Source organism: Jatropha curcas, chromosome 2 (assembly GCF_041381405.1).
Source record: "Jatropha curcas cultivar XTBG-Jc1 chromosome 2, XTBG_Jcur_1.0, whole genome shotgun sequence".
In the NCBI taxonomy this organism is placed as follows: Eukaryota; Viridiplantae; Streptophyta; class Magnoliopsida; order Malpighiales; family Euphorbiaceae; genus Jatropha; species Jatropha curcas.
This window is the reverse complement of record NC_143152.1, coordinates 8,075,671-8,139,732: the sequence shown is the minus strand read 5'-3', so window position 1 is coordinate 8,139,732 and position 64,062 is coordinate 8,075,671. Positions and strand designations below refer to the sequence as shown.

At 32.2% G+C, this 64,062-nt stretch overlaps 4 protein-coding genes, 1 long non-coding RNA gene and 1 pseudogene across 9 annotated transcripts; 4 read left to right on the top strand and 2 right to left on the bottom strand.

Annotated features, from left to right (window-relative positions):
* The first annotated feature begins 10,399 nt into the window (after positions 1–10,399).
* On the top strand, positions 10,400–14,244 carry LOC105629517 (tyrosine-protein phosphatase RLPH2-like; annotated as a pseudogene). Its single transcript, XR_016319459.1, has 4 exons — positions 10,400–11,736; positions 12,952–13,019; positions 13,366–13,546; positions 13,836–14,244. The product of XR_016319459.1 is annotated as a tyrosine-protein phosphatase RLPH2-like (transcript).
* A 7,972-nt stretch (positions 14,245–22,216) lies between these two features.
* LOC105629464 (1,4-alpha-glucan-branching enzyme 2-2, chloroplastic/amyloplastic) lies at positions 22,217–40,525 on the top strand. 3 transcript variants are annotated; one of them, XM_089717383.1, is made up of 23 exons: positions 22,217–22,329; positions 22,415–22,560; positions 23,371–23,528; positions 25,015–25,268; positions 26,225–26,323; positions 27,838–27,880; positions 28,238–28,297; positions 29,307–29,426; positions 30,631–30,747; positions 31,729–31,812; positions 33,079–33,200; positions 33,358–33,477; positions 34,108–34,237; positions 34,339–34,449; positions 34,790–34,918; positions 35,031–35,134; positions 35,250–35,394; positions 35,888–36,035; positions 36,168–36,268; positions 37,989–38,066; positions 39,430–39,585; positions 39,807–39,881; positions 39,986–40,525. In XM_089717383.1, the coding sequence occupies exons 1-23, from the start codon at positions 22,268–22,270 to the stop codon at positions 40,100–40,102; spliced, it is 2,679 nt and encodes an 892-aa protein (XP_089573509.1). In that variant the 5' UTR covers positions 22,217–22,267; the 3' UTR covers positions 40,103–40,525. The 3 variants fall into 3 exon arrangements, with proteins under 3 accessions (XP_089573509.1, XP_089573510.1, XP_089573511.1); XM_089717384.1 differs by having other exon boundaries at positions 22,219–22,329; positions 29,346–29,426; XM_089717385.1 differs by having other exon boundaries at positions 22,230–22,560.
* Positions 40,526–40,628: 103 nt separating this feature from the next.
* GRF3 (growth-regulating factor 3) lies at positions 40,629–43,059 on the bottom strand. Of its 2 annotated transcripts, none has more exons than XM_020677508.3 (4): positions 42,640–43,059; positions 42,310–42,498; positions 41,692–42,064; positions 40,629–41,238 (listed from the first exon to the last, which is right to left on the bottom strand). In XM_020677508.3, the coding sequence occupies exons 1-4, from the start codon at positions 42,887–42,889 to the stop codon at positions 40,803–40,805; spliced, it is 1,248 nt and encodes a 415-aa protein (XP_020533167.1). In that variant the 5' UTR covers positions 42,890–43,059; the 3' UTR covers positions 40,629–40,802. The 2 variants fall into 2 exon arrangements, with proteins under 2 accessions (XP_020533167.1, XP_012066450.1); XM_012211060.4 differs by having other exon boundaries at positions 41,692–42,076; positions 42,640–43,056.
* A 1,985-nt stretch (positions 43,060–45,044) lies between these two features.
* On the top strand, positions 45,045–46,219 carry LOC105629516 (uncharacterized). Its single transcript, XM_089717245.1, has 3 exons — positions 45,045–45,063; positions 45,440–45,687; positions 45,875–46,219. Exons 1-3 carry the CDS (start codon positions 45,045–45,047, stop codon positions 46,217–46,219), a joined length of 612 nt encoding a protein of 203 aa, XP_089573371.1.
* Positions 46,220–51,353: 5,134 nt separating this feature from the next.
* LOC149498179 (uncharacterized) lies at positions 51,354–52,015 on the top strand (the record flags this gene model as incomplete). Its single annotated transcript, XM_089717244.1, has 2 exons — positions 51,354–51,650; positions 51,797–52,015. Coding segments are annotated over 2 exons (516 nt in total), but the record flags the coding sequence as incomplete, so codon positions are not given.
* Positions 52,016–53,658: 1,643 nt separating this feature from the next.
* Positions 53,659–54,284, bottom strand: LOC110008985 (uncharacterized). The gene is made up of 2 exons (XR_002283802.3): positions 54,123–54,284; positions 53,659–54,042 (listed from the first exon to the last, which is right to left on the bottom strand). It is a non-coding gene; the product is annotated as an uncharacterized LOC110008985 (long non-coding RNA).
* Positions 54,285–64,062: the final 9,778 nt, after the last annotated feature.

The window sequence follows — 64,062 nt, the reverse complement described above, 5'->3', positions numbered from 1 at the left end:
AAAATAAAAAAACTCATTTATGGCTTCAATAAATACAATAAATTTTTACAATAATTATCATTTTAGTTAATTAATAAATTTTTAATTTTTTTAGTACTAATAATATAACTAATATTAATATTTATGAAAAGTAAACTATTTTTATTTTTTAACTTATTTTTTTATTTATTTAGTAAAAAAACTGGTAATTACTTTGAAAAGTGATAATAGAAATTTTAATGTTAAATTAATATGTCATAATTAAGTACCTAGTTTCGTGCATTGTATCTTATTAATATTAAAAGAATTTTAATATTTTAATAATTTTCATTTTTCAATATTAAAATAAAATATTTTAAAAAGAAGAAAATATTAAATTTTAAATTAAAGATGATCATTTATTGAAAATTAAATTAAATTTAAATTTGAGATTGAATGATAATAAAATTATTTATTAATGTTTAATTTCAATGTATAATTTTTTTTTATAATTTAATAAAAATATTATATATATATATATATATATATATATGAGAAAATGATTTAAAAATAATTTTACAATTTAATTATATTACTATTATTTTGTTATAAGATTTATGCATCAATACGCTTCTTTATTTTATTAATAATAATATTTAAAATAAAAATAAAAAATATATATATTTATTTTTTATTTTTAAAATTTTATGAATTGTGGTATAGATCTATAAGCCAACATACGATGATTCGAGTCGATCCGGTCCAATTACGACTTAGTAATGATGCCGGTTTAATATTCAGTCTTGTTTTAAAAACCTTGGGATAAGTAGAAGCACAACATAATGATAAAAAAATAAATGGTGGATTTGCTGCGAGGTCTAGGAAAAGGACATATTTGTGCTTTCCCATCGTACTTAACAGTGAAAAGCCCTCTTTATGACAGATACTTAGTTGGAACTTGGACGAAACTAAATTTGGGACTCTATTAATACATTTTTCAAAATAAAGGGATGAAGTAATGAATTTGATAAGACCTCAGGGACTAAATATTACTTTTACTTTTTATTAAACAATGCTCCAAACCAAAGAATCAATTTTATTAAAAAATATATATTTGATAAACTATTATACAATTTGGCTAAGCAACGAACAACCTTATTCTTATTCTTTCTAACAAATGTGAAAATAATTCTTATTCTTATGCAGTTAAACGTAATCATTTTTTTATTATAGAATATATATTTATAATATTAATACTCTATTTATTATCAAAAAATAAATTGTTTGACAAATATTTTCTAAAATTTTTATGTTTTGATGTTCAGGAAAATCAATCAAAGAGAAAATTAAATTTTTTTTTTAAGAAAATAACTTTCTATTTTTAAAAGTGAGAAACAATTTTTGAAAATTGATAAATTTATTTATACGCTTATAAATGCATATTTATTAATTTATTAATCACGACCACCGCCAGCCACTATCACTGGTCATCGATGACTACCATAATTTGTTATTTTTTTTGTACATTTTTCTTACATTTAATATTAAAATTTTAAAATACGAAAAATCTATATGTTTCTTATGGTCTTCTAAGTTAAAAATTTTGATATTAATTAATTTTTGAGATTACAACTATACGGACAATTTCAAGAATATTTTCCGAGGAAACCAAAATAAGTTATTTTTAAGAATTTTGAATTAAAATTTTCAGCTAAAATTTACTCAAAAATATAAGTGCAAATTTTTAATATAAAACTTATACTAAAAAAAATAAATCAATAAGGTTTTAAATAATTTTGTAATTTAAAAATTTTATGACTTAAATTAGGCCTCGTTTGGTTGGAGGTAACTTTATTTGGGAACTTGAAGTTTCTAGAAAGTGAGAAATGTCATCTTGTTTGGTTCCCAAAAATATAGAAATTCTCTGAAACTTGAAACTCTTACTTCCTTGACTGTAGGGAAAGTTACCCCTCAATCCAAGGAAGTGAACTTCCTGAGTTCTAGAAATTAGAAAACTCTATTTTGCCTTTGTTTCATAGGTATTTTTAATGAATTATTTAATTAATATACTCAAGTCATGGTATGATATTATTGACATTTCATATGTAAAATTTTATTAACACAATTTTACTTCCCAAAAAGTTAATATATCAACCAAATATAATTATATTGTACTTCCGAGGAAATAACTTCCCTGGAACTTTACTTTATGAGAATTGAACTTCCCAGAAAGTAGGTTTTTAAATATATTATTTATATTTATTTTATTTTTTATTTTCTATCCCCACATGACAACTCAACATGTTTTACTTTACCTTTCCATAATGTTCTAGATTAGATTTATATAAACACATTAGCTATATCATTTTGCAACAATCAATGACAAATAGATTTTTTCTCATTTCTCTTTTGACTTCATCTTTGAGATTTCTCTCTCGATCTTGAATCTGTGACCTTGAAATCTCATCATGGTATTGGAGCTCGATCACGAGCATTGATCTTCTGTTCTCTTTTGATTCACCACATACAATGACGACTGAAACAATTGAAAATGAAACGTCCAGAACAAGACTTGATCGATCCGATCAAGAACTGAATAATGACCCTATCTTCCTCGCTAACTTAGATCAACCAAGCTTGACGCTCGTTAGCACATAGTTGAATGGAATGAACGTTCATTCTTGGAGCAGGTATATTACAATTGCTTTATGTGCTAAGAACAAACATGATTAAATTAATTGAAAGGTCAATGAATCCTTGTCTTAATTCTCCAACTTATAAGCAATGGATTCGAACCAACAATATGGTAGTTTCATGGCTCTTGAATTCAATTTCAAGAGACTTGGCTAAAGCTTTTCTCTATGTTGATTCCATGAAGGATTTGTGGACGAAGTTAAATCATCGATTCAGAGATAGCAATGGATCGCTCATTTATCAATTGACTAGAGAAATCTCAAGATTCTCTTAAGGTAACAACTCTCTTACAGTTTATTACACTCAATTAAAGAAAAATGGGACGAATTCAGCAATTACTCCAAACACCCAACTGATATTGTGTTGCGGCTAGGGTTCATGATGATCTCGATAATAGGGCAAAGCTGATGCGGTTTCTCCTAGGATTGAATGATGGTTATAACCATGTGATTAACCAAATCCTTCTCATGGATCTATTTCCAACAATCAATAAAGCATACTCTATAATGTTGAGCGTGGAAAAACAATGAGAGGTTACTCACATGCTTGCGGATTCTAATGAGGCATCTACTATGATGTTGGCTCAAGGGATTTCTGGTTACAAGAAGCCTACCTACAAGGACACAAGAAACAACTACAGAGCTAGGGATATGAACAACAAAGAGAGCCCATATTGCACATGTTGCAAGATAAAAAGACACACTAGGGATATCTATTTCAAATTGATAGGTTATCCAGATTGGTGGTTTGAGTTGAAATAAAAGAAAACACAATCATAGTCGCAATCTCGAGCACATTTGGTGAAGAACATGGAAGAAACACCATTTGAGATGAAAAGTGAAGCTGCTCATATGACTAGCGAGGACTGGGAAGGTGATTTAGCAAAGATCATAACACAACTCAAAGCTATGAAAGGGAAACAACAGCAAGGGCCACTAAACAACAACTTTCAAGCCAACAATTGCTCTTTTGTAGGTATTGTATCCTCTAGAAGTCCTATTTTGCTTGAAAATAAGAAAATAGGAGAATGGAATATTGACATAAGGTGGATTGATGAAAAGTGAAGCTGCTCATATGACTAGCAAGGACTGGGAAGGTGATTTAGCAAAGATCATAACACAACTCAAAGCTATGAACGGGAAATAACAGCAAGGGCCACTAGACAACAACTTTCAAGCCAACAATTGCTCTTTTGTAGGTAATGTATCCTCTAGAAATCCTATTTTGCTTGAAAATGACAAAATAGGAGAATGGAATATTGACATAAGGTGGATTGACCACATGACGTATGACCTAAATTTTTTTAAAACCATACACAAATTGTCTAAACTAAAGCCTGTGAAATTACCTGATGGAACCTTTAGACTGGTGTATTACTTGGTGACAATAAGATTGAATGATAGGATCTTGTTAACTGATGTACTATATTTGCCCACTTTTAAATGTAATCTTATATTAATAACCTCAATCACGAAAACATGGCGAATTGCTATCATTTCTTTAACAAGTTGTTCTCTGTTGCAGGATTTGCAGAGTAACAAGCCGATTACCATTGGTCAGTTGAGAGACGGGCTCTACATCCTAGATTATCATTCTTTTTTATATAATGAACATGGTCAATGTTATTCTAGTACTATGAATAATAACCAAAGTAAGAAAATGTTTAAACTTCGGCATTCTAGATTAGGTCATATATCTTATCACAGATTGAAGCATACTAGCACGGTTGATGATATAGTTCTGAAAGATTTTGTTTGTTCTATTTATCCTATGTCTAAGCAAACTAGGATACCTTTCCCTATTAGCACTAGCAAGACTGACCAAAATTTTCAATTGATTCATGTAGACTTATAGGCACCTTACAGTGTCCAATCAATAACAGGTGCTACGTACATGCTTACCATAATTGAGGATCACTCTAGGTACATATGGGTATATATGTTGCATAATAAACAACAAGTTTTTAGAACCCTACAACACTACCCCCCAACTTATTGAAACACAGTATGATGCAAAAGTGCAAATTCTGATGTCTGATAATGGAATATGTGAAGCTTTGTTTAGTAACAAGGGCATATTGCATCAAAGAACATAGAAGCTTGTTACAAATTTCTAGATCTTTTATGTTAGATAGTGGTTTTCCTAAATCATTTTGGTGTGAATGTTTAGTAGTTGTCACTCATGTCATAAATAAGCTGCCCTCAATTGTGTTAAGTTGGTAATCCCCCTTTAAAATATTAACTAAAAGAACTTCAGATCTGTCATATCTGAGAAACATTAGATGCTTTGTTTTGCAACAAACACAAATCCCTATAAAACCAAGTTTGAACCCAAAGCATCACCTGCAGTTCTTATTGGGTATGCTCCCAACCAAAGGGCCTACAAATTATTCAATATTGAAACTAGAACCTTATTCACCTCTAGAGACACTATTTTCATGAAAATTAGTTTCCCTTTAGAAATAAAAAATAAATTTTCTCAGACTAGCCTACCTTACCAATATTCTTTGACATTTTTGTAGAAAATCTCGATCATCCACCTACTCCCAATCCTAATTCACCTCATCACACAAATTTAGCCCAACCATCCATTGTATCTCATTGTAGCTCCACAGTTCAAATGATAGAACCTACACCTGATTACACCTTAACACAGGCCATAGCAGACAATACTACTCATATTTTAGAACTCCCCAACCCTCCAAATCATGAGATATCATTACCACCTGCAAATAGTGATGAAATTACACAACCTGAGCTAAGGAGAAGCACTAGAATTAGGATAAAACCTTCTTGGATACAAGACTTTGTAGGAACTATTACTTCTAATGGCATATTAGATGTTAGTCGGTAGCCTTTATCAAGGAACATTTATTTTCCTTACTCTTTCAATTCCATTAATTTCCTTATTTTTCATCCCTTATATGGTGCATTCATATCCAATGTGTCTAAAGTCCTTGAACTTGTTTCTTATAATCATGCTAAATCTGATTTCAATTGGATACATGCTATGCAACTAGAAATTGATGCTTTGGAAAACAATAATACATGGGTCCTTACTAACTTACCTGAAGGCCAGAAAGCAGTAGGATCAAAGTGGATATATAGAGTAAAAATGCAAATTAGATGGGTCTATTGATAGATACAAATCCCACTTGGTGGCTAAAGGCTATACTCAGTTATTAGGACTAGACTACAGTGATACTTTTTTACATGTTGCTAAGTTGGTAACAGTAAGGTTGTTCCTAGCTAGTGCTATTGTGAAAGACTGGCTAATTCACCAACTAGACATAAATAATGTATTTGCATGGAACCTTAGATGAAGACATATATATATGATACCTCCCGCAGGATACCATAAAGCAAAACCCAGGACAAGTTTGCAAGTTTTCTCATCTTTCCAAGAAGGGTTTGGTGGAATTCTCACCAACTCCATTTTTAGGGGGATGTTAAATATATTATTTGTATTTATTTTATTTTTTGTTTTCTATCTCCCTCATGACAACTCATCCTCCTCTACTTTACCTTTCCATAATGTTCTAGATTAGATTTATATAAACATATTAGCTGTATCATTTTGCGGCAATCAATGAGAAATAGATTTTTTTTCAATTCTCTTTTGACTTCATCTCTAAGATTTCTTTCTCGATCTTGAATCTGTTACTAGGCATGGCCGGTTCAATGAACCGCCGGTTCTAGATGTTTAAAATTTTGAACCGGAACCGGCCCTTGAACCCCGGTTCCGGTTCCGGCACGGTTCAGCACGGTTCCGGCGAACCGACGGTTCAAATTACGGTTCTAATTCGGTTCCGGCATTACGCAAATTTTTAAAAAAATAATAAGATTTTGATTTCGAATTCATGAATAAATAATAATTTTAAAATGTTTAAATTTTATTAACTAAATAAATTATTATAAAATTTTAAAACAAAAACTTCTATTAATTTAGAACTGTTATTACATTAAATTTACAAATTTTGCTAACTCACTAATATAGAAAATTATAATTTAATTGCCTACGTATCCTCTTGAAAATTAGAGAAAATCAAAGCCCACATAGTTCTTTTTTTTATTACATTGGAAAATAACCTCCCAATTATTACAATTAATTTTAGTCATCAGTGCCACTAGTCTCCGTTAATGAGTCGGAATCATCATCGTCGCTTGAATTTTGCTGGTCTTGAGTTCTCAACGCCGCTCTAGTCCAATCGTCAACACACTCTTGCATTTCCACATTATTTGGCGATAATCTTGACCGTGTTGGATCTAAAATTTGTCCACCTGCACTAAAAGCTTGTTCCACTGCAACAGTAGAAATTGGACAAGCAAGAATATCTTTTGCAATTGAAGCTAAGACTGGAAAGTGATTTGCATGCTTTTTCCACCAACACAAAATATCAAATTTTGTTGGGTCTTCATTCGCATCATCACCTAAAAACTCAAAATCTGTGCTAATATATGTCTCAATTTTTGTGTATGAATGTGGACCCTCCCTTGATTTTTTTGAAACATTTTGCATGAAGGTAAATTGTGTAGAATGAAATTTAGTGGATTGTGTAGTTTGTGGATCTGATACTTGAGGAAGGGGAGATACTAATTTAGAATACTCATCATACAATTGACGGACATACCTTAAAACATTATTAGTAAGAGAAAAATAATCTGCCTCAATATTAAAAGATCTATAATAAAGACGAAAAAATTCTTGTAATGCAACTAATTTAAATCTAGGACAAAGAAAAAATGCAACTAAATTTAAATCCGGAATTTCAGTATAATATTTTAACCATTTAGTTTTCATCATGAATATACATTCTTGTAAATCATCATCATTTTCATTTTCAATTATGGCACTACTTATGGCCAAACAATGAAATGGAAATAAATGGGAGGTAGGATAATAAACACCACTAAAAATTCTCGTACAATTTTTAAAAACTTGCAAAATATCTAATATTTTTTTACAAACAGTCCAATTGGTTGGATAAAGTTGAAAATGTGATGCATGCAATTGCATAAATGAAGAAAGAATATCTTTATATTCATAAGACTCATTTAACATTTTATAAGTTGAATTCCACCTTGTAGGAATATCTCTTGGAAATTTTTTATATTTTTTTCCCATAGAGTGACAAAAATTTTTAAATTCTTTTCTAACATATCCATGTGTCCATAAATGATTTAAAGCATTTTTTATTGGACGTAAAAATACATTTAATGTTGTTAATGCATCTTGAACACATAAATTTAAAATATGACATGCACATCTAGTGTGAAAAAACTGTCCACCAAATTTAGGTTGACAAAGAGTTTTTAATTCATTTATTGATGCGGTATTTGCACTGGCATTATCAAAACCAATTGTAAAAATTTTTTTAGTCAAACCATATTCTTCTAAAATAATATTTAACATGGTAAAAATATTATGCGCGGTGTGAGAGTCATCAAAAACTCTAAGTGCAATAATTCTTTTTTCAAGTTTCCATTCATTATCAATCTAATGAGATGTAACACCCATATAAGAATGAGTTTGCCAAGCATCACACCAAATATCACAACAAATGGCAATTTTACCATTAAAATTTACAAATAAATTTTTTAAAATTTCTTTTTCTTTTAAATAAATAGATAAAATAGTCCTTTTAAGTGTATTCCTAGGCATCTTTTTTGCTAAAGGATTTAATGCTTTTTTACAGTAGTTATTAAATCCAATTTTTTCACCAAATGAAAAAGATAATCGTTCCATACAAACCATTTTAGCCATTTCAATTTTATTAGTTTCATCACTATATTTAAATAGAGGAGTGTTAGGATCACCATACCTTGATGACGATAATTGAGTTTGAGTTACATCCATTTCTACCTCACTTGGATGATGTGATTTTAAATGCCTATTGAGAGTGCCATATCCTCCTCCAAGCTTGAATGCATATTCTTTTTTGCAATAATTATATCGAACCGCATTGATTTCTCCATTATCTTGAACAATTTTTGCAAAGTGCTTCTTGAAAATGTCTGATTTTGGTGGTTTACCTATTGAAATATTAGGAGATATTGCTTCTTGTGGTGAAAAATCAATCAATGGATCATTTGAATCAATTTCTTCCACGCTTTGAGCAACTCGCTTTCCCTTGGAGCTTTGTAAATTGTGTGCCATAATTTTAAATGGAATTATGGAAAAAAAAATGAATAAATGGAATATGAAATTAATGGAATTTAGAATTGGATGTATGAAAATAAAGCAATATTAAGAAGAGAAGAGGAGAGATAGAATATAATTGGTTGTGAAAAAAAAATTAATCAACTCATCATATTTATACATATTTTTTATTTATGTAGTTTCCCAAATTGTCCCTTATAACAGAAAAAAAATAATTATATTTTTGAATAATTTAGTAAATTATAATAAATAAATAATTAATTAATTAAATTATAATAAACAATTATATCCGTTTGAAGTTTTAACATTGTGTAAATTGTTAATTGTATAGTTAAAAAAAATATGTGTTTTTAAACAAAGTTCAACGGCTAAGTGAAAATGAAATGATGAGCTTTAAAAAAGAAAAAGTGAAATGATGATGCTTCCTTTTTTTAAACCAAAATGATGATGTTTTTTTTTTTCACTATTTTTGATTATTGCAATAAATAATTTTGTTTGTGAATCCGGTTTGAACCGGACCGAAACCGCCGGTTCCGGGCCGGTTCAGGTTCATTTTTTAACATTCATATGAACCTTAATCGACCCTTGAACCGCCGATTCCAATTCAAAATTTTGAACCTCCGGTTTTGGTCCGGTTTCGATTCGTCTACAGTACGGTTCGGTTCCGGTTAGAACCGAACCGGTGGCCATGCCTATCTGTTACCTTGAAATCTCATTATAGGTGAACTTGAAACAAACGAGGTCTTATTCAGTATAGAAAATTTACATGGTTAATTATAGTCAGCACCACATTGGTCGTGCAGAGTAGACAGGATGAGAAAGAATAGGTATGAATTTTTATGCAAGCTGTATTGTTTGACTTGAAATGCTTTTACATTGTTCCTAGATGTTGCCAAACTTTTTGCTCCCTTGGACCAAAAATGCATGAAAGGTTTTCCTTTCTCTGTCATTATAAAATAAGAGGAAAAGTTTACGTCACCTTGTTGAAAAGGGTGTTTTTTACTGAAAATAGAGGCGCGTATATTTCAATTTTAACCAAAAATTGAACTGTACTCATGTTATTCAGTTTGATTTGGTTAAACTGTTTAGAAAATATAAATTTAATTTATTTTTTATTTTTATTTTTTTGAAATTTGATTAATGGGTTCTAGTTTGGGTTTTCTTTGTAGAAAACTGAATAAACTGAAATAATCCATTTTTTTAAAGAAAATATGTAAAGTTTAATTTAAACACGAAAGCTGAATCAACTCAAAGCTAATTATGGTTGGTCTATTCAATTTTTTTTTACTAAATTGATTTTTTTGAAAGTACTCAAGTCTAATTTGACTTTTATAATAGATTAAAAAAATTTTAATAATATAGTTGTTGTTTACTATCTCTATTTCATAATACTTGTCACATTTGAAATTTCACATTCCTTAAGAAAATTATTAAATGTGTCTAAATTATAATAAATTATTGAGTAAATTGATTATATTATCCTTAATTTAGTATTAATTCTATAACAGACCATTAAATCGAAGTAATAATTATTAGACATGTACAAAAGGTAAATATTGTCACATTTAAAATTTCACATTCCTTAAAAAAATCATTAAACGTGTCTAAGTTACAATAAATTATCTAGTAAATTGACTATATTAGCCTTAATTTAATATTAATTCTATAAAAAAACCATTAAATTGAAATAATAATTATTGGATATATACAAAGAGTAAACATGAAAAAAACATTTATTACTCTTTGAAACTACAAATGTGACAAGTATTCTAAAACAAGTTATTTTCTCAAATGTGACAAGTATTATGGAACAAAGATAATAGTTCTTTCCAAAATATCATTCTGTTAATGATTATAACATATACAATTGAAAATATATATATATATATATATATTAAATAATTAAATAATAAATGATATTTCAAAATATAAATATCACTATATTTTTGGACAAATAAAAAGGTGAGAGTACATATATACAAGGGAGGAAAAAAATGATTTTAGTTCAATTTAATTAAAAAAACTGAAATATTCCAATTCGATTCGATTAGTATCAATTGAATACTCACCTCTAACTATACAATATTTTGGAACGTTTTTAAAAATAATTTTCCGTTGAATAAAAAACACCATTTTCGGTTGAATTATTCTGCAACGTTATTCTTATTAGCAAAAGCAAGGTCTTTTTTTTAAAAAAAAAAAATCCAAAATGGTGTTTTTTCTTTAAAATTGACGGTTTAACAACCGTGAGAAAAGGAGTTAGAAAATAGAAAAAGACTTATGGAGAAGACTTCCCTGCAGAAATTTTTTTTCATGGGAAGTATGGCCAAGTGTTTTCTCTTTTTCAGCAGAAACCAAAAATTGAAAAGCTTAAAAAAAAAATGGTATGTCCGAACTCTACCACCACAACTACTACCACCAGTGACACCGCCAAACCAAGAGTGGTCATTTGCATTGGCGACATCCATGAGTACTTGGTGAAGCTCCAAACCTCTGGTACAATCTTCAATCCGTAATCAGCCCAGAAGAATTTGACTCTGCCATTATAATATTTTTAGGCGATTACTGCGACCGTGGCCCAGATACCAAGAAAGTCATTGATTTCTGCTTGAATTTGCCCTTGGCTTTTCCAAATCAAAAGCATGTGTTTCTCTGTCGTAATCACGACCTTGCTTTTGCTGCTTTTGTTGGGGTTTTCCAGAACCCATAAACGGGGTCTTTAAAGAGGGATGGAAGGAGTACGAAGAGAATGAGGAAAGGGAGAATGGTATAAAGGAGATGGATATGAAAATATGTATTTGCAAGGGAGGAGATGAGCTGGAACTATGAAGGATAAGTTTGATCGTAAAGGGATTGAGCACAAGGACTCCTATTATCAGGCAGCACCCACTTTTGAGTCCTATGGAGTCCCCCACGGATCTCCTGGTAGGCGACTGCTTGTTTTTTTTTTTTTTTTTTGAATGGTAAATTAAGTCTTTCAATTATTATATCTGCAATTTATTCTTGGTTTTCATTTTCCTTTTTTTGAAAAATAAAATTGCTAAGATTGTAATGGTCCTTAGATTGTGTTATCATTTCTATTATTTAATGGGAAATGTGATTTCAGCAATTAATTAGTAACTAAGCGCTTTCCCGCGCAAAGCTGTGTAATATATTTATTTTGAGATATAAAATATGTGTATTAAATAAATTACTAAGAATTAAAGTATATACCATGTATAGTCAGTATAATTCAAATGTATAATGTGAAATAGAAAATTTTTGTCCTAACTAATGACCGAATTATTCATGTAATAAATTTGAAAGGAAAAAGAATATTAATATAGTATTTACGTGTGTCAAACTTAAATTAGAGAAAGTATATTACTTTATAAACACGAAAGATTGATGAAAAAAATTAGTGAGAACATTTATCTCCTTAGAGTAATAACTTGAAGTATAAAAAATGTATACATAAATATATAAAAACTATTATTTTATTTATTGCAATTCATATCTGATATATTTTTAGTAATGTATTTTTTATCCATATTTATATTATTTGTTTTGATTTTTTGTTTTATAAAATATTTGTTTAGGTCATGTCAAATTCAAAACATTCGTCATGAAATGCTTGAAATGTTGCAATATTGAACAACTCATAAAAAAATTAATAAAAAAAAAACCAAAAGTCATTGTATTTAAACCTCTCTCGTAAAAACTATAAATTAGAGAGAGAATTTTTAATGAAAAACAAGATTTTTCTTCAAAAACTTATAATTTGTTTCTCAAATTAGTTAAATACAAATACTCAAATCTTATAAGATCCATCGGTGTCATGTCAACATCCAATAAAAATCAATGATTATCCTTTACGTGTATAATATAATATAATACATAGTATAATGATTGTATATATTATCACATTTGGCGTATTCAAGTTATTTATGATTAGTTGATATGATTCTATGACATTGTGTTTGAAATATTATTTCTCCTTCTTTTTCTGATGATCAATGAAATTATATTTTGGATTGAAGTTAAAATACTAGGCAATAATTGGGTTCTTCTGTAAAATTTGATTTTTTTTTTCACTTGTCTTTCTGAAATTGTGATAGTATTGTTTAAATTTTATATTGAATGAGTAATTGTTGCATACAGCTTTAATGAAGGCGGTTCCTGACAAACACAAGAAGTTTCTGGCAGACATGGTTTGGGTCCATGAAGAGGCAAGGCTTGTTTTCTTTTTGTTGTCGTCTTTTAGGACTCTGATTGTTGATGAGTATGATATATGATATAAGCTGCAGGAAGGGGAAAAAAAAAAGCTTTTATAGCATCTTTTCTAATAACTTCAAAATTGAGTATGCTAAAGAATTGAAAGAATTTCAGATTCATTCTCTGGAACAGTAGTCTAAATTAATTAATTAATAATTATTGATAACTGATGGTTATTTTTCAAGAATTTTCTCATGAAAATATGGCTTTTGTTTGCTCTGTTGTGGATGAAGATAAATTGTTCTTGTTAAGAAAATGCTCAAGGTTAGTGGGTGGTGGAAATGTGCCATTTTTTTACAGGAAGATGTATGTATACAGAAGGAAGAAGGAATTAAGCACTGTAAATTGATTGCTGTTCATGCTGGTTTAGAGAAATGGAAAAATGTTGAGGAACAGCTGAAATCTTTGAAAGCCAAGGACACCAGAGTGCCCAGGATAATTCCTCTTAGTGGGAAGGAAAAATGTCTGGGATATCCGAAAGGTGATGCTCACTTACTTCCTGTTAAACTGTCTTCTCTTGACATTTGCATCTTGAATATTTCCGTTATTTGATTGGGTAATGACTCAGAATCTGTTTGGTATCGACTTAGAACCTCCGTATTGAAAATCTTCCATTTTAAATTTTCTGGTAAAAAAACCACTTTGAATGTGTTGTTTAGTTATTTTGGAGTATTTAGCATGACTATTCACTCACAAGATATTGGTTGAGATAGTAAGCGGGCTCAATTCCTTTTAACTAATTTAGATATTTGATGCTTGATACCTCACAGGAATTAACTGAGAAGCCAACCATTGTTGTTAGTGGTGATCATGGAAAACTGCATATTTAAGGTCTTAGATTGATTATTGATGAAGGTAGGGGACTAGAGAATAACCCGAAAGCTGCAATTGTGCTTCCATCAATGGGGATTGTTCGTGATACTGACCATTTGACAAAGTAAACTAAATTTTGAACTAGATTGTATTGTAATTGTGTCTTGCAGCTTTTTAAAAATTTAGTTTAAGGGTAAATAATCATCTACAAGAATTCAATCTATATTAGCTTCTTGCATATATTTCCATTTGCTTTAGTAACCTTTATAGACTTCCGATATAAAATCAGCACTAATGGTCTCTGTGTTTTAGTTTTACATATAGTATTCAAAGGAAATAAAAAAAAGAAGTATTTAATTTATTTTGTAATAGTTGCACTCTATTTTGATTACAAACAATTCTTTTATTTATAATTACATAGACCAAAAATTGAGCTTTTTGCAGCCTGGGTTTGCCTCTGCATTTTTAGGTTTTGCACCTTCAACTGAATAATGTTTGCATGCAAATATTCCAGTATGCAACTTTTTTTCTTTTCCATTTGTTTCCTGAGAAACTTAAGGAAAGGTAAAAGACCAAAAAAAAATTCAAATCGTTTCCTTCTGCGCTTTTCAAAAGCAGGGTAGGAAATTTTCTTTTCCTTGCGGTTTTAAATCTGTGGCCTGCGTGTGCCCTGCACATCAAAATTCATTATATAATTTAAAAAATGTTTATATAATAAAATATTATAATATATTGTGTTTGTTTCAACTTTTTCAGGTTGTCTTATTGACTGTTTTTGGAAGTTTAATTGGATATCAAATATTAATTTGGGAAAAGAATTGGAAGATTATAGTGTTATTTTATGATGAATTTTTACTTTATGTATTAATATTGATGATATTATAATGAATTTTTAATTTATGAATGATCTTATAAAAGAAAATTTAATTCATATATGGATGATTTTAAGATGACTTAATTTATTTTTATATTTTCTTAGTTTATTTGTAATTTTTATATCAATGAATTGAAATTTTATTTTAATTTTTTAATGAATTTCACCAGCTTTATTTTTATATATAATGGACTTAGTAAAATATCTTCTCCAACTCATTTAACATGGTTTTGGATATTAGTTTAATGGACGTTGAATGTTTATGTACTAAAATTTTAAATGGGTTTGAGTATGGATTTTAAAAATCGAAATTTTAAGCATATTAGCCACATGATTGTGCTGTGCACAATTTTAATAAATATTAGTTTTAGCACAATTTTAATTAAATATTAGTTTTTTATATGACATGCATTGCACGTTTACTATGATTCTTTTATATTCATTTTTTTTTATCTATATGATATTAAAGCATCAGCTGTATCTAGATTAAAATAAATATAAATAAATTTGTATCACATTTTACAGTACAAACTACTTGTAATGCTACTTCATATGTACTTAATTCTATTTTTACACAAAGAAGTCTCATACTAATGTTTAATTGATCAATCCATAGACTTAATTCTTTAATTCCTAATTTATAACTGCAGACTTTTAAAAAAATTTCAATAGGTGCCCAAAAAGAAAATCAGGCCATTATTACTTCATCTCCAATCTCCTGGCCTCAACCTCAAATCAATATCTATATACATTCATAATGAAAAATAATACTCCATCCGTCCTATAAAGATAGTCAACTTTCTATTTTCACTTTGGCTGCAGCGACAGTATTACTTATCCAGTGCATTAAAGAAAGGAATATATAAACATACACATAAATTCTTGAAACTCCAAAAAGTGACCCAAATAGAAATATATAGTTCTAGTGTTTTCCAGTTTCCTAAACACTATTTTCTTTTAAGTCAAACAGATTTATGATATAAAAGAAGAAAATATGAAGAAAATTAAAAATGACTAATCATCAGTAGGCTATTTATTTATTGCAAGGGAGTTATAAATCTCTTACTAAATTAAATTAAAATGATAGTAGTTATAAATTATTCAATAACAGAAAAAAAAATAAAAAATTAATATTAAGAATAAAACTCTTTCAAAACTCACTTAACTAAAAAACATTTCAATATATATATATATATGAAAATTTTCAACTGTTTGTCATTCTAGATTTAATTATGTAAATTCTATTTAGAAATTTACTTTTTGAAAAAATATATTTAATCAAATTTTACAAACATAAAGAAAAAGTACTAAAAAAATAATAAACTTTTCTTTTTTTTATCTTTCTTCTAAATAAAATATTTTAATTATAACTAAAATCGAATTAAATATTTATTAAATAAAATATAAAAACAAATGTCTCATTATCATTTATATTTATTAAAAAATAAATTAGTTAAGATAAAACTTAAAATTTTAAAATTCTCAATTATGTATAGTATTTATTTAAAAAAATAATTTTTTTATTCTTTAGGAGGCCTGATGACCGAAATAACATTATGGGCTACATAACAAGGAATAACTCTCCTCTAGACTCACTTACTTGGTGAAACCACTTGTGGTCAGTAGTCAAGAGGAATCAAATTTGAGGCCTCTCACTCCTCACATAAGTTAGAAGACAATCGTACTACACATGATTGGCTTAAAAAATAAATTTTATAAATATATCCAATCAACTAATAAAATGTAATTTTCTAATTAGCTATGAATAAGGTTATTTTAAGATATCCTAAACTTCATCAAGGCGCTATCGAAAATCTCATTATCCCCTTTATTGTCATGATCCAAAACCGTGAGTTGGACTGACTCTAACGCCCAAGTAAGCTTAAGGCCCTAAAGCCTGTAGCAAGCCTAATTCACATGAATCCATTTCTTTAAATCAATTCAAGGAACAATAAGCTCATAATATGACATTATCAAATCATACTGTCAATTCATATCTCTGGCCTAGCTTCAATTTTTCGAATAATCCATAATTCAAACCTATATTTTTACATACCACTAACGTCATCCATAATATGGGTAAACCGATCCGTTCGTACTCTTAGAGGCACAATTAAAAATTTCACAAATTTATTGAACAACACAATAAAGGTATTTATATTACAAGACTCTCTAACTACGGAGCTCAATAAACAGATGTGAGTATATTTTTATACACATTATTGTATTTTTTAATATTATCAAAAACTGAAAATTACTATTGTAACTCTACAGAGAAAGAAGCAAATCTTATCTGGATCAACAATATTTCTACCTCTTGGAAAAAATTAAGGAAGGGGTGAGTTTCACAAACTCAATAAATAATAATAAATAATGGATAACTCAATTAGTCACGCAAGATGCTTTTCAAGTTTATATATAATGAACACCTGTTCAACCAAACACATGTCACAATATCAGCGTTGATAAACAAATTCACCTTCAAGTAATCATATTAAATGGAGATTGGTCAGTGGCATCACAAAACCCCCCGACAAGTTGTTCTTACAAATAACCTGTTTTTCTCATACATGAACACCAGGAGTCGATCCCCATACATGGCCAATCGATCTAATTCTCACTTGACCAGTCATTATATTATTTTTTTTCATTCTCTCTTTCTTTTCCATTACCAACAGTAGGCCACCATGTGATTTTGCATATCATTCATATCATATCATCAAATGCACATAGGCGCTGATCTCCCTATATGGCCGACGGTATCTGAGATCGTCCTCACAATCCCATGGTGACACACTCCATCTTAATTCCACAAGCAAACATGACACAATATTATCACATGACAAGTAATCCAATCAATTCATTCAATATAATAGATAATGCCGATAATCAATATGTAACATTTAAATATGATCATGATAGATTAATATGTAATACTCATGATTAATGATATTACTATAATGCATATAATTGCTTAATAGTCGTATATAGTATTAAAATTTATAAAGTAGATAATGAAATGAGTAGTTATATTACTTAAGATGATATTAATAAATGAATAAAGGCTGAGTATTATGTATGTGTTTTATTATATAACATGGTTGATACATGTATGCAGATGACGGTATACACTATTTATTATTACTCACAGTAATTATAGAAAGAGCAAGCTTTAATTTGGATTTTGACTAGCAGGAGTGATAGACGAACTTGGATGAATCTAAATCTTTTCGATATATCCGACATCATTTCCCCAATAATAGGACTTTCCACTTGTTCAAGTATTAACCAGGTAATATATTTATCGATTATTACTCTCACAGCTCATCCATCGGACAATCAATTAATTCAAATCCAATTACTACAAGTAACAATTTTACGTTTAACTCTTAGCTTATAGATTAAAATAAATCTTTAATCTAATCCAGATAAATCTTCATATATTTCTATTTTACCTCAATATGATTTACTTTCTTAACCGGTCATTATACAAATAAATCTCTTATGTACATAATATAAATAATCGTTTATTTAATTAACTTTACTCGAAATATATTATCCTTTAATCAAATATGGGATTAGCTACTAAAATTAATACTTCCGTTATAATATTCGTTAAATAACCTAATTCACCACCATCTTACTTAACATAACATAACCCTAATTTCAAGGTAAATAATACCATTTTAGCAATAAAGTTTCTTTTTACTTAAATTACTTTTTATCTCCAAAACAATTCGTAAAATACTAAATACTTACTTCATTTTCTTATTTGGTTTATAATCCTTAATAGTTATTAGTTTAAATTAAGTTAAAGAACTAATTTCTCCTTGTTAGGAATGTAAAATAAAACAACACGAATACAACCCAATTTGTGGGCAACTAGAAACAATAATTTTCCATCCGCCAATTTTAATAATTTCACAATCGATATTTATTCTGATTTAACTATCTCAAATTTCAATTTCTCGTAGTTTAAAAATTCTTTTCGTCTCTAAATAGCAATACATAATTTGTTAATTTTTACTGATTATTGAAAATTAATTATTCTGTTAATCTCATGCAACTAACTTAATTAATTTTAATTAAAATTAATTTAATTCACTAACAATAATTTCTAACTTAAAATTCAAATTGGATTTAATAAACTAAATCTTAAAATATATCGATTTAATCAAATTTCGGATTCAGAAAATTCCACGTTTCTGTCTGGGCCTCGCTGGCGGGCCCGGACCGCCGCCGTCTACGGTGGCCAGAAAGTCGCGGCTACTTAGAATTGAGTGCTCTTCACACCACTTGACTCGAATTTCATTGAGGAATTCATTTATGATATTTGTTAGGTGAGATCAGTCCTTTAATTGGCCGGAACGGGCTCGACAGGAGCTTAAAGTCGCTATTCATAGTGGTTTCACAAATTGGCCATGAGCCTCGTGATTTCCAAGGGTAAATGTTAACAGGCAGGAAAGAAATCGATTGATGCCTATTCTCAACGCTGGAACCATCGAAAACGGTGTGAAATCGCCTACAAAATGAAGGAGAGCTTTGGAGGTGGGGCTGTCCGATCGTAGACAAGATCGCAGCTTCTCTGCTTGCTGCGTTCACCGGAAACAAAAACAAATATGAGGGAGAAGCTGAGAAGTGGTGGCGGCATGAAGGAGGTCCGAAGTTGACTGGAAAAACGAAGAGAGAGAGAAGAAGAGGTTGAGTGCCATTGAAACGAAGAGGAAAAGAAAAGAAGAAGAAAAGAAAAGAAAGAAAAAGAAATTCCTAGTTTTCTAGGTCATTTCGGTTCGACTCGAACTGGATTCTGTCCAACTCAGCGGTTTAGTCTGGTTTTTACTTGATTTATAGATTTTCGTCCGGTTTGAAGAAACTGGTTTATATTAGCAATAATAAAATATTTTATTTTAATTTTCATTATATAATCCCATTGGTTGAAATTAAAAATTAATTTTTTAATGAAAAATCTATGAAATTAAATTTTTGGGTCATTTCACCTATTCTCACATTTATATATGGTATAAATTAATTTTTAACATTTAATTTTAATTTTAATATTTCACTTTTTATTAAAATATTTTCTAATATTCATGTAATTTATTTGTAAGCAAATAATTTTAAAACTTGTAAAATTCAAATTTATAATATTAAACTTTTTTATTTTAAATGATAAGAACATCATGATAGAAATAATAGATGACAATTAATAATTATAATAATAAAATATTTTAATGAGAATTAATTGGAATTAACAGTTACCATGTACCTGACAATTAATAAACAATTCATAAAGGAAAATGAAATATCAAGTGTATAAATAAATATTAATAAATAATATTCTAATAAATATTTAGTTTTTTAAATTTTTATGTCTCAATTTTTATTAAAATATTTTTAATATTTATATAATTGATTTATATATAAATAATTTTAAAATTGCAATTTTCAAATTCAATTTAATAAATATATATAATATTTTATAAATTTTAATTATAATATTAAACCATTTTTAATAATATTCTATTTATTCATGTAGTGAAATAAAAATTTGTGATTTGATGGCCTTTCATTTAGTGAAAATTTTTTGATTGAGATTTAGTCAAATGAAGATTGTTTCATATATTATTGATTATTATGTCTTGATATTTATGATTTTGCATTTAATTAATTAATTATAATACATACTAAGTGGAGGCCAATTTTAAAAAAAGCCACGTATCAACTTTTTAAGAGAAAATGATTGCTTTTATATATATATATATGGATGTAGGTAGCAAATTTTGCAAATGTTAATTACTTGTATGTGTTAATTGAATTCAATAATTAAAAATCACATAATAAATTTATTGTATTAATGAAAAAACTCTATAGTTTTTTTGTTTGTTTTTTAAAATAATCCTCACTTTGTATTTTTTTTTATACAGATTCGAGTTATTGTTGCCCAAATATTCTCATATCTTAGGATTTTATTCTCAGATCTAGTTTTGAGTTATTGTTGTCAGTATTATGGTGATTTTATTTAAAGTAGTTTGTTACAGTTATATAAAAAGAAGTGCAAATCTTCTTTACAATAGAAGAAATAAATTTGAAATTGATCAGATCATATTCGTAGAAAGATCGTGGAGTCGAAGAGTGGTCATGAATAGCCACCAAGTAGAGTAAGTGATCACTTATCACACAAATATTATGCTCTGTCAACTCGATCAGATATTTTAAATGAAGATTGTATTTTTTTTATTTTTTGTATAAGTTATTTATTATGAAACTTACTAAACAAAAATATAGAAATATATTGATCAATATCTCATATATTTATACAGTTTCTCTTCATAAAATTTCTAATTTGATTTTTTCTCAAAAAATTACCTTTATTTTTCAACCGATAATATTAGAATTAGATAAAACTTCCTAATAGAATTTAGATTCAAATAACACATTAATATAATTAATCAAAATTAAACTATCTTTATTTTTCAATAAATAAAATTAAAGTCCTCAAAAATATTTTTGTGAGTCCATAAATTTAGTAAGAACGTTTTATGAACCCAGTATTCCATAGATTTTTAATATCACTAAGGCTGTGTTCACAACTTTTTAAGTAACTTTTGTCAAAACGTTAAAAACTATTTGAAAAATTGTTCGATAACATAATGTCTGGACTAATTTTTAGAGGTTACGAGAGTGTTTTATGAAAAGTTAACTCATTTAACATTTAACTTTTAGCTTTCATGAAAAGCTGCTCAAACAGTTAATAGCTAAACGCTACTAAAATAACTAACAGCTATCAAAACATTTAATTTGATAGAATAGACCCTAAGAAGAAATTTGAAAATTTCATTAATCCCTCTTCATTCTCTCATTTATATACTATAAAATAAATATAAATTATCTCTCATTTATATATATTATACACAATAAATATAAATTATAAATAGATTATAAATCATAGTTGGATTATAGATATAGATATAAATTATAGAAAGACTTCAAGTTAAAAGTTAGAACCAAACATCCCCTAATTTCCTCTTTACCAACAACCACCACCTAAATTGGGCTTCATCATAAATAACAATTCTAAAATTGAACCATAGTGATTAAATAGGAATCTTTAGTCGGACATAAAAAAATATACCACCAAAAAAAGAGAAAAATCTTAACATTAAATTGCAAAAGATTACCAAAAGGGCCTTTCCTGTCTACTCAGGTGAAAAAGGCGCAGTAGGGCCAACATAAGCCTCACCTTTCATTTCTAATCTGTATTTTCCGATGCAAAAAGACAAAGCCCACGTGGCCCAGTCCATTGTATTTCCTGACTGGTGTACTGGTATAATGTCTCGGAAATCAAATCAAAAACCAATAAAATAAAATATCTCTATCAGATTAACGGTGGAAAATAAATCTGATGGGTCCTACTAACCCCATTCCCATGCATCTCTGTACTTCACACGTCGCACCCACTGCCTCCTTGGGCCTTGGCCGCTAAAAGCGCCCACACTCCAAATCAGAAATCTTTCTATGCTTGCCTGCCTCACGCATATCTCGCTGCTCTTTTTGAACTCACCACTCTCTATATATCAGTTGAGATCTTTCTCTTCTCTTCTATTCTCTTCAGAATTTCAGTTACGTCTTTTCTCATTGCCTTTCTTTCTCTCCCTCTGTTAGACGAGAAATGGTGTATTATACTATATCGGGAATTGGAATACATTCTCCATGTGTACCATCAGTTCACAAATCTCAGTTCATTGGCTTCCATGGTGATCGAAGGAGCTCTGGACTTTCCTTCTTGTTGAACAAGGAGCCATTTTCTCGTATAATTATTTCGTTCTCTGTTCTTATTCGTTTTTGATGTTCATACTTCTTTTGTGCTCGATCTCTGTTTGATTGATTTTTTTTTTTTTTTTTTTTTTTGGTGAATAGCTATCAGTTTGGATTTTAATTTACATGCTACAGGATTGTAACTAAAATGTTGTGTGTACTGGAACTAGCTTTTATGAGAGTAGTGCTGTTTTCCATTAATAATCAATATATTTATACCTGCTTGAATCATTCTGTCAGTTTTTGAACTTTTTTTTTCTTTTTGTGATTATAGTGATTATAGACTCAGGAATAATTGATTTTTAGAATTTTCATAAAGGCATTGTAATTGGATCAGAAAAGTTTAAATTTTGATTTTTGGAGTATGGTAACTCTCATGTTATAGTATAGTTTATTCTAAAATTTATTTCAGCTCATGTGGCTTCATGCGGTTGTGACGGAGAACCCCTGCTGGATTAGAGTCTTCTACCTTATTTGGTGCAAGGGGAGATCTTAGGAAATTGACCGTGGAACTGAATTCTTGGCAATACTTTTTAGTACAGCGTGTAGGAACTAGGAAGCACTTATTTTGTTGTTTGTTTTGGGTTAAGATGAGACCTTTACTGGTTATGTGATTTTCTTGATTAATTTGAGAAACAAATATTCTAAATTTGCCGTTTAGCCAATAGCTCACTAAGTTAGCAGTATCTGTGATTGAAACATCATCGTCCCCACCTCTCCAAACCAAGAGGAAAACAGTTCTTACTCTTTTTTTATGAGTTATTTCATTGTATCTGCAGAAGTAATTTGCTGTTTGTTTGTAGGGAAGATCTTTGCTGGAAAGTCCTCTTATGATTCTGACTCCTCAAATTTAGCAGTCACAGCTTCTAGTAAAGTCCTTGTTCCAGGTGGTCATATTGATAACTCTTCTACTTCGAAAGATCAGTTAGAAACACTTGGTGCAGTTGCTGAAGAATCTCAGGTTTGTGAATCTGTGTGATTACGTAAGGCACATGTAGAGTTGATTGTCAATATGTATTATACTTTTAGCTTGAATGGCATTTAAATTAGAGCTTCACATGCTTCGGTGGAGATATGGGGAATAAAAACTATAAATGCTTTTGTGAGTAGGGGTATGTATTGTGGGAAAAAAAAAAGATTGCAGTTTTTATACAAGACTAAAAGAACATTGAATAATGTTGTGAAAACTTGCGTTCAACTCTTTTCTAGAATATGTTTTGCAACTGAGAGAATGTGCAATCCTTGATATATATCTGAATAGATTGAAAAAAAAAAGGTTATAAAGTAAAAAGATAAGGAAATTGAGGAATGTATGTGATTCCATTGTTTGAGGGATGAGCAAAAGTGAGAGAAAGGGCAATAGTGTAGAAAGTAGTTGGAGGGACACACAAAATGTGACGATCCGACCTGGCAAAGCGGACTGAAGAGGTCGGGTATAGCAAAGCTTTTGGCAAGCTTCTAGGATGACAGATTAGCTAAGATAGTGGAATGTGGGGCACAAAAATGAATCAAATCATATGTTGAAGCAGAGAAAACTAATCACTAGATGCGCCTTTTGATGAAATGGCCTGGAGAGTTGAAAGAACTCCGGGATTAAGCATATTCACTTGAGGGAAATCTTAGGATGGGTGACCTTTTAGGAAGTTATCCATTCCACAGACAAAAGGATCCTGTCCAAATCCAAGGTGGGGTGGAATTGGCTTGCTTTAGAGGGATAATTTCTCTAGTGATTGGAGTCAGGGCGTGACAAAAAATGTATTCCCAAATTTGGAAAGAGTATGTGAGAAATGGCTTATTTTCTCTTCAGCTATGCATTTTTATCTCACAGAACATATAGAGCATTTAATTCTAATTTTTATATAATTCATAATTTCTTTATTCCCAAATCTCTATTTACTTTCCAAATAGGTCAAATTGATTTCTCTGTATTTTCCCCCACGCTTTCCTATTTTGTTTTCGAACATGGTGTAATAACTTCTGTCTGATTGGACCTTGTGATATTTTAAATGTCTGAAAAGGTCTTGCCACAAAACCTCATGTTGTTAAAAGGCAGTGGCAAAAACATGGACTTTGTAAGAAGCAGGCAAAAGGATCTTATATGGAAACAACTGTTATTTTTGAAACATATTACACGATCCCTTCTGGATGGACCAAACATCATAAGATCATTGATCTACCTGAATTCTATTTTCATGATGGTTGATAGAACATATTTTTTTGACTGAATTGTTTTATGGGCTTAACTAAAGGCTAAAGTCATGTGCAGTCGCATTTGGTGTTTTCTTAGACATTTAACACAGTCTATTTGAGTTGACTAACTAGCGTAGTCAGAATTTAGTCTGATATCTTCAATTTTCTTTATTTACCCTGATATAGTTACAAGTGTATGACATCATAATTCCAACTTAATTCCTTAGATGCTTAGACCTTTGTGATGCTTCTGTTAGGTGGTTAGTAATGCAGTGAATCTCGAGATGGAAAATGACAAGAATGTTGAGGATAAAGTAACACAGGAGGCATCTATTCCTTTGCATGAGGCAGTTAGCTCTGAAAAAGGTGAATCTGAATCAAGGTCCATTACAACATCTGGCATTGGAAAAAGTGAATCTAAGACAAGGTCGATTCCTCCACCTGGCACAGGGAAAAGAATATATGAAATAGATCCAAGCTTGACAGGTTTCCGTCAGCATCTTGATTATCGGTGAGTTATGCCTTCACTTACTAATATTTTTGAGTGGTCCTTCGCAATTACAAAACTCTTTTCTCCTCATTTACAATGCATGTTTGCAATGATTCTGTAAAGAACAATACTAAAAGATGTCACATTATTTAATTTCATAAATTATGTTTATTTTTGAGCAGTTTTAACACTATTCTGTAATTTTATAGTCTCAATTTTTATCAAATAATTGAAGATTGTAATTGCATGTGGCATAGCATGCTAGTACCTCATATCCTTCTGCCTTGCTTTTGCTTACGTTTCATTTGAAGTTATCTTTATTTGATTTTTTTCCACTTCAAATAGTATAACTAAACAGAAAATAATCATGTCTCTACAAAGGAAAACTTTGACACCATCCCCACCTACTTCTTTGAAATATTTTATCTGAAATAGTTGGTAAAAGAATCATACTGCTTGCTTAAAATCATCAAAATTACCCAGCTGAAAACCAAGGAAATTTAAATTTTCCATGAAAGAGGGATCTAAAATATGATTTCTCATTTTATTTGTGCAGTTCAACAGAGTTTTTTTTTAGTATGATTGTCTAAATCTAAGGTTGATGTGTTATTTAAAATTCTTTCTAGAATGAATAATGTGCTGCAATAGTGCTTAGTTATCCTCTTATTAGACTACATATCTCTTATTTATGTGCCTTTTTTGTTCATTTATATACTGCTTCTTGTCTGAGTTTGTTTTAAATTGCGATAGTTCAGATATTATAGTGGTATGGAGGGCGGAGCATATTGAAGTTGGAAAAGAAAGTGAAAGGCAGAGTTAGGGCAATGTGAGGAGTAGTAGAAAATGATTTAGCACCCCTATATCTTTTCTAAGATGTAGCTCTAAATAGAGTGGAATAGAGGAAAATGATCCATATAATGGATCCCAATTTTTTTTTTTTTTTCCTGTATTTAGTCTAATTTCTTCTCCAATTACAGTTTTTCCCAGTACAAAAGACTGCGTGCAGAAATTGACAAGTATGAAGGTGGCTTGGATGCATTTTCTCGTGGCTATGAAAAGTTTGGTTTCACACGCAGGTATTAATATTTTTCTGATCCCTGCAGATTTAATTTTTCTTACCTTTTCCATATCAATATTTTAGCTTCTATATGTCCATCTTTTATTTACTTCGATCTATATTTTTTGATATCTAATTTAATCCATAATTTTTTATATCATTGTTTTTCATCTCATTGAACTGTAATTTGAAAAATATTGAAAAAACCTCTGATGTGAACAGCAGTGGAAAATATAAAGAATTACTTTATATATAAAAAAGGCATAGAATGTTCTATGTTTAAATATAATATGTTCCACAGAAGTGTCATTATTGTGATGAGACTTGAGAAAATTATTCGGTAGAAACAAGGTTATCAAAATAGGCTTTTTAATTAGAATTAGTGGACAACCCACAAAATCGAATAGTAAAACCATAAAATTTTTCAAACTGCAGTAAAATTTTGCAAACCATCTAAAATAGAACAGCTTCACGAACATATGCACAACCCACACTTCAAAAATACAATGCATATTAGCTATAGTAATATTTGCTCATTCACCCTAATCTAATAAACCAAGTTCAAAAAATCAAATATAATGGAAAATATAAATTACAATAGACTAAAATTAAAATCTAGAGATATTCATTACAAAAAGAAATAAAATTGTTCAAGTTGGACTCCCTAATTCCATTACAAGATATTGTTTTTTGGCTGATGCTTTAGGGGCTTTTATATGGGTTTTAAATTGCAGAAATATTGATAAAGATCAGCCCATTTAGTCAATTTTAGTGCCAAGGTAAAATCTATCTAATTTTAACAATTTTAATGATTTTATTTCGATTTTACCATGATTTTATGAAATTACGATTCTTTGTGCAAGTTGACACGTTCTTCTGTATTAAAATTGTAAACTCATACAAATTTTACGAGTTGAATCGCGATTTTGATGATGTTGCGTAGAAATATTGATAGAAAACCTTATCAGTTCATAATGTAATCCTGACTGTTGTGAAATAATTCTTCTTGAGCTGATTTTTTCCAACTTTACTGGTTACCAAATTTTAGTTTTTCTGTTTGTTACTTACGATTGAAATTTGAGTTTTTTTTTCGGGTGAAATGACTAGAGTTTTCTCTCATCTTATTTTGTTAAAGGATTTAATAGTGTGTTCTATTCCAGTGATTTTGGAAGGGACAGATCCTTCTACCTACAGTCATGACTTTGATTAGGCAGATTAGTTTGCACTTCATTGGTTCAACTAAGATTGGTGAAAATAATGTACTTTGTGTTCTGGTGGCCTATGAAATAGATGGTCTTAGCCCCATAGGAATTGAATACTTTCACCTACTTTTCTGTGGCAATTGTTTATGGATTTTTTGCGCGTGACTGAAACCTTGGATATGTTCACTTCATGGATGTTACTTCAGTTATATGCATTTAAACCAAAAATAAACAATAAACAATAACTTTGAAATTCTACTGAATTCATTCTATCAATCAAGTTACCCTGAGTTAATTCTTGTCGCGTGCTGATTATAACTTCTGCATTCAGTGAAACAGGAATAACTTATAGGGAGTGGGCACCGGGAGCTAAGGTTTGTTCTTACCATTTCTTTCTATTTTGCGATTTTAAGCATTCAGTATACGCGCTTCCAGAATTATGATATTCTTAGGACTGTATAATCTCAGTATGGTGACATTTGAGTTGAGGTTTCGGCTTGAAACCCCATCTATTTGGTTGTGGTACCTGTATTACAAAACAAATGCACATGTTTAGTAGTCTGATTGTATAACTCTCCATTAATTTATTCACGGGGATGCTTTTTTTTTTTTTTGTGGTTCATCATTTGTGTCACAAGAAAAAATGTATTTTTGTTTTGTCAGCTGATAATGAGAAAGATGCTTGTCCTTTTCTGTTTTTCTAATATATTGTATATTTATATTGGTTTCAGTCGGCTGCTTTGATTGGAGATTTTAACAACTGGAATGCCAATGCCGATGTTATGACTCGGGTATGCTCCTGCATGGCTTGGTTGAGTTTTGCAATAAACCTTTTCCCCTTAGTTGAACTGATTCCACATATAGTTATTGTTGGAAATTTTGGTCTCCCTTCTTTCATCTTTTTTTATATTAAAAAGTTCTTTCTGTTCTCACTTATATTTTACTTGCAATGCCCTTTACCTTTTCCTCCTTAATTGATTCAATTATCTGTGTTCCCAAATGATAAATATTTTTTTTTTTTTGAAAACTGAACACTGTATGTTGATAAGACTCAATCTAGACATGGAACTAGGAAGACTTGTTTCTATGACAAGTATTTTAATAATAACTAATAAAAAAGCTTCATGGAGGAGATTGCCAGCTAAGAAATACTATAATTAAACTCTTTTGTTGCTAGTACAGGAAGTTAAGGGTTCATATCCCCTGTCCTCCTCTGTTGAATTAGAAAATATTTCTCTTCAGTAATTTGTTTGTTTGGCCAAACAGTCTTGGATTTTTTGATGGAACTATATTTTTATTTTCAAATGGTTGAATAAGGATCAATTATCAACAAGCATTTTCCAGGTCAATTATATTACATTCTGCATTTGGCACTTCTAGTTTAAATTATATCTGGCTCAAGTTCTGCGATTTTGCTTGTTCATATATGCTATTGTTTTTTTTTTTTATACAAGTTGCACATGGGAAAGGAGAATTAGCATTGTTTGATCACCTGCTTGCCATATGGTTAGGTTTAGACACAGTTCTCTCTCTCTCTCTCTCTCTCTCTCTCCTTTTTCTTTTTTTTTTTTTTGGGGGGGGGGGGGGGGGTTGGGGTTGGGGTGGGGTGGTCAGGGTGGTGATGGTGGTTTTGGTTGGGTGTGGTGTTTTGGGGGGGGGGGGGGGGGGAAAGAGGTGAATGGAGTAAGAGCATTGATCATATCAAGAACAATGTCAAAAACCGCGTCCAAGTTTCATCAATAATATGTTTCTATAATGATCTACTATTTACTTGCTACATTTCAATTCTCTTTCTTTTAGATCCCCTATAATGTGCAAATTCCTCGCCTACCTATGCAGAATGAATTTGGTGTTTGGGAGATCTTTTTGCCAAATAATGTAGATGGTTCACCACCAATTCCACATGGTTCTCGAGTGAAGGTAATATTTCTCAAGAATGAACTTTGGAATCTTACTATACAGAGTGTAACTTTTATACTTTAAATTTGACTCTCACTGCTTATCAATTCTTCTCCTGTATCTACTTTTCCCCTTTTCAAGCAAATAAAATAATCTGGCTTCTCTGTCCTTCAAGTCTGAAGATGTATTCAAATATTGATAAATAGTAGCTTCTAGGAAGGTTGTTACTTTTTAGTTGTTTTGTTGAACTTGCTGGAAAAGAATATCAAGAAAAAGAGGAGGTTGTATATAGTTAGTGAATATCTTGTGAAATCAAGCAACTTTGACAGATGTTAAGAGTGAAATTTTGTCTTTTATCTGCATTACCTACAATACAACAAATAATGCTAATATCTGAATCTGTAAAAAGATATGATGCTCTTATTGATAGGATAATGAATAAGTGCTCATCTTGCATGAAATTAACATTATACCTTCTTTGCTGGGTGACAAAATTCTCCTTAAATTATCTGTTGCTGAACTGCTTGCCCTGAAACGTGTTGATACCCATCAACATATCTGGCATAGGCCATGGGTTCAAACTGGAAATGTCCATCCGAGATTGTTGGTGTTTTTTTTTATTAAATATCTATAAATGAAAAAATTTCTTATAAGATAAGGAGGGAAATTACAAAGAGAAGGATGGTGCAAAATTATGCAAGAGAAAATTAACAAAGCCCTATTTTCTCTGGATATTTGTTAGAGTTACATCTTTATTAGCTATTCTCTATCTCAACAACAGAACTGGCTGTACTTGTGTTAAAACCTAGTGTTTCTCTCCGGTTAAGTACTTCAAATAACTGCAATGTAGCATAACCAATATGTTTGTGCTTCTTTCCCTTTAAAGTATACTTAATATCATATGCGATGTTTGTGCATGTGTGCAAAGAGGAAAAAGAGGGGTTGTTGTTGGCGAGTCTACTTTCTGCAACATGTTTTTCACACTTACTAAGAAGACATCATGTATGATATGGCATCATTTTATCTTCTTGCATTGAATTATGATGAGATCTCATGTTAGCAGTTGGGAATCATTATGACTTGGTAAAAAATACTAGCTATATTAATTAAGGTCTTTGAGTTCATGCAGTGTCGCCATTGAACTACATTATTCCAATATATAAATATTGTGAATCTAAAACTCCATATCTGAGTCATAAACCTTAATTTGACCATACAATTGTAGATACGCATGGATACTCCATCTGGCATCAAAGATTCTATTCCTGCCTGGATCAAGTTCTCAGTACAGGCACCGGGTGAAATCCCATACAATGGCATATATTATGATCCACCAGAGGAGGTATGTTTATTTCTTTTTCTTCTCTCTTACTTTAACTGGGAACAATTATAGAAGTTACTGATTTGGAACTATATGTTGATAGCATCTGGAGTTTTTGTCCAGAAAAAAAGCAGCATAAAAATGTAAAAATTTGGCAGTAATATTACTAATGGTTAGACCGGATTTGTTGTTGGTCCTGCCAATCATGACCTGCAACCTTTTTAATTGAGGTAGCTGCTCCGAAGACCAGAAATAACATTATGGAAAAAAAAAAAAAAAAGTGAGACCCTGAATTCATACTCATGGTCTCAGATGGAATTTTTATATTTTGCAGACAAGAATATTAATTTGCCAGTAATATTACTAATGGTTAGACCTGAATTTGTTGTTGGTCCTGCCAATCCTGACCTTCAACCTTGTTAATTGAGGTAGCCGTTCCGAAGACCAGAAATAACATTGTGGAAAAAAAAAGTGAGACCCCAACTTCATACTCATGGTTGAGAGATGGAATTTTTATATTTTGCAGGCAAGAATTGTTTGCTAGTTTAGAAAACATAACATCAAGATCAAAAGTTCACTAGCTCTGCCCTATTTTTTGTACACGTCAATAATCCATGTATTACTTGTAGCCTGATTTTCTCCTCTCTCTCTCTCTCTCTCTCTCTCTCTCTCTTTTTTTTTTTTTTTTTTTTTTTTTGTGATAAATTAGCAATTGAGAGCTGGAATTTTCATATTTTGCAGACAAGAATCATTTGTTAATTAAAAAACATAAAATCAAGATCAAAAGTTCACTAGCTCTGTCCTATTTTATACACGCAAATAATCCATGTATTGTTACTTGAAATCTGATTTTCTCCTTTTGCTTTGTGATGGACTAGCAAATTCATTATTTGTATTTTTAATAAGATTAAGATGCAAAACTTGGTTTAACTACTCTGTTTTCTTGGTAGTTTGTTTTTGTGACTTGCTTTTAAATTGATATGCTTGTTCATTTCTTTACAGGAGAAGTATGTGTTTAAACATCCTCAGCCAAAGAGACCAAAATCACTTAGGATTTATGAGTCACATGTTGGAATGAGTAGTACGGTGCGCATCTTTCTGCTTTATCTCTCATTTAAAAGGTTTTGATTCTATTATCTGCAACGTTCATTATCATCTTTAAAGCTTAAGGATTTGACCATTTCTCAAAATACAGAGGTTCAACTGTTATGATATTCTTCTTTCCCCCAAAATTCGAACAGTTTAAGGACAATCTTGTTTACTCTTTTTATTTTTGTCTCATGGAGGTGATCCAGAAAGGCCTTAAGCCTTTAAATGCAGTGGAGTTTTGTTAGGCACAAAATTCACTAGCCTATCTGTGTTTCTAATCTAAAATAGTGTGAGAAATTTCTATTTTAGCTTCTCAACTAGAAAACTTGTTCTGGGTTCTGGTTTTCCCGTCAGGCCTAGAAAAGGTGACTCTCAGGCATCCTTTTTAGACCATATATTCCAAAGAACATCATCGAAATTATACATGCAACTGATGTAAGGGTTCCGGATTGAAGAGGAACTGAAATTTCTTTCCTTTCAGTGCAGTTATGTCAAGGAAAGAGGAACACTTTACAAATAAGAAGTCATAACTAGATGAGCCATAATTTGAGAGACAGTCAACTCTCCCTTTAACTCGTCCATTAAGTTATTGAGGCTAGCATAAGCTTTAGCAAGTTTTATTGAGGCTAACTCGTTCATTTAGGTTATGAGCAAGCTTCTATTTGTGCTTGGTAATCATTTGATTGATAGTTTTTATTTATAACTGTTTTCTAAAAGAATCTTATGGAAGTTATAATTTTATGATTTCATGTAATGATAGCATAGATTATAATGTTAAAAAAAGTATATTAAGTTTACTGTTTTAACAAATTTGTTCCTTGAATAAATTTATAAATGGTTGCATTTACAATTTATTTAAATGATAACTCTTAGCACGTGTTTTTGCTTATTCTAACAATTGAACTAGGCTTGAGAGTGCCAAACCTCAGCTTGGCTTTCTTATTCATCACTCTATTCAGATTACAGCTGTGGTAGATTAATTTATTGACTATTTTCCTACAGATTTATCTTTTTTGTTTGCGTTGATTTTTTATGCTTCAAATTGTTTATGGCTTCTATTGAGTTACTAGATAAAGTGTCTAGTTGATTTAAATCTATGTGCCTAATGAGTGTTGGATATCAACTTGGTCAAGTAGTGCCAATGTGCCATGAACCTTTGCTTAAAATCTTTTTATCTATTTTTCTTCCCTTTTTTTTTTTTTTATTCTTTTAGTCTTTGTTGTTTCTCACTTGCAATGTCACCAACTCACCTGTGAAATGCAGGAACCAATTATTAATTCATATGCCAACTTTAGAGATGATGTGCTTCCTCGCATCAAAAAGCTTGGCTATAATGCCGTACAGATTATGGCTATTCAAGAGCACTCATATTATGCTAGTTTTGGGTATACTCTTTGTTTGGCATGAGCTGGACCTTCATTATTCCTCTACTTTTTATTTTTTTTGTAACTTTTATCCTCAGTTCTTGTTTTCAAGTTGGTAGGAGGGCTTGCTTTCCTATCACCTCATAAACTGTAAAAAATTCCCTTTTGTGCAATGCAGTTACCATGTCACAAACTTTTTTGCACCTAGTAGCCGGTTTGGAACTCCTGATGATCTGAAGTCCCTGATAGATAAAGCTCATGAGTTAGGGCTGCTTGTTCTCATGGATATTGTTCATAGGTAATAATTGCTGTGAACATTAAAGAATGCTTTTGATATTTAAATCCTGATGTATTAGGGAATTGATTGATCACATTGCAGACTGTCTCTGTTCTTTCTTTTTTGGATTCGGCTGAGTATAGACTTTGGCAGAATTTTAAAACCAAATTCTCTGTGGGCTTCTTTCTTCTCCTTACCTTTCCTTTTTTTTTTTTTTTTTTTCCCTGCAATGTCTATGCTCAACTCCGCATAGGTAAGTGTCAAAATGTTCAATTTTGTACTTACTAAACACTTGTGAAGAGAGCAAAATACCTGAGCCAGGTTGCCCAATCTATCTTGTGTTTGTTGACCAAATATTCTTTTCATCCACATATAGCTGCACCTGAAGTTCCAGGCAGAAGTGTCCTAGTTACAAAATAAATTAATTCTTCATCATCTAAGACTATACAGTAGTTTACCTGGTTATCTCGACTCTATGCTATTTTATGGCTAGCAAATACGTCCTTCTGCATGTTGTTCGATGATGCCAGAGTGTTCTCTTATTTTCTGTTACCTCAGCTCCTACTGTGATCTTTTGTTGCGAGTCTTAGCTGAATTTTACTACCTCCTAATATTTCAGTAATGTTCATTAATGTTTTGCCTTAACATCAGCCATGCATCAAATAATACATTGGATGGGCTGAACATGTTTGATGGTACTGAAGGTCACTACTTTCACTCTGGATCTCGAGGTCATCATTGGATGTGGGACTCTCGCCTTTTCAACTATGGAAGCTGGGAAGTACGTAACGATCTGAAGCTTAAGAAATAGTTTATTGCAATATTTGCAGTGTTCTTTCCCTTTATCCTTTCATTGATACCAAATCTTGCTTATTGATTCAGGTACTAAGGTATCTTCTTTCAAATGCAAGATGGTGGTTGGATGAGTACAAGTTTGATGGTTTCAGATTTGATGGTGTGACTTCAATGATGTACACTCACCATGGATTGCAGGTATCATTTAAGTGGCTTGGAAAATTTTCGTGTTTTTCTTGATGAAGTATAATGTCTTCTTACTTCTAAACAGTTTACTTTAAAGGCTTTCATGTACCTGATTTGTCAGATAGAAACAGCAGAAACGCGATCTTTTTTCTCTCTTTGAACTTGATTCTTTTTTTAAATCAACAAAACCTTATTTGAAGCACTATTGGTGGGTTTTACGAGGTGCTTTGACATTGAGCCTATTGAAGATTAACATGCAACTTAATCATGTTCTTTTTTTTTTTTTTTTTGACTTGTGCTTTGGCGACATCTCTGTCTCTTTCCCTGACAAAAATTCTTGTGAGTTCTGTAGGTATCTTTTACTGGCAATTACAATGAGTACTTTGGATTTGCAACTGATGTAGATGCTGTGACCTACTTGATGCTTGTGAATGATATGATTCATGGTCTCTTCCCAGAGGCTGTCACTATTGGTGAAGATGTATGTTAATCCCATCTTTGGAGGAGTCATTAAAGGACTCTGCTTGATCTGATGCAAATTCTTTTTCACTTTACTTAATTGTTGCTTATAATGATAATTCCTTTCTTTGCAGGTTAGTGGAATGCCAACATTTTGCATTCCAGTTGAAGATGGTGGTGTTGGATTTGATTACCGTCTCCACATGGCCATTGCTGATAAATGGATTGAGATTCTCCAGTATGTTTTCATCAAAACCTTTAGGACTTCGTTTAACTACCTTTATTTGATGTTAGTTTTAAGATGGAAGACCAAATCTAACATATTTGTTGCTTTGCATTGATACTGGCTGTAGGAAGAGAGATGAAGACTGGAGAATGGGTGACATTGTACACACGCTGACCAACAGAAGGTGGTTGGAAAAGTGTGTTGCTTATGCTGAAAGTCATGACCAAGCTCTCGTTGGTGATAAAACTATCGCATTTTGGTTGATGGACAAGGTCATATAATTTCTTGCTCATTGATATTGCGCACATCACTGAACCTGAAGAGTATGCACACAAAAACAATTCAAAAGTTGAAGTGTCAATATGCTTTATTGTTCTAAGGATGGGATTCAATTTGCATTTCTGTGGTAATTACTTTATGAACATATTCTTGCTGGAGAAAGATTGAAAAATAGAGTATAGCATTACCTATGAGTTTCATTCTTTATAATGTTTTAGGCTGTTCGAGTTTAGGCACCAGTGCATTGTCTACCTGTAAATAGTTCTTTTCCTTTCCATTTTGTAAACATAGCTCAGAAAATCAGTTGGATTGCTTTGTCACTCTAACTTTAAACATTAAATTGATTTACTTATTTTTTGACCATGACATGTTTGGAGTCAAACAAATAGCACCGTGTAAGAGCTTCCAAAGAAAACGAGACAGAAGCATACGTTAGTAGTTACTGTCATCCAATTTATCCTATTCACCTTAGGAAAACTTTCTCAGGATATGTACGACTTCATGGCTCTCGACAGACCATCTACCCCTCTTATAGATCGTGGAATAGCATTGCACAAAATGATCAGGCTTATTACCATGGGATTGGGCGGAGAAGGATATTTGAATTTTATGGGAAATGAATTTGGGCATCCTGGTAAGATTGCTTAATTCAGTTAAACTGGTTATTAATTGTGAGTGTCCTTTGGCTTATTGTTATTTGATGAACTGATATTCATCCATGATTCATGTATATAGTTTTTTATTTCTTTATTTTTCCTTTGATTAGAGTGGATTGATTTCCCAAGAGGCGAACAACAGCTTCCCAGCGGCAAAGTAATTCCAGGGAACAATCACAGTTATGATAAGTGCCGACGTAGATTTGATTTAGTAAGTTGTTTTTTTTTTTTTTTCCTGATTTTATAGCTCATTTTTATTAGCCAATTTCTTTAGTTTCATTGATGATTTCATCGTGTCGCTTAGCATTGGTATTAACAACTGATCAGTAACATGATGGAGCAACTTCTTCTATATCAAGACATAGGCAAATTTCTACTGGTTGGGTCTGGATTCTCTGTTGATCCTTGATCTATTGGAGAGTAATAATATAGGTATTTGTGCTGAAAAGTAAATAGCCAAGCAGGAGCATAAACAAATCACCTTTACTAAGGACTCAATGATGTAGCTTTACGATGCAATAAATGACGGACCAGCCATAATTTAGAGGCTTAATCTGAGGCATATTAATTAAGACTTCCTTAACCTTTTTCTAATTATTCTAAAGGAGAAATAACCAAAACCAATCCATATTAAACTGAAACCACTGGATTTGAAGACATTTTTTTCTATTTTTTTTAGAAACTGAATTTTCAACTAGGTTGCAGTTTTCCATGTTTTAGCAACCTCATCAACTGAACCAATCAAATACCACCTATGTGTTATTGTTCAGTTTGCTCAATTTCGTTTCCATAAAGAAGGGTACTTGCCTTTGCATAACAACCTTCATAAAAGGGAAAAGAATCTTCCTGTTTTATGTTTCCCCTTAGGGCTTCGTCAATTCATAGAAAATATTGAAAGAAGTTAGAAATAGTATGGACTAGGAGGATTTAGAATTGGCTGATCATGCGACTTTGTATGCTGTGTTACTCAGAGTTGGGTAGGCGAAAAAAGCTTATACATGACATAAGTATGTAGCCTGCTTTTGGACTGTAAATAACTAAATGTGACTTGGTTAGATGTAATAACTCAGTTTTATTTTGGTTCCATTTTCTTTTTCTTCTATTGCCAGGTTTTCCTTTTTGATTTAGAACATGATTTGGATTCTTGAACCAAGCAAAACTTTCTAACTGATTTTTCTTAACATTCTGAAGTTCGATTATTAGGATACTATTGTGCACCTCTCTCTCTGTGCATGTGTTATCAATTTTATTGTTGTATACATCGCCATAGAAGAAAAAGAAAGAGGTCACAATTCATTTGAATTAATTTACTCTGGCACATTGTGATCGTTAATACCTTTTGAGGATCTTCTTACAGTTATACTGCTTTTGTGCAAGACTATCTATATGCTGGCCTCTGAAAACATTTTTCAAGAATTACCTAACCAGCAGATTCAATAAAGCATCGCTGGCGTAACTTGTTAAAGATATATGCTTGTTTAAGCATGTGAATATCTTACCGTTTTGAGTTTCAAGGACATTGTGGTCATGTATGACTTTTGCATTGTTATAAATGTCTCTTTGTTGAAGATCATGTCTGTTGCTAATGGATGCTCACCAATATGACCTGGCAACTATAAATCTATGATTGTTTAAGATGGTTGAGATCTTTATCTGTTTAATGTTTCTACCAAGTCATAGGGAGAATATGCCAACAAGATGATTAAAAAATTGGAAAAAGACATAATTTTAGCCACATAAAGAACTTTGTCCTGCTCCTTATTAGTAAGTTTGCCTTGTGTCTTCTGATGCAGTAATCACCTTTGTTCGGTTCTTTTCCATCATCTTATTACTGTTTCAACTCACCTTTGTGCCTTATGAAAGTAGGTGTTCCAGGATAGGTTGTAGATAAATTTTGATGTGTCCAATTCATTTTTGGTGTGCATGCACAGGGGGATGCAAAGTATCTAAGGTATCATGGAATGCAAGAATTCGATCGGGCAATGCAGCATGTTGAAGCAGCCTATGGTGTAAGTTCCAACCATACCATTTGTTTGGTGTCAATTTGGTGGCTGTTGTCCAGAATTCACAGATTATCCATTTGTTTGTGATTATTCTGCGTACACTGCTAAAAGAATTAGAATCACTAGATACTTTTTTCACACAAAATGCTGGTATTGGTAGAATAGGCAGTCTATCTCTGCTAGACACTCATTTAATCATCCCCTCCTTACACTACAACGGGATACCATAAGCACATTATCATCAGTCACAACTCAACATGTTAGAAGGCCATTGTGATTTACACTATACCTTGTGGTTTAAAATTTCCATGACAGTTTGCAAAAAATAAAATAACTAGGTAAACATTTAAGAGAAGGCATTAAATTGTTTGAAATGGATCCCACAATGTCATAGATAGTGGCTGGATGTGACATCGTCCCTAGTAACTATTATTTACTATTGTTGCTGAAATTTTTTGAGTAAGAAATTTTACGAGATAAGTTTGTTTCTATGCTTCCTAAATGTCCCTATTTTACGTATTTTCCATTAAGTTATTAACCTAGATATCTCATTAAGCATAATGGTAACCTTCATCTACTGATTTTATCTGACATTATTAGCTGTTATTAATTTCACGTTGTTGAGAACTTCAAAATTATAGCTAAAGGAGTACAGAGAAAACTGAGATAATAAATTTAGATTGCTGAAGTATTGCAGAGCAGTAAAATTGTTATGACCTTAAGAGAATTATACCTCAAAAGATAGCTATTGAGGTTGGAGACAGCCTGAGTTCATACTTACAATGTGAGATCCAAGATAAGTCTCATACCTTGTCTTGCAACTAGCATCCTGACATCCCTTCACACTCCACAATCTTAGCTTCGTGCGAGGGTGGTTGTATGCTATGTCTTTTCCTAGCCCCGGGCGAACATTGCAATATCAGCGTCACCATCTGCGCCACTTTATTGTAAATGGGAGAACCGGTAATTGGCTATGATATTAATTGTTATGGACGTGGGAGCGCCATACCTCAAAAGCTAGTTGTTGAGGTTGGAGAGTCCAAGTTCATATAAACCTTTTACATTGAAATCCTATACTTCCAATATGGGACTTAAGACAAGTCTCATAAATTGTCTTGCAACTAGTATCCTAACAGAAATATAGTAGACGTTGAAGATTGTCATATAATTTTTTTATGGTCCCATATTATCTATTACTAAAAAGCTTGAATATCATACTTTGTCAATGTTTAATGTGGACATTGGAAGAAAATCATTTGATGTGTTTCTTCATTGAGCTTATATAAAACCTATGCTCGTTTCGGATTGTTCCTTTTTTTTATTTTTTATTTTTGAAAATGGAATGAATATAAGGCAACTGTTGATGCAGTTCATGACTTCTGAGCACCAATTTATATCTCGAAAAGATGAAGGAGATCGGATCATTGTCTTTGAGAGGGGAAACCTCGTTTTTGTGTTCAATTTTCATTGGTCTAACAGCTATTCGGACTATCGAATTGGTTGCGTAAAGCCAGGAAAGTACAAGGTATGGTCTTTTTATCTTTCTTCAGTGGTCATATATATAAAAAAAATCACTTGTTTTAATTATGGGCTCTGCATATGTCATGCTTTGGATGATTAATCTTGTGTGATCTGTGATGAGCGACTCATTATTGATCTTGTTTTAATCCAAGGTTGCTAAATTTTTCATATTATAAGCCAAATGTTTTCCAATTTTATGCTTAGACCATGTTGTTACTCTTTCAGATTGTCTTGGATTCTGATGATACCTTGTTTGGAGGCTTCAGCAGGCTTAATCACAATGCTGAGTACTTCACTTTTGTAAGAAAATTCACCTGAAACCTAGATTTTACTTTCCTACTCCAACTCTCCCCTTATAAACATAAAATAAAATGGGTTTTGAATTTGTATATTTAATTTTGCAGGAAGGATGGTATGATAACCGGCCCCGATCCTTCATGGTGTATGCACCAAGCAGAACAGCAGTAGTCTATGCTTTAGTGGAGGATGAAGAGAAACCAACCATCACCGTCGATAGCTAAGATAAAGGATCTTACAACAGGTTCCTCTGAAGCAGGAATAACATTATTGATCTACAGGAATGACAATCACTTGGGCCTACAATCGATGTCACAATCCTTGCGCTTTTTCGCTCAGCACTTTCACCAGCCAAGTCAGCCCAGTTGAAACTGAAAAGGGAAAGAGAAAGATGTTTGCCAGATCGCAGAACCATGCAAATATCCTAGCCAGCTCGAACTTTTAAATCATACAAGCAAAGTTTCCTGTGGCAAAACCATTACTGTGTAAATGCTTTATTTAGCGTTTAGCAGAGCTAAGTTATGTTTATACACGTCCAGATAAGCAGATAAGTTTTTGTGTATAGGCGGTACAAGGAAAACTGCCGTGACAACTGGTGGTGCTTTTTTAATAAGTTTCAAAATCTCTAGACTATATATTTTTGTCAAGTTAGGCTGTACCATGGTGGAGCCACTATCTGCAAGAACCAAAATGTCAGTTTCAGGCTTACCTTCTTGGGCTGTGAAGGAAAAAAGAGCAGCACCGTACAAATTATGAAACAAATAAAACATTCATTGCACTTGTCCAATTAAAAGAATCGAAAACAACCATGCAAATCTTACAAATTAGAATTATGACTGGAGGGGTGTCTTAATAGTTTTAGCACCCAACAACACGCATGAAAACAAACCCATTATTTATGTATATACAAAACAAAAACCATGATTAAGAGCTAACAAAGGTAGTTTCAGAGATAGAGCCGCGAGTCAAGTGGTGCAGAACACTAGTTGGTGATGAATTGGTGGAAGATCTGAGTGCCTCAGCAAGAGGTCCTCCCATGGATGCCATATGGTTCGTGCCCCAAGTACCTGTCCAATTTACTTGCAGTTGGTCCCTTTCATTGCCTCTTGTGCCTGATGGTTCCTCTCCATTCCCAGTGGATAGCTTCAAAGACACATCCGAAGATGAGTTTCCGGGCATTGAAATTGTAAGGCAAGTTGCAGAATTCATTGAACTAGAATTGCTTCTAGCATTATCTGGTTCTTGGTGCGAGCGCGGCCAATCATCAAAAAAATGCCTTAAAATGTGACCGTCATTTCTGTTAGTGACCTCAATTTGAGTTCCGAGGAGACCTTTGATTTCAGGTTTGGAATCTGAGCAACTGTAAAGGAACAAAAGAATATGGGCAACAAGAGTTGAAAAGATGAAGCAAAGAACAAAACAAAGGAAAGTGCCTAACCTAAAATTAAAAGGAAAAAGAAATGCACATGCAAAAGAAAACATTATCTTCAAAAGATGTGGTTAGGGTTTACTTTGTAAAGAATCTAAAGCACTTCCCCCAGATATGAGACACATTTATGTTTACTGTTCAGACCTCTAACATGGTCCTACCAGTGGCAGCATATATCTTACTATATATATTCTAACACAGTGAGATTCCCTCGTGTCCCCAATTTGAAAGCTATGTTCCATCACATTATCGGAACCCCAAAAATTCAGTTTAGTAAAACTAAGCCCTAAAAATCCCATTTGACTCGTATTTAGCGACTCATAATGCAATAAAAATATCCCATTTTTTTTAATAATAAAAATGCAGGTAGGCATCAAGATTTACCCATTATTGAGGTGGAGGAGATCAGAGGAAGGCGACTGGCCAGAAAAAGAAAACATTGTCTCATTAGTCACCGCTCCTAAGGGTGGTGCAACAATGGGTGAAGCGCTGTTAAAACCAGCAGCAGCATTGGCTGCACCACCCGTAGAGCCGACACCGCTGCCACCACCAGCAGTAGCAGTAGTTGTGGTGGTAGTAGTGGAGGAGGTAGGTGTGGGAATTTCCACAGGCTTTCTTGAACGATTGCGGCCGCGATGCACGTGGCGCTCGCAATATTTTTGGCCGGCCACCACGTCCCTCGAGCACCGCCATTTCTTTCCATCTGTTCTCCGGCACCGGCCTGGCTCCGGATCCATTGCTGCTCTTCCCCAATACCCTGTTTGCAACACTGATAAAACAAGATGATAACCCAAATCCCATATCTATAACAAATCAAGAAAAACATAAACAGCAAGATTTTGTTTTACCAAGATCAAGAAAACCAAATAAAATACATTTACCAAGAAAAGCATGAACAAGCAAAGGAACGAATATCAAAGAAAACAGTTTTACTCTTTAATCTTGAAAACGAAGAAAATAATTATTAAATAGCATATATTATATGTAATAGCAAAAACTTACAAGCAGGTTGATAATAAGAGTAATGTTGAAGTGGGTGGTGAAGGAAATATGGAGAGTGAATAATGCTTTTCTTGATTGGTTGAAGGAGCTCAGGAGGAACTGTAGCACCAGCTAACATATATCTATAGATCAAAGCTTGAAGCTCTAGTTCTTGCCATTGAGCCAAGCTAAAGAAACTCCCTCCCATACCTAAATTAAATCAAAAAAACAAAAACAAAAAAAGAAAAAAGTGTAGTCAAGTAACTTTCTATAGGAAGAAACTGAAAAACTTTGTTAGATGAGAAGGAAAGATTGCAAGAAAAAGGAAAGAGAGGGTTTTAATTTATTTACTGGGAAATCTGGTGGCTGGATCTGAAAGAGCTGACAAGTTACTGATTTTACTGTTGGGTTCAGGTACAAACAAAGAAAGAGGAGCAGCAATAGAAGAGGCAGATGGGTTTTGTTGTTGTTGTTGTGGTGGCGGTTGTTTTTGGGTATCCAAGAGGAGTTTTGGCATCTTGACAGAAGGTTGTTGTTGTTCGCGTTCTTGTTGTTCTTCTGACGCATGCTGGTTTCTCCATTGCTTCAGAGAGAAGTCCATAGAAGAGAGAGAGAGAGATTTGTTTAATGAGTTTTTGGTTATTTATGAGTTTGGTTGAATTATTAAGTGAAACAGAAAGTTATTGCAAAAGCTTTTGCAGGTTGCCGTGTAAGTTCCTTTATATGTTTGGCAGATACTTGAGACTGTACCACACACCACAATTAAATGAAAAAAAAAAAAATAAAACAGAGAGAGAGAGAGAGAGATCTGACGAAGAAAGGCTGCAAAGTTTGTTTATAGCCAGTGGAGAAGCCTTGGTAGCACTTGAGAAAAAGACAGTCAGACAAGACAGTTGAGAGAAAAAGAGACTGAAAATATAATAAAGAAATAATTTTTAAAAGATTAGAGATACATATGGAGAGAAGAAATAACCTGCGTCTCTCTCTCACTCACTATTGTGCTTTGGGAAAAGCACAGTACAGAGAGAAAGAGGTGTTTGTTTGTGTGAATAAAAAAAGAAAGCTTTGCATTTTCTTTAAGGTCAACTGAAAACCATATACTCAATTTTAATACTACTTTTTATGATTTTGGCAAATTTTTTTCAATTTTATTGATTATTATTTATACTTTATTTTTCATAACCATGGTAGTCTTTGTGTGAATACAATCCAAATTCAGCAAACTTAAAAACGTTGAAACCGAGAGTATAAGCCCCACACATTACACGTTTGGGTTTCCTGAGTTTTCAAATTTAACTTGGAATATATAAATTTACCTTCCAATTTTATTATTATAACTTTATAGGATCTCCAATTTTTATTTTAACTCATTAAATATTTCAATTTATAAAATTATATCAGTTAAACTCTTCAACTTGTATAATTATTTTATTGAACACTTTGACTTATAAAATTAGATTAATTACATACCTATTAAATAATTGAAATATATGAAAATTAATATTTCAAAAGTTATGCTAATTACACATCAAATTAATATTTTACATATAAAAGAAAGAAATACTAAAAACTATTACTATTAGTGTGGAAAAGTATATAATGTTACCAAAGTTTGTAAATTTGCATGATAAGTCATTCACAAAATGAATTTATGTATTTACCCAAAATTTAACTGTGAAAAAGTTTTCTTGATTATGGGTCGAATACATAAATTCACTTCTGAATTTTATAACTTTAACTTTGTGGCACCTTAAACTTATGAATGATATATTATGCACTTAAACTTGTAAATTTTGATAACTTTTTACATTCATACCATCAACAATAATTTTAAAGGTTTTTAGCCTTTAAATGCAAAATATTCATTTGATGTTTAGTTAGTGTAATTTTTGCAACGATAATTTTCACATTTTTCAATTATTTCTTAAGTGTTTAATTGATCTAGTTTTGTAAGTTGAAATATTTAATAAAATGATTTTGCAAGTTAAAATGTTTAATATGTATCATTTTATAAGTCACAGCATTTGATAAGTCAAAGCAAAAATAAAAGATGTCATAAGGTTAAAATAACATAGTTCATGGTCTATAATTATATATTCGGTCGTTGATTATGAAAAGGATTATATTTGTCCAAACTGTCGATATACTCATGAACCAAACCAATTAAAATAAAAAATTTTTAAAAAATATTCTCACTTTATTTTTTCGTTTAATGGTAAAAAATACGCTTTTCAATAAAAAATTATTTTTTCTTAATTTAATCTATGGATAGGCTAACAGAATGAGTTTGGGCAAGTCAATCTCGTAACAAAGCAAATAATATTTTTGGTTGAATACATAAATTTACATTTCAATTTAGCAACTTTAAACTTGTAGCGTACTAACCTTTATGAATGAGCTATTGTATATTTAAATTTATAAATTTTAATAATATTGCACACCTTATAAACTAATAGTAATAATTTTTAGGGCTTTTGACCTTTATATTCAAAATGTCAATTTGATATATAGTTCACGTGACTTTTGAAATAATATCTTTACATTTTTCAACTATTTAATAGGTGTTTAATTGATTTAATTTTGCAAGTTGTAATGCTTAATAAAATGATTTTGAAAGTTTAAATATTTAATAGATTGCTGCAATAATATGATTAGTTAGGTTGTTTAGTTAGGGGTTAAGCCTAGTAGAAAATTGCTTAAGGTTAATCACTGTTTGATACATGTTCAAGAATATTTGCTTGTAGATTCTGCTAGAAATGGTGATCTTGGTCCCAGGTTCAAATCTTGATAATGTAATATTTAATTTGAATTTGTATTAAAAAAATATACTTTGATTTCTATTTTCACCAATACAATTTATACTTTCTTCTAGATTTTTTCTCTCCTTTTTTTTTTTTTTTTTTTTTTCCTTAGCTTGTAGCTTTATAGCTGTAAGTATTATTAAATTTATAAATTGACAAAATATCTGTCATCTGGAGTAGCATTCGTGCAACGCTTCCCCTTATTTCTGAAGGCTTGATTAAGAGAGTGGGTGTTGGTGACTCGATCTCTATTTGGAATGACGCATGGCTTTTGGATCATGATAATCCCAAAATATCAACTCCCATGCCTGGCAATTGTTCTTTTTATTATGTTCATTCCCTCATTACAGATGATGGTTGTTTCTGGAGGGTTGATATCTTACATGCCTTATTTTCAGAGAGGGATAGAAAATGCATTCTTCAAATCCCCTTGAGTCCCTCTCGTCGTGAAGATGACTGGTTGTGGCGAGAGGAGAAGACTGGCCAATCCTCAGTTAGAAGTGCTTATAAGTTGCTTATGCGTGATTTCCTTTCTCTTACATCTGCTGACATGGGACGCTTCTGGTCCTTGCTGTGGAAACTAAAACTTCCAGCAAAGGTTAAAAATTATTGGGTGTATCCCAGTCCGAACTAGACTGGCTTCGAGGGGTTTGGAAATAGATATAATCTGTCCAATCTGTGGAAATGCTAATGAAACCTTACTGCATCTGTTTGTTGATTGTGTGTTTGCGAGAGAATGTTGGAACCGGGTTCTTGTTGGTGTTATTGATATATATGAGCTGCAGTTGGACTTTACCATGAATGAGTTCCTGTCAAATGTGTTTAATGTCTTTTCGCTTTCAGACACTCATAATTTCTGCTTTGTTATTTGGGTGATATGGAAGTTCAGGAATTCTGTGGTTTGGCAGCAAAACAACTCATCTGCTGCACAAGATTTAGGAGCAGGATTTGAATGGTTCCATTCTTGGCAGTATGCCCAAGTCCAGAAGTCGGTCCCTGATGCTTCTGTCAGTTCTGAGTTTGTGATATGGCAAAGGCCTGCTGTGGGATTTGTAAAGTGTAATACAGATGCATTGTTCAGACCACAGAATGAGTTTGTAGGTGCAGGTTGGGTGCTAAGGGATTCTTAGGGTGGGATAATTACTGCATGTCAAAAGGCAGTCCTTAGAGCTCATGATCCGCAGACAGCAGAGGCTCTCTCCTTTAGAGAAGCAATCAGTTGGGTCAAAAGAAAAGGTTTGAGCTGTGTCCTCTTTGAATATGACTCTCTCTCATTAGTTCAAACTTTAAAACGTCGTGTTCTGGACAAATCTTATTTTAGCAGTATTTAGCAGATTGTAAGCTGCTTTTTAAAGAACTTTTGCAATGTTCTTTTAGTTACGTTAAACGGTCAGTGAATTAAACTATATTTGGGATCGACAAGTGTGGGTAGTCCTCCTTCGCCACTCCACTAGTTATAGTCAGGATAACCTTTCTTTGAAGCACTTGGAATCCCGCATTTGTTAGCGACTAATGTCTGTTCTATGTCTGACTATGAGGAGTGGGGTCATGTCCCTCCTTCCCTTATTTCTGATGCTTTGCATTTTGATCTTTGTCAATGAACATTCCAGTATGTTTCCCTCCAAAAAAAAAAAAAAAAAAAAAAAAAACTTTAATCAAGAAAAATTAAAACTTGTTAAAATTTTTTCTTCCACAGTATCTTCATAAACCTAAAAATATATTTATTTTTGTGGAAATATATGTATGGGTGTGTTTATATATCAATACACAAATAGATATATGTAGAAATATTCTATCTTCAATAATAATATAAAATAATTATATTATGTCATTATATTAATATGTATAATTATTAATTATTTGCAAGTATTATGTTTATTTTATTGTTTGAATATAATATAATGTAATAAAAATACTTTTTTAAAAAAATCAATTCGCAACTTATTTTAAATTTTCATCTAAGGTAAGTATGTATAAAATATTAACAATCTTTTTTGGTCTTATCTATAAATTATTTTGTGCCCAATTAAATATAATATTTATATTATTTTATTATATTTTATGTCTATTTTTTTATTTTGTATTGTATAAATTTTGTCATATATCTAAGTTAGGAGTTATACCCTTATTGAACAATTTTGTTCTGTCTTAATTAGAAATTATAATGATATTGAAGGAGTTTTGTCATACATTTACTTTATTTTGTTGGAGTTTTACTTACTTTCAATATTAAGAATTTTTTTTATTTTCTTTATCAAGGATTTCATTATAAAGGGTACGTTGAACACTTATTATTTGACTTATTATTATTGATTAACATTGATTTATTAATTTTAATTTTATTAATTGTATTTAATATTAATATTATTCTTCATGTTCTCAATATCATTCATTACCAATTGTATTAAAATTTTAAATTCTCTGAATTTTACTTTATAATTATGTATAAAATATTATACTTTAAGTCTAATCATTGTTTTATATTATATATTTAATTTTTAATTTGTTCCCACCCTTAGAAGTTAGTTTAACTTTATTTTTCTATAATTATAATTGTTTATTTTTAATAGAAAATCATTACCATTATTTTTATGGTGAGTGAATATTTTCTTATCCTATAATAAAATTAAAAATTTTAATTTTATGAATTCTTTTTTAATTTTTGGATTTATGAATATCTTTATTCAAATTTTCTAGAAAAGAATATAAATATGAAGACAATCGAATTGTAGTAGATATTTGTTGAATTATCAATATTTTTATAATTTTATTTATATATTATTTATTATTGTGCTCAATTATTTTTAAAGGGAATTAAAATAATGATTAATATCATTCATGACAAATAATAAAAAGTTATAAATTAATTAACGAATACCTACAACCAGAACCAACCCATATTTCTAAATACTAAAATTTAGACCTTTTTTCTAGAATTTCTCTCTCAATCTTTTATTTTCTCTTAGCTCATAGTTTACAGCTAAAATTAATATGAGAAAATTTTAAATAATAAAAATATATGCTGCTCTTAGAGAAATTTTCATTTTTTGGACATTTTTTTTTATATATATAGAAAAATATTATATATAGAAAAATATAGTCTAAGTTACTCTAATTGGAAAGTGTGCAAAGTGTGCCAAAATGGAAAAACTAATTTGGCTTGGACTAGTTTTCCTATAACCGTTGTCTGTCACGAGAAAATAGAAAAGTGACATATAATATTTTGATTAGCATTTAATACTCTTCAAAACCCAAAGTTGCATTTGGCACTAAATTTGAAGTTTGGGCTCTATTTATTACAGATGCGCATGGAAATTGATACATGTGATGGTAAATAACTTGGAAACAAAATGAAATTATTGCATAGTAATTTTTTGAAATGGTCTTGGATCAAAGTTGTACCTCAAACATATGAGCACATTTTTAAATTAACAAGAGCACTTTCGATGTTGCTGTCTTTAAATGAGGGCTTGAACTTATTTTTGTATATTAGCAGAAGGGATACTTTCAGTTTTGTTGTATGAAATATGGAATTTTTTCTATTTTGGTATATGAATAAAAAAGTTTACAATTTAGTTAATAAACCATTAATTTTTTAATAATTTAGTGGATTTTGCACATGCGTATAGCCAAAAATCCCAATAGGACAATATGGACCCACATATCCATTTTGGTTTTGATTAATAGGCGCGAAATAGGACATTGTGTTGATTGCTACGTAAATTTGACTAACTAAAGACCCGAAATTACCTAACCCTTTCTTTAAAACTCAATGCCTCACAAACCCAAATGGTAACCCGATCAATTCGACTCCCAAAAAAAATATTCAAATGAAATGCCTTCACAAAAAACTCTGAAAATGGAAATCTATTAATCGATCGATTGTTTCTAAGTTTGAAGGAGCAAATTTGGTAAAAAAGCGATTGCAACTGTGTGGGAAGAATGACGCGGAACCAGAAATAACAAGCAATGAGTTATATCGGTAAACTATATTCTTTCAAGTTTTTTGTTTCATCGTGCATAATTTCTCCTTCATTGATGATTTCTGGGATGTCATTGTTAAAAATTATTTAAAATTTATGCTTTTCCTGACTTATTGAAATTTAGGGTGAAAAAGCTAGGGTCTTGTTTTTTTCATTCTAAGTGTCGCGATTCCCTATTTTCATTATTTGTTTTCGATAGAAAAACCCTTGATAATGATAAGTTGTTATTTTTTGAATATAATAATAGTTTTGGTTTTGATTGGCATCCAATGTCTTATTCTGTAGATGGAAAAACCGATAATTGATGTTGGGGTGTTTGGATAACAAGTGAGAGGGGTATGCAAAAGGAATATGTTAGTGGACAGAAAATGACATGGGAGGTGGATTTTAGTAATTTCAGCTTTGAAAAAATGATGGAGTCTATTTAAGATTTAATGGGTGTAAGGAAGATAGTTGTTATGCACTATATAGCTGTAGATGCATACTAGGCACATGGTTTGAGACTAATTTTGAAGGACTTATTATCCTTTATGCTTGAATTGGTCCAAAGAAAAAGGGTTGAAGTTGTTATTGAGCACAAGTTCTATAAGGATAAAAGGGTAATTTCAACACAGAAGTTATTAGCTAATGTGCGTGATCTAATTGTGTGGGATTTGCCATATATTGGTGAGGGTGTAGGTCATACTGTCAATAACAATAATGATAGTAATGAGGTGGGTGAGGGTGTTAGTGGTGCAAGCTAGGGTTTTGAGGGTTAGATATAGAGGAGGGTGAGGGGGAAGATAATATAGAGGCTGCTGTTGAGGAGGTCGAGGGTGTTAATGGTGTACTGCTATGTAATAGAAAGATACCTACAGAGGAGGGTGGTGAAGAGGTTGACATAGATGTTGTTGAAGCGGGTAGGCAATCACAGGACGAAGATGAAGATATGGTTCAATGTGAGTGGATGTCTGGTGCTGATGAAGAACTACAAGCTGCAAGAGATTCAAGGAGAGACAGAAAAGAAATCACATCCTATTGAGACAGATCTAAACTCAGCAACAAACAATAATAGAGCTGTTGGGAATGAAGCTGCTGTAGAGGAAGATGGTAATGAGACAAACTACTGGAATTAGATGATGAAAACTGGGGCATTGCAAACTCAGATGGCAGTGACTGTAATCATGCAGCAAGAAAAAAAAGAGTAAATACACATCTTTTGACCCAAGTGTAGAGAAGGTAAAATTCATACTGGGATGACATTAAAATTTGGTGATCAGTTTAAAGAGGCTGTCAACACATATGCAATACAAGAAAGGCATGAGGGTGTCCTTAGATGACATATGCTTCAATGGAATCCAGTAGAGAAGATATTATGGTGAAGACATAAAGCCAGAATATACATGTTCCATTTCATTCAAGAATAGGAGATGTACTGTTAAGTGGTTAAAAAAGAATGTTCTCCTTAAATATAAAGTAGTTGAGTATATAACTCTAACTGATTTGAAGAAGCAAGTGAAGGAAGATGTATGTGTTGAAGTGAGCATCACCAAGATGAGGAGGGCTAAAATGAGACATATTGCAATACTCAATGGTGATACTAAAGGAGAATATGCATTGCTGTGGGATTATTTAATAGAGATAGATAGGTCAAATCTAGGCACAACCCTTAGTCTTAGAGTTGATAAACCACTACCTGATGCATTGCCAATACTTGATAAGCTGTATATGTGCTTTGCTGCACTGAGAAAGGGCTTTCTTGCTGGTTTTAAGAGAGTGGTTGGTCTTGATGGGGCTTTCATGAAGGAAAACATAAAAGGGCAAGTTTTAACAACTATTGGTAGAGGTGGTAATAATCAATGTACCTAATTGCATAGGCTGTGGTAAACGTTGAATGCAAGGAGAGTTGGCACTAGTTCATTAACTTATTGAAAAGAGAATTAGGACAGAAGATGGTGAAGGCTGGGTCTTCATTTATGACTAACAGAAGGTAATTCTCTTTAATTGTTGTTTATGTTTTGATTTGCACGGGGTGAAAAATAATAAAATTAACGTGTCATATATGTTGTCTTACAATGGTTTATTGGGTGCAATTTATGAGAAGCTTCCTCTTTGTGAACAAAGATGTTGTGCAAGACATCTTTATGCTAATTGGAGGAAGAATAATAGAGGATCAGAGCTACATGGAGTATTTTGGGCCTGTGAGAAGTCCTATAACATGATAGACTTTAAGTCCAACGTGAATGAGCTGAAGAAAATTTCACCAAAGGTATTTGAGGACATGCTTAACATATACCGGCAACACTGGTGTAAGGCATACTTTAAAACTAAGGTAAAATGTGACATTGTAGATAATAATCTATGTGAGACATTTAATGGTAGGATTATTGAAGCTAGGGAGAAGAACATAATTTCAATGTTAGAAGCTATTAGAATCATGGTTATGATTAGGTTACATCAAAACAGAGACCAATCATTGAAGTGGTTTGGGGATTATGGGAATAGAATAAGGAAAAAAAAATTGCATATTAGCATTGTTGGAGTAGATTATGCACAATGCATTGGGATGGGGCTGAGGGTGGTGAAGTTTTATATAAAGGTGATAAGTATGTTGCGGATTTGAAGAATATGACATGTCCTTGTAGACAATAAGATTTAAGTGGTATCTTATGCCATCATGCATTATGTTTAATTAATCATTTGGATAGAAATCCACTATATTATATTAATGCATTGTACCATAAGGATAATTACTTAGCTGCATACACAACACTTATGAAACCAATGAATAGTCAAAAAATTTTGGAAAAACCCAAAAAAGAAGGACCTTTGCCACCAAAGAATGATAAAAAACCTAGTAGGCCTCGCAAGAAAAGAGCAAAAGAAGATGGTGAAGTGGGTATAAGAAATGGTACTAAACTTTCAAGGAAAGGAAGAATAATAACTTGTCATGCCTGCTTTTAGAAAGGCCATATAGGAAGAGTTGCAAAGGAAAAGGAAGGGATGGTGGTGATCCATTATCAAGTGGAGGCATGGCCTTCATACCTGTCCTAACAGTAGCTATCCCAACAGTAGGCTAGCTAGAAACTTCCAACAGACCACAAAGAAAATCAAGTCTAAATTTTTAAACTTATTCATACCGTTAGAGATTAAAGTAATGACTAAACCTATGCTAATGATTGTTATGTGTGCTTTGAAATTATAGGTAAGAGGCAAAAAAAGGAAGGGGAAGAAAGTAGCAGATGATAGAGCAACTGAAGGACCTCCATGCCCATTTGCAGTACCTACCGTACCAGTAAATGATGAAGATTTACCATTGAGTAGCCTAATTGTTTATTTATCAAGAAAGCCATCCAAAAGGCCTATGCGTGGATTTGGAGTATATACAGGCTTCTTAACTAGATCTGTGACATTGAATGTAAATATATACCTATTTATGAATGGAACTGAGGTTTTTGGACAAATGTGTTTGATGAATGAGCTAAACATGGGATTTTTGGGTTTATATCAATGATGGATGAGTCAAACTGAGATGATATGATTTGATGTGTTGCAGCAATGTAAAATTTGAAAGCAATGAGTGAAACTGAGATGCTATGATTCGATGTGTTTGATGAATGTTAAATTAAGTGTTAGTGAAACTGAGATTATATGTTCATGTGTTTGCAGAATGTGAGATTTTAGTGCACTCAGATTATGTTTTCAGGTGTTTGTGTTAAGGCGTTTCATGTATGTGTGTGATTTAAGTATGTGTTGGATGTTGGATGCATGTGAATTTATGTATTTTCTATTAATGCAGCATGAGACAATAAGTGCAAGAAATTTAGATTTTAGTGGGACAATAAGGGTCACCAATCCACCAGAACCAAGCTTTATAATTGACAAATTTGAGGGTTCAAGAAGAAAGGCAACCATTTCATAACATCTCATCATTTGAGGGTAAGGCAAAACAAGAAGAAGAAGGAACATGAGGCAAGAGTAAAGAAATGGGTAAAATTAAGACTTATTGATGAACATGACGTGGGTGAAGCAACTAGAACACAAGAGTCAACTGTCGGGCACATTGGATGACCGTTGTTGAGCAAATGGTTAGATAGGAACACTTTTGGATGTTTATGATAGGCTTTTTGAACACTGTTCGATGCTATGATTTGATTTTGTAAAATAAAATTTTTAGATACTATCATTCTTTATCAAAGGCATATGTGCTACCTTTCAACATATTTGGATGATTATTAATGTAATAAACTTGATTATGCTATATTTTTTAAGCATCAATTTAAGCTAAATTTCAAGTTGTTTTCAATTACCCGTTTCTATGGATGCTTTGTTTTAGTAGAACGATTATTGCCTGTTTGGATTGTTCATAGGTTATAGATTATAACCTTATAGGTTATATTATGAAGAGGCTGTTATTGAAAGATTTTGGCAAAAAAAAAAAAAAAAAAAAAAAAAAAAAGAGGAGAAAATAGCTTAATGTCACAACTTTATTCAATATAATTTAAGCACAGGTATGGAGAGCTCTAATATTGAGGTTACATAAATAAGGTATTGCATTAATTGAGGCATTTCATAGAAAACATTGAGACATTCACAAAATTTCCAACTTTCATAACAATTTCCTTGATTCAAATCATCCCATTACACATAAAAGCTGGTAAGAAAATGTACCAACACATTAAAGCTGATTTAACAATACATTATAGCTAAGTAAATCATTAAAATAAAAAAAATAAAAAGTTTCCCCAACTTCCATAGATGCAAGAATAGTGCCAACCATTACTTAATCTTCATATGAACTCATTTGAAGAAGATTATCACCACATAAATGAAAAACTAAGCCCATATAATCCCTCCCTTGTTCTCCTTTGAAGCAAATTTGCTTCTAATTCATTAACTTTCCTCAATAAATTGGTAATTATTTGCTTTGAACACTTGCACATCACAAGATCTACTCATTCAAAGAAATCACATCCATGATTCCTCTCAACCTGAAATTGTAACTTGCTCCAGATAGAAATTAATAAGTTTGAGAGAAAAGAGAGAACAAGAAAGGGAATGAAAAACTTACCGATCGAACTTGGCAACAGATGAAGTGCCTCCCTAGATTCCAGTCTGTCCATAAGGTACGAATAGTATATTGTCTTCCACATTCACATAAATCCCCTTCCATCTTCAACGATTGTATTCAAATTTGATGTTGCTCAAGCCTGCTTCTTTCTTTCTAGGGTTTTATTTCATCTCGATCCAACAAAGAGAGAAGGAATTGGTGTGTGAGGCGTTAAGTATTAGAGAAAGGGTTAGGTTAGTAATTTCGGGTCTTTAGTTAGTCAAATCCACATGGCAATCAACATGGTGTCCTATTTGGTGCCTACTAATCAAAACCAAAATGGATATGTGGGCCCATGTCATCTTACTGGGATTTTCGGTTATACACATGTGCAACATCCACTAAATTGTAAACTTTTTCCGTTTATACACCAAAATAGAAAAAATCCCAAAGTTCATACACTAAAATTGCAATTATCCCTTAGCAAAAATGTTCCTTGATTTCCATACAAACGTAACCAATACACTAATAAACCAACTGTTTTTTATTTAATTTGAAACCAAAATCAAATTGAAAGAGGAGTAAACTAGGGCTTACTTCTTTCAAATAGGCACTAATTGCAACCTTTCACTCAAAACCTCCTCAAATTCTTCGCTACCAATTCAACTGCCATTTTCTAACGCTTCATTGACGTTTGATGCTATCTATGGCATCGAAGAAGAAGTTTTCCTCCACAAATCATAAAAGCTTAAAAATGGCTAACAATGGTGATGACTCACAAAGAAGCCCCATTGAAAAAACCCAAAAATCTCGACCCCATATAAGAAAATGACCACAACAACTAAGAGCAAAATGGAAAAAAGGGGCACCCAATTGAAAGGTCGTCCTTAAAATTAAATCATCCCTCTACACCTCCTAAAGAAATTGCCTTGGTAAATAAATTGGCGTCTAAGCGTAAAAAGCTATATGCTCCTAAAATCCACCATATAAAAGGAGGAAGATCATAGCTGAGGACTCGAATCAATAGATTCAGATGAAGAACAACAAGGACAATAAAATTCAGAGGATGTAGGAGAGGTTAATACTTTTCTAGATAGGTATTGGTTCACTTCTAAAACTAGAATGAGTTACTATGAAATTATTATCATGAATGAGAAGTTCATTGTTAAAAAAATGGTAGATGTTGATGAATTGAAGGTGGTTGGTTTAGATTTAGAGTTATATTTTGATCTTCGAATTAAAAAGTTATTGTCTTTAAATGATGATATTTACCTAAGTTAGTCAGATTTTTTTATGCTATTATTCTTGTTGAAGAAAAGAAAACTAGGAATGGGTTGGAAATTAGTCTTATTTTTGTTGTCAAGGGATTGGAGGTCAAAATTACTGAGTCTGTGTGCCCACTTTTGGTTTTGACTCTGTATTGAAGGATTTTGCCATACCAGAATGTATGGATGTTCTTGATTTTGAAACTAATGTTACTTCCATTATTTTAAGAACATAGCAACTAACCAAAGAACCATGATGTTAGATAAGTATAGATTGAGGAAAATTGTATTCACTTGCCTTATGCAAGATTGATTTCAAAATGCACAGTTGAGAGTGGGGTTGACTTGGAGGGAGAGAAAAGAAGAACCCATTAAGTAATCTTACAAAATAAATGCAAGATACTTGAATTTATGCAACATAGTGAGGGTAAGTAGGAAAGGTTGGCGCCTGCAGAAGTATGTGCCTACTGATAATATAATTGAATAAGGAACAAAAGATGAGAATAAAACAATGAAGCAACCATCAGATGCCCTAGAAGGACAACAATGAAAACTGATGCTAGTGATTCATATTTAGAAATTGTCAAGAAAATTAATGAGGTTTGTGTTGTACAGAAGAGTCTAGTTTAGAAGGTTGATGAACTCTATGCAAATAATAAAGAAATTGAAGCACAGATCATTGAAGTTAGGCACTTTATTCACGCAACTAGTGTTGTGGAAATTGGGCTTTTTCCACCAAATTAAAACAATTTGTGAATTACTGCACTAAGTAACTACACCAGGTAAATTCCCAGGTAAGTGGAGGAGTCACAAGCGGTCTCATTTAAAATCTACTTTCCTTAGACTAAATTCGTGACGGTTGATAGAATTTACCTAGACATGTAATTAATTAGACAATAACCACCAAAAATATTTTGCCCAACAATAGTTATTAAATAAATAAAGATAAAGCAATAAATAAAAGAGAGCACTAGAATTTTAACGAGGTTCGGCCAATTTTTCCTACGTCCTCGGACACTTCAAAATTAATATTTCACTAAAGAAATATACAAACAGAGAGAGAAGAGAAAACTTGTCCAACACACTAGATATTGGGGACAAACTAGGACAATTTAAACTGAAGAGGCTAGGCTCCTTTTATAGCCAAAAATCTCCCCACCTCCTTTCTAATTTTCCAATGTGGGAATTTATTCCAAAACCATAAATGGGCTTGAGCAATTTTAACCAACAATCTCCACCTTGGCGAAAATCAAGCCAATACAAACTTCTGCTCTCTCTCACAAAGTTATAGTGTCTTCAAATGCGCTTGCTAGCGCCAAGCTTCAATTCTTAGCAATATTGATCAAGTCCAAACAGTGTTTGAACTTGACAGCTGTCACCATCTTTGTCATCATATCAGCAGGATTCTCAGCAGTCTGAATCTTCTGGAGTTGAACTGACCTTCCTCCAGAATTTCTCTAACAAAATGAAAGCGAACATTGATATGCTTTTTCCTTGCATGATAAACTTGGTTCTTTGCCATGTGAATAACACTTTGGCTATCACAATGTACCACAATTTTGTTCTGCCCAATTTCTAATTCGTCAAGCAACCCCTGAAGCCAAACTGCCTCCTTAGCAACCTCTGTAACTGCCATATACTCTGTAGGCAAAGCCACTGTTGACTGTAAAGTAGACATCCAACTAACTGGTGCTTTTACGAGTAAACACATAACTAGTAGTTGATCGACGTTTATCCAAATCACCGGCATAATCACAATCATAATATCCGACTACGCATTGACCACTATTCTTATCTTGCTTAAAAACCAATCCAACGTCCATGATGTTCAGAAGATGTCGCATTATCCATTTCACAGCTCGACAATGCTCCTTGCCAGCATCATGCATATACCTACTCACAACTCCAACTACCTGTGAAATGTCTGGTCTCGTACACACCATAGTATACATCAAGCTACCTACAACATTTGCTTAGGGAACTTTTGACATGTATTCCCGTTCTGCATCATTTTTTGGCGACTAAGCTGCACTGAGTTTGAAATGAGGAGCAAGAGGAGTACTAACAATGTAACATCCCTTCCCGGTTCACCCGTGAACCCGAATGAACCGAGCCGAGATGCTACAATCTGGTTGAACTTATGTCCTGTCATGCTGATATCATCCTGTATGCTAAAAATTATGTCATGCTGTTGCTTTATACATCATTTATATACAGACATTTACTTAATAGTTATAAGACATTACACTATTTTCCAAAATGAAATTTGGGCAACTATGTGCGCTATACATGCCACAGAACCAAAATATCAAAATGAATAGTTACCCTGAAGATTGGGTCTTTAAAAGATGAACTGCAGCAATTGGAAATATGACTCTCTACATTCCAGACCCAAAACCTGTGAGTTAAAACAAGTAACTCGCTGAGTAAATAAAGCTCAGTGGATATCTCAACTTAATAAGAATTAAATAAATAGGCATGTACGCACACATATCATTATACTTGCATGGTCTTACCTGCTGTTTATTATGCTGTATGAATTAAGCACTTTTTATTAACATCGTATAGTTTATAAATAGCACAATCTCATAACTGTATGGCTCCATAAGGTTACAGTGAAACCGAAGTGATAAGAAGGACTGTATGAAACTGGATGAATACTATATGGCTGGGTTGCTATGACCCGTATATAAATCATATCCACTCAACGGCCTGTAGCAGGAGTACCAAACTATATGGGACGCAGATCTGCTATCCTATGTTGCGACATAACCTTATCTACGTGGTTTCTACCTAACCTCAGTGGAGCATATTATCGGAAATATTCATAAAATGCATAAACCATATTGTTTACCTGTATGTTGTCTCATTCTATACGTTGCTAACCTGTTTCTTGCTTTAAAAGGATTTCATAGACAACTACAAGTAATATCGAATGAGTAATAATGCAAACAATTGATAACTTGTAAAGGAACTTGCATGTAATTAATCTAACTGTTGCACCCGTGACGCAACTCTTACTACTCTTTATGTAACTTAATTTAGACCATTCAGATTAAGGAAATTTTTGATTTTAATTTAAGTACTAATCTTAGGTTGAATGAATCTACATATGCATTCCAACATCATTTCTAATGTAACCTTAAAATCTGCCGGGGCAGCCTGTACATGTTTCACAAATTCTAGCATAACTCTTTCTTCTTAAGTCCAATTTAGGTCATTCTAAATTCTATGGTTAGCTAACACATTAGGGTAAAAATATTTCTTCTATCACCTCTATGAAATATGTTGGTAAAGTAGGCAAATATTGAATTAAAATAGCAACTTCCTGTCTGCCCATCTATTGGTTTCCAGCCTGCACAGTTTGTACCATTTTAGTCATATCTCTCAATTTGTAAGGCCAATATAGGTGATTCTAAATTCCATGGTTAGCTAACACATTAGGGTACAAATATGTCTTCTATCACCTCTCTGATAAAGTAGTCAAATATTGAATTAAAGTAGCAACTTCTAGTCTGCCCAACTATTGGTTTCCAGCCTGCACAGTTTGTATCATTTTGGTCATATCTCTCAATTTATAAGGCCAATTTAGGTGATTCTATATTCTATGGTTAGCTAACACATTATAGTACAAATATATCTTCTATGAACTCTCTGAAATATGTTGGTAAAGTAGTCAAATATTGAGCTAAAGTAGCACCTTCCAATCCGCTCAGATTTTGATTTCCAGCCTGCACAGTTTGTACTATTGTGGGCATATCTTTCAATTTATAAGTCCAATTTAGGTGATTCCAAAGCTCATAGAAAGCTAAAACATAAAGGAACAAATAATGCTTCTATATCACTTCCTAATTCTATCGGTAAATAGGTTCAAATTCAGGTTGAATTTACTGGTTAGTTTTCCAACAAACCTATTTCAGCATTGAAATCCATATCCAATTCATTTATTCAGTGCATCCCATGCTTAATCAACATTCTCAGACCTATTACTCAACATTTAGCAACATATCTTATGACTATCATCATACTAAACATATTCTCATACAAGAAAATTTGTTAAACTAAAAGAGATATCAAACCTTCAACCAAAAAGCTTTAAACCTTCTTATTAGCTTCCTTTTTCTTCTCACTTTGAGCTCACCTCTCCTATACATAATAACATCTTATTAATCATCCAAAATCTCACTAAATTATGAAATTCAACTTACTTGGATAGAGTTATAGGTTGAATTTAATGCTTGAAAGATTGAATATTAAGGTAGAAAATAGAGGAAGATTTAGGAGAAGATGGAGAAGGTAAAGTGAAGGAAGAAGACAAAGGAGAAGATGGAGAAGGTAAAGTGAATAGAATTTTCGGGTAACATCTAAATATATCTTCTAGTATGTTAAAAAAATTACCAAATAGTACCTAAATTTTCAATATTTTACCATTTAATACCTAAACTTTATACTTTATTTCAATTAGGTCCTAATCCTTATACTTTTATTTCAATTGAGTCTACATCTTTATGTTTCATTCAATTAATTTAAATCTCATTCTACTCCACTCTGGAATCTAATGGCTCGAACCGGATTCTAGTTCATTCCGATTCGACTCGACTCGCTAAATGCAACGACTCGATTCAGTAGGATGTCACAAACAGAGTTGGTTTTGTCATTCATACCAAAACGCTTTAGTATCTTTCTCAGATATTGCTTCTGATTCAGACAAAGTCTCCCCAATTTCCTATCTCTGGTTATCTCCATGCCGACAAGGTAGGTTTGGATATAGTAGGACTCGAACCTGTGATCTTTTTTGTTTCGCCCAGATCTTTCATTTCAAATTCTTGATTCAAATGATACTTCAAATTCTCAATTTCTTCTTTATTCTTTGAAGCTATTAGTATATCATCGACATAAAGATAAAGATAAATGAAAGAGCCATCTTGGAGCTTGCGCAAATACACACAATGATCGTATTTGCTTCTTGTGTACTTCTACCCTTGCATAAACTTATCAAATCACTTATACTGCTGCCTCAGAGATTGCTTCAATCTATAAAGCAATTTTTCAAGTTTGCATACTATATTTTCCTTTCCAGCAACTTTGAATCCCTCTGGCTGAGTCATATAGACTTCCTCTTCTAGATCTCCATGTGAAAATGCAGATTTTAGATCCAATTGAACTAGTTCCAAATCAAACTGTGCTACCAAGGCTAAAAAATCTGAATGGAGGAATGTTTTACGACTGGAAAAAACACTTCATTATAATCAATTCCCTCCATTTGAGCGTAGCCTTTAGCTACCAACCTTGCCTTATTGTGAACACTGTCTCTGTCAGAAAATCCTTCTTTCTTTGCATATACCCATTTGTATCCAATCGCCTTCTTTCCTTTTGGTGGATCAACTAAGTTCCACGTCTGATTCTTATAAAGGGACTTCATTTCATCTTCCATAGCTTTTCTACACTTTACTTCTTCTGAACTTTTATTAGCTTCATTAAAAGTGGATGGAATGCTATCATCTGCAATTGTAGATGCATAGGCCATTATATCATCATAATGAGCAGGTTTTCATATAGATCTTCTTGACCTACCAAGTGCAATTGACTCATGTTGCTGTGGAGGTTCTCGGATTTGAACCTAGTCTTCATCTGACCCTCCTTCTACCTTAGGAGTTTCTGTAGTTTCAGTATCTGCCACTTGGGTTCTTCTATGAAACTCCACCTGTTTTAGAGTATCCTCCACCTATTGTGGAGTACCATTTGACTGCTCCATTGTCACCTTTTTCAATATGGTAGATTCATCACAAGTGACATATCTGCTAAAGATTATTTTCTGTTCCTAGACACCATAGCCGATATCCTTTAGCACTTGTGCTTATCCCCATAAAAATGGCTTTCTCAGCTCTTGGATCCAGCTTCGATTCCTTAACATGATAATATGCAGTGGAACTAAATACACGTAAGGAATCATAATCATTGGCAAGCCACACCATATCTCTATAGGTGTTTTGCCACCAATAGCAGTTGATGGTAATCGATTAATGAGATGGCATGCATATGATAAAGCCTCAGCCTAAAATTTTTTGTCTAACCCAGCATTAGACAACATACACCGAACTTTTTCCAGCAATGTTCAGTTCATGCGTTCTGCCACCCCATTCTGCTGTGGTGTATTTCTGACTGTGAAGTGTCGAACAATTCCTTCATCTTCACAGATTTTATCAAAAGCATCATTTTTGTATTCTCCTCCATTATCTATTCGGAGACATTTGATTCGTCTGCCAGTTTGAGTTTCCACCAATTTTTTCCATTTGAGGAAAACTCCTAGCACTTCATCTTTTGACTTCAAAATATACACCCAATCCTTCGAGAGAAATCATCAATAAAGGTCACATATAATGGAGGGTCCCCATACAACTAAGTGAACATAGTCCAAAATACCCTTGGTATTATGGATTTCGATGCCAAATTTCACTCTTGACTGCTTTCCTTTGGTGCAATGCTCACAGAAGTCCAACTTGTAGGTTTTGACATCTTTCAATAATCCCTGATCTGCCAAACTTTTCAAGGATTTTTCACTTGCATGTCCCAAGTGCATATGCCATAATCTGGTTGTTTCCAACTCTTTGTCATCACTAGAAACAACTGCTACTGTCGTCCCAGTAATTGCATTACCCATATATTAATACAACTATTCCTTCTCCGCACTCCTTTCATCACCACAAGTGCACTAGAGATGACTTTCATCACTCCATCTTTTGCAATTATAGTGAGTCCTTTTGATTCCAGGACTCCCATTGAAATGAGATTTTTTTGTGAAACTCGGCACATATCGAACATCAGTCAAGATCCTGATTGACCCGTCATGATTCTTCAAACAGATTGAACCAACTTCTTCTGTGAAGCAAGGATTGTTATTTGCAGTATAGACAACTTCATTTCCAAGTTCTTTAAAGTCAAAGAACCAGTCTCTATGGGGACTCATATGATGACTGCATGCATAGTCTAACAGCCATACACCACCAGAACTTGTCAAATATGCTAATGAAGTGTCTATAGATGCCATGATAGCTAATGAGAAGGCTGAGTCTGCATCATCACAATCAGCTATGTTTGAATCAATTATGAATCTGCCTTTGACTTTCAGCTTTGGACAAACTTTCTTCCAGTGACCTTTCTCATGACAAAAAGCACACTTATCTTTTTGAACTCTAACTTTCAAACGGGATCTACTTTTCTTTCCCCCTTTCTTTCGGCTTTGTGAACGGCCTCCAACCACTAGAGCTTCTACTTCAGTTATCCTCTCCTTCTTTTCTCTCTTTCTCAGTTCATGGCTATATAGATCTGCACAAACTTCACTGAGAGTCACATCTTTATACCAGTGGAGTAGAGGTGTTGTAAGAAACTCAAATTCATTAGGAAGAGATGTCAGCAACAACAATGCCAAATCTTCATCTTCAAATGTCACATCCAAATTAAACAAATCAGCCACCAACTGATTAAAATTTGTGATGTGTTCATTCATAGTGGTACCAGGAACATAACAAAAGCGAAACAATTTCTTCTTCATGAAGATTTTGTTTTGATTGTTTTTCTTCAAAAATTTCTCCTCTAATGCCTTTCACAGTTTGTTCACCGAAGTTTCTTTCGAGAAAGCATATTTTTGCTTTTTAGAAAGACATGACCGAATTGTACCACATGCCAGACGATTGATGGTCCTCCATTCACTCTTCTCCATCTCTTTTGGTTTCTCTTCTTTAATAGCAATATCTAGATCTTGCTAAAATAGAGCGTCTAGAAGTTCACTTTGCCACATGCCGAAATGACCAGCGCCATCGAAAATCGCCACTCTAAATCTTGCATCTGATACAGCATTCCTTACTAAGGTTGATGAGAACGATGCTGCAGTAACAACTGGTGTTGTATTTTTCTTTCTGTCTGCCATTTCTGCTTTAAATATTTAATAGTTATAAAATCAATTTTCAAAATGCGGAACACAACCAATGAACTTTTTTTATGTGGAAGATCAGATTATGCTACAACCACAGTGAATACTCAGTATCCTGGGCTCTGATACTATTTGTTGTGGAAATTGGGCTTTTTCCACCAAATTAAAACAATTTGTCAATTACTACACTAAGTAACTACACCAGGTAAATTCCCCGGTAAGTGCAGGAGTCACAAGCAGTCTCACTTAAAATCCATTTTCCTTAGACTAAATTCGTGTCGGTTGACAGAATTTACCTAGACATGTAATTAATTAGACAATAACCACCAAAAATATTTTGCCCAACAATAGCTATTAAATAAATAAAGATAAAGCAATAAATAAAAGAGAACACTAGAATTTAATGAGGTTCGGCCAATTGCACCTACGTCCTCGAACACTACCAAATTAATATTTCACTGAAGAAATATATAAATAGAGAGAGAAGAGAAAACTTGTCCAACACACTAGATATTGGGGACAAGCTGGGACACTTTAAACTAAAGAGGCTAGGCTTCTTTTAGAGCCAAAAATCTCCCCACCTCCTTTCTAATTTTCCGATGTGGGAAGTTATCCCAAAACCATAAATGGGCTTGAGCCACTTTAACCAACAACTAGGTCCTGCTCTAAGATTCCAAAAAACACCACCTCCAGAGCATAACAATGAAATCAGTGCCCAAGTTAATTAAAAGTAGGGTGAGGTTAGAGAGGTTGCGCAAAAGGTAAT

Excerpts from the sequence above, each read along its gene's own strand:
- LOC105629464 (XM_089717383.1), top strand. The coding sequence starts at position 22,268 with ATGCTTGCCTGCCTCACGCATATCTCGCTGCTCTTTTTGAACTCACCA. Across the intron at positions 22,561-23,370 it reads GAACAAGGAGCCATTTTCTC|GGAAGATCTTTGCTGGAAAG; the intron begins GTATAATTATTT and ends GTTTGTTTGTAG. Across the intron at positions 34,238-34,338 it reads TCAACTATGGAAGCTGGGAA|GTACTAAGGTATCTTCTTTC; the intron begins GTACGTAACGAT and ends TTATTGATTCAG.
- GRF3 (XM_012211060.4), bottom strand. The coding sequence starts at position 42,889 with ATGGACTTCTCTCTGAAGCAATGGAGAAACCAGCATGCGTCAGAAGAA. Across the intron at positions 42,077-42,309 it reads CTCTTATTATCAACCTGCTT|TGTTGCAAACAGGGTATTGG; the intron begins GTAAGTTTTTGC and ends TTGTTTTATCAG. Across the intron at positions 41,239-41,691 it reads CTCCTCCACCTCAATAATGG|TTGCTCAGATTCCAAACCTG; the intron begins GTAAATCTTGAT and ends GTTCCTTTACAG.
- LOC105629516 (XM_089717245.1), top strand. Across the intron at positions 45,688-45,874 it reads AACTAAAACTTCCAGCAAAG|TTGGACTTTACCATGAATGA; the intron begins GTTAAAAATTAT and ends TATGAGCTGCAG.